At 35.4% G+C, this 72,089-nt stretch overlaps 1 long non-coding RNA gene across 3 annotated transcripts; it reads right to left on the bottom strand.

Annotated features, from left to right (window-relative positions):
* Nucleotides 1–15,668: 15,668 nt before the first annotated feature.
* Nucleotides 15,669–46,465, bottom strand: LOC105471584 (uncharacterized). 3 transcript variants are annotated; one of them, XR_981234.2, is made up of 4 exons: nucleotides 46,149–46,465; nucleotides 43,745–43,762; nucleotides 32,964–33,077; nucleotides 15,669–15,746 (listed from the first exon to the last, which is right to left on the bottom strand). It is a non-coding gene; the product is annotated as an uncharacterized lncRNA (long non-coding RNA). The 3 variants fall into 3 exon arrangements; XR_011610664.1 differs by lacking the exon at nucleotides 46,149–46,465 and having other exon boundaries at nucleotides 43,745–44,277; XR_011610665.1 differs by lacking the exons at nucleotides 15,669–15,746; nucleotides 46,149–46,465 and adding an exon at nucleotides 30,588–31,426 and having other exon boundaries at nucleotides 43,745–44,277.
* Nucleotides 46,466–72,089: the final 25,624 nt, after the last annotated feature.

The raw sequence follows: 72,089 nt of genomic DNA, 5'->3' as shown, positions 1-72,089 counted from the left end.
AACCAAGTAACTCCATCAAAAAGTGGGCAAAAGATATGAACACATACTTTTCCAAAGAAGACATACAAGTGGCTAACAAACAGGAAAAAAATACTCAACATCACTAATCATCAGAGAAACACAAATTAAAACCACAATAAGATACCATATCACACCAATTAGAGTGGCTATTAGATAAAATTTAGAAAACAAGAGATGTTGGCAAGCAAGTGAAGAAAATGAATGCGTATACACAGTGGGAATGTAAATTAGTACAACTCCGTTCAAAATCAATATGGAGATTTCTCAAAGAGCTAAAAATAGAACTACCATTTGATCCAGCAAGCCCACTACTTGGTAGCTACCAAAAGGAAAAGAAATCATTAAGAAAAAAAGACACCTGAGCTCATATGTTTATTGCAGCACTTTGCAATATAGCAATGCTATGAAATCAACCTAAGTGTCCATCAACAGATGACCGGATAAAGAAAATGTGGTATATACATACCATGGAATACTACTCAGTCATAAAAAGAATGAAATTATGTCATTTTCAGCAACATGGATGCAACTGAAGGCCATTATCCTAAGTGAAATAAATCACAAACAGAAAGTCAAATACTACATGTTCTCACTTGCAAACGTAAGCTCAGCAATGGATACACATGGACATACATAATGGAATAATAGACATTGGAGATTTGTAAATGTGGGAGGCTAGGAAGGGGGGAAGGGATGAAAATTACTCATTGGGTACAAATGTTTACTTTTTTATTATTATACTTTTAGTTCTAGGGTACATGTGCACAACATGCAGGTTTGTTACATATTTATGCATGTGCCATGTTGGTTTGCTGCTCCCATTAATTCATCAATTACATTCGGTATTGCTCCTAATGCCATCCCTCCCCAATCCCCCCACCCCACAACAGGCCCTGGTGTGTAATGTTCTCCGCCCTGTGTCCAAGTGTTCTCATTGTTCAATTCCCACCTATGAGTGGGAACACGCGGTGTTTGGTTTTCTGTCCTTGCGACAGTTTGCTCAGAATGATGCTTTCCACCTTCATCCATGTCCCTACAAAGGACATGAACTCGTCCTTTTTTATGGTTGCATCGTGTTCCATGGTGTATATGTGCCACATTTTTCTTAATTCAGTCTATCATTGATGGACATTTGGGTTGGTTCCAAGTCTTTGCCATTGTGAATAATGCCGCAGTAAACATACGTGTGCATGTGTCTTTATAGTATCATGATTTATACTCCTTTGGGTATATACCCAGTAATGGGATGGCTGGGTCAAATGGTATTTCTAGTTCTATATCCTTGAGGAATCACCACACTGTCTTCCACAATGGTTGAACTAGTTTACAGTCCCACAAACTGTGTAAAAGCATTCCCATTTCTCACATCCTCTCCAGCACCTGTTGTTTCCTGACTTTTTAATGATCGCCATTCTAACTGGTGTGAGATGGTATCTCATTGTGGTTTTGATTTGCATTTCTCTGATGACCAGTGACGAGCATTTTTTTTCATATGCCTGTTGGCTACATAAATGTCTTCTTTTGAAAAGTGTCTGTTCATATCCTTTGCTCACTTTTTGATGGGGGTTAATTTTTTTCTTGCAAATTTGTTTAAGTTCTTTGTAGATTCTGGATATTAGCTGTTTGTCAGATGGGTAGATTGCAAAACTATTCTCCCATTCTGTAGGTTGCCTGTTCACTCTGATGGCAGTTTCTTTTGCTGTGCACAAGCACTTTAGTTTAATTGGATCCCATTTGTCTATTTTGGCTTTTGCTGCCATTGCTTTTGGTGTTTTAGTCATGAAGTCCTTACCCATGCCTATGTCCTGAATAATATTGCCTAGGTTTTCTTCTAGGGTTTTTATGGTTTTAGGTCTAACAATTAAGTCTTTAATCCATCTTGAGTTAATTTTTGTATAAGGTGTAAGGAAGGGATACAGTTTCAGCTTTCTGCATAGGGCTAGCCAGTTTTCCCAGCACCATTTATTAAATAGGGAATCCTTTCCCCATTTCTTGTTTTTGTCAGGTTTGTCAAAGATCAGATGGTTGTAGATGTGTCGTGTTATTTCTGAGACCTCTGTTCTGTTCCATTGATCTATAACTCTGTTTTGGTACCAGTGCCCTGCTCTTTTGGTTACTGTAGCCTTGTAGTATAGTTTGAAGTCAGGTGTCAGGTAGCATGATACCTCCAGCTTTGTTCTTTTGGCTTAGGATTGCCTTGGAAATGAAGGCTCTTTTTTGGTTCCATATGAACTTTAAAGTAGTTTTTTCCAATTCTGGGAAGAAAGTCATTGGTAGCTTGATGGGGATGGCATTGAATCTATAAATTACCTCGGACAGTATGGCCATTTTCATGATATTGCTTCTTCCTATCTATGAGCATGAAATGTTCTCCCATTTGTTTGTGTCCTCTTTTTTTTCATTGAGCAGTGGTTTGTAGTTCTCCTTGAAGAGGTCCTCGACATCCCTTGTAAGTTGAATTCCTAGGTATTTTATTCTCTTTGTAGCAATTGTGAATGGGAGTTCGCTCATGATCTGGCTCTCTGTTTGTCTGTTATTGGTGTATAGGAATGATTGTGATTTTTGCACATTGATTTTGTATCCTGAGACTTTGCTTAATTTGCTTATCAGCTTAAGGAGATTTGGGGCTGAGATGATGGGGTTTTCTAAATATACAATCATGTCATGGGCAAACAGGGACAATTTGACTTCCTCTTTTCCTAATTGAATACCCTTTATTTCTTTCTCCTGCCTGATTGTCCCGGCCAGAACTTGCAACACAATGTTGAATAGGAGTGGTGAGAAAGAGCATACCTGTCTTGTGCCAGTTTTCAAAGTTAATGCTTCCAGTTTTTGCCCATTCAGTATGATATTGGCTGTGGGTCTGTCATAAATAGCTCTTATTATTTTGGGATATGGTCCATCAATACCTAGTTTATTGAGAGTTTTTAGCATGAAGCATTGTTGAATTTTGTCAAAGGTCTTTTCTGCATCTATTGAGATAATCATATGGTTTTTTTTCTTGAATTCTGTTTATGTGATGGGTTACATTTATTGATTTGCGTATATTGAACTAGGCTTGCATCCCAGGGATGAAGCCAACTTGATCTTGATGGATAAGCTTTTTGATGTGCTGTTGGATTCAGTTTGCCAGTATTTTATTGAGGATTTTCACATCGATGTTCATCAGGGATATTGGTCTAAAATTCTCTTTTTTTGTTGTGTCTCTGCCAGGCTTTGGTATCAGGATGATGTTGGCCTCATAAAACGAATTAGGGAGGATTCCCTCTTTTTCTATTGATTGGAATAGTTTCAGAAGGAATGGTACCAGCTCCTCTTTGTAGCTCTGGTCGAATTCAGCTGTGAATCCATCTGGTCCTGGACTTTTTTTGGTTGGTAGGCTATTAATTATTGCCTCAATTTCAGAGCCTGTTATTGGTCTACTCAGGGATTCAACTTCTTCCTAGTTTAGTCTTGGGAGGGTGTATGTGTCCAGGAATTTATCCATTTCTTCTAGATTTTCTAGTTTATTTGCATAGAGGTATTTACAGTATTCTCTGATGGTAGTTTGTATTTCTCTGGGATCGGTCGTGATATTCCCTTTATCATTTTTTATTGAGTCTATTTGATTCTTCTCTCTTTTCTTCTTTATTAGTCTTGCTAGCAGTCTATTTCATTTCAAAAAAACCAGTTCCTAGATTCATTGATCTTTTAAAGAGTTTTTTGTGTCTCTATCTCCTTCAGTTCTGCTCTAATGTTAGCTATTTCTTGCCTTCTGCTAGCTTTTGAATTTGTTTGCTCTTCCTTCTCTAGTTCTTTTAATTATGATGTTAGGGTGTCCATTTTAGATCTTCCCTGCTGTCTCTTGTGAGCATCCAGCACTATAAATTTCCCTCTACGCAGCTGCTATTAATGTGTCCCAGAGATTCTGGTACCTTGTGTCTTTGTTGTCATTGGTTTCAAAGAACATCTTTATTTCTGCCTTCATTTCATTATTTACCCAGTAGTCCTTCAGGAGCAGGTTGTTCAGTTTCCGTGTAGTTGTGTGGTTTTGAGTGTTTCTTAATCCTGATTTCTGATTTGATTGCACTGTGGTCTGAGAGACAATTTGTTGTGATTTCTGTTCTTTGCTGAGGAGTGCTTTACTTCCAACTATGTGGTCAATTTTGGAATAAGTGCGATGTGGTGCTGGGAAGAATGTGTATTTAATGTTTACTGTTTGGATGATGGGTATACTAAAAGCCCAGACTTGAACACTATGCATTATACCCATGTAACAAAACTGCACTTATACCTCTAAATCTATAAGAATAAAACATAAATAAAACTTTAAAGGAATTTAAAAAATAAATACAATCAATTATAGAGAAAATGTAATCCTTGCACATCTGAATTTATGTACTTTAATTTTATCCAAAGTTACTCCTAACATCTGCAATTTTAAAAAACTTAGGGTTATGTGTGAGGTGGAGATAATTGATTTTTTGCTTCTCTAAACCCTGATATTCTTAACCTCAGACTTATAGTGTCAAAGAAGAAGTTGCTCAACACCTAGGAAGAATGACATCTAGTGTAGTTGAAGAAAGTAAAACTGCATTTGGATTTGCCTCTTCCCCTAAGATGATCCTATAGTCTTAAACTCTGAAGAGACCTCCTGTAGACTTTAAGATATATTTTACTTTATAGAAAGTATTACAGCTCCAATTAAGCAGTTATTTTGCCAAAAGCCGAACAGACTCAGTAGGAACTCATTGATGCAATAGCTAGTCATCAGATACTTGTGTGTGCTGGGTCAAATTAGGTTGTATGATACAGTGGCCCCAATCTGAAAATTTGAGTTCAAGTTCCACATTTGCCACTAATGAGCTATGTGACTTGAGAAATCAACTTAACCTTTGAGAACTTCAATTTCGTTTTCTGTAAAATTGAGACTGGATGGAGAGTAAAGTTCTTTTTATCTGTGAAAACACCCTGATTCTATTTTTTCCCCAAACACAACTATCATATTCAGTCAAAATCTGTTATAACACATTGATCTCCTAAAAAGACTGGCTTCTTCTACTTATCTGGCTGGAACATCCTTACCTCAAGCACCAGCATTATAAAGGGATTTATATACAGTATTATTCCTGAGAAGTGTGACTTTGGCAGAAGCAAATAGAAATTGCAAAGCAAAATTAGGCTTGTGCATATTTTGCTGGAGAAAAAAAACCCCATAAACTCTCTTCCTCTGTGGCCTAGCTTTTAAAATTTCAATTTTTGCCTCCACTAGCCAAAAGAAATTAAACTTTGTGCAGTTATTCAGTGAAAATGCAAGTGTTGAATAGAAAAATCTGGAAAGCTCCGAGATTTCCTAAACTACGAAGGTTTTTTTTTTTTTCCTCAAAGAAATATGGTTTTAAACTTAGAATGTCGTCTATAGTATTTCAACAGCAATAAAAGACAAACAGCTCGATTAAAGAGTCTATATATGGAGAGAGTCTCCACACACACACACAATTCTTTGTCATATGTACCTGGATAAATCAAAAAAGCATAGGATTTAAACTGCTTTCAAGCACTGAACATTGATTTGCTGAGAATACCATCATGTGCTTTCTTCTGCTTTTTCTCCTTCTTCACAAGGGAATCTCTTTCATTCTTGAGATAAATAAATTTTTTCACTGATGTTACTCTATGAACTTACACCTGAATAACAAAAATATGCATCAGTACTTGGCTATTTTAGTTGATTCTGAGATATCTCAAACTGAATTTAACTATAAAATGACTTTGATTTCCACTGCCTCTGCTTTAAGTGTTCCTACCATAGAAAATGAAGACACTACATTCCGAATACTCATACCCGAAATCTAGATGTCAATGTCAACTGCATGCTTTTCCTCATTTCTACATCCCATCCTTCAACACATTTTATCAGTTCCATTTCCAAATCAGGTCTTGAATGGGTCCTGCTCTCCACATCCATTCCACACTGTTCTATCATTACCCAGGCCAGCATTTTCTCACTCTTGAATACACTCAGCCATCACCCATTGTCATCCATTTATAATTTAGTAGTAAGAATTAATTCCTTTAAAATCTAAAGGTTAAGTCTATTGCTTCCTGTTTAAATATTTCAATGGTCAGCCAGTGCATAAAAGTAAGTCTGGAACTTCATTCGTAAATCTTCAATAAGTCAGCTCTTTATTATATGACTCACTGTTTATTCACCTCTGTGTTGCATAACTTCCACCTTTACTCATAGACTGTCACCTTGTTCATCTTATATTTTTAGAGTTTGAAGCATACTAAGCTGTTTGCAGCTCAGAGATTGTTGACCTGATGTTACTTCTGTTTGAAAGATTCGCCTCCTCCTCTACTTGCTTGCTTGTTTTATTTAATAATGTTTTAGCCTAAATGTCACGTTTAACAGAACTTTGCTGAGACCCTTCCTAAAATAAACCTCGCATACCTCATACCATTAACTTTCTCTATCCCAGCACTTTGTTTTCTTCTTTATAATATTGTTATAACATTGCTATAAGTGATCATATAAGATACGTAAACACTATATCAATAGTTTATTCACTTGCCATTTATTTTTGCATCTAGAATGTAAACTCCACATGGTTAGATTATACCTGTACTAAACTCATTCCCTAGCTGGAGGTAGCTGCAAATAAGAATTTTCTTTTTTTGAATATTGAATAAAAGAATTATCTTGCAAAGAGTGTGGAGTTTTCATCCTGAAGTGAAGCATCTGTGATGTTTCCATCCGACTATGTGGGATTCAGTGTTGGATGTGTAACCTAATGGCTGCTGTTTGCCACCCCAGAAGACAAGGGATAGATGGTAACTTACAACACCATCAAGCTTTCTTCAGGCCCAGTGGCTATAGGCTACTTAAAACATAAACTTGGCCGGACGCGGTGGCTCATGCCTGTAATCCCAGCACTTTGGGAGGCCAAGGTGGGCAGATCATGTGGTCAAGAGATCGAGACCATCCTGGCCAACATGGTGAAAGCCCGTCTCTAATAAAAGTACAAAAATTAGCTAGGTGTGGTTGCATGCACATGTAATCCCAGCTACTTGGGAGGCTGAAGCAGGGGAATCACTTGAACCCAGGAGGCAGAAGTTGCAGTGAGCCGAGATCTCACCACTGCACTCCAGCCTGGACGACAGAGTGAGACTCAGTCTCAAAAAGAAAAAAAAAAAAAAAAGTAGCCGGGCACGGTGGCAGGCACCTGTAATCCCAGCTACTTGGGAGGCTGAGACAGGAGAATATCTTGAACCTGGGCAGGGCGGAGGTTGCAGTGAGCCAAGATCGCACCACTGAACTAAGGCTTGGGTGACAGAGTGAGACTCCGTCTTAAAAAAAAAAAAAACATGAACTTGATCATTACACATGCTACGCATGTAACAAGTACTCACATGTACCACATAAATATGTAAAATATTTTTTATTAATAAAGCAAAGGAAAACATAAACTGACTTCTCCTATAAAACATTCCAACAACCACTACCACTATTATTTTTCACACTGTGCTTTCAAAATTAGATGACAGTAATAACAACAGAGAGAAGGAAATAACAAAAGAGACACATCAGTTTCCTCATCAGAATAAACAGACTAAAATTATCTACTGTTTGTAGTGTCAGAACAAATTTCCTCCTAAGTTTCCATTTGCACATTTCAACTGACAGCAGAACAATATCAACATGATTTCCACTAGGAGTGGAAAATGAAAGTGGATATTAGACACACAAGGCATTTGGAATTGAGAAAATCAACTGGTTTGTGGAGTCGATGGCTATCAACAGTTCACATGCCCTTTAGAGAGGATTCAATCTATGAAAAGTGGCTTATCTAGATTGCAGAATCTTTTATACTATTCCCAGGAAATGAAAGTGTTTGACCACTCCTGGTGTAGAGCTTTGCCTCTTTCTTCCAAACATTCTCAGTGCTCACCCCTGTGAATAAAAGAACGTCAGGACATTTACAGAGTCTGGAACTGTGAGATGTTTTACACTTTGAGAGTGTCTATTATACAACCTAAGTATACAGCAGATTGAGGGTTTTCGGTCTAGCTACAAACCAATTAGCATTTAGCTAATTTATCTCCACTCCTGAGAAAGGCTGCACTTTTTCCCTAGTTTGACTTGGAAAACTGTAACTAGAAGCTCAGATTCCTGTGTGTATGTGTGCATGTGTGTTTCAACATACATAGGAGCTGTAAAAGAAAACAAAACTTATCAAATACATTTTATATACATTATTTCCCTTTTACTCATTAAGTGACTCTGAGAAGTAGGCATTATTATCTTTTTAGGAAATGAAGGATGAAGAAGGATGTTATATAACTCATTTACACCATTTACACAATAAAACATTTTTACTCTTATCTGACATTTTATATAAATTGTATATATGTTTTAAAGAAAGCTGTATTCACCATAACCAATTTTTATTTCAAGTTTGACTGTTTCATCTTCTAGAACACCATGCATATTGGTTTGTTTAATTATGCAGATGGGATTTAAGATATTTGCCAGTCTCTTAAAATCAATGTGATTTTTTACAATTTTTGCTCTGTAGGGGAAGAATGAATGACAATATTCATTTTTCCATGACCTATTAAAGAATATCTCAGTTGATTCCATTTTTGGGCAATTATGAATATAACTGCTATTAACTTTCGTGCACAGGATTTTGTGTAGATGTAAGTTTTCATTTCCTCTGGGTAAATATCAAGCAATGTTATTATTGGATCATTTACTTAGAAAAAATATGTTCGGTTTTGTAAGAAATTGACAAACTGTCTTCCAATGTGACTGAGCCATTCAGCATTTCTACCAGCAATAAATAAGTATTGTCAGTGTTGAATTTCAGCAATTATAACAAGGGTGTAATGATCTCTCATTGCTGTTCTTATTTGAAAATTTTTAATGATATATTGTTGCGGGAAGTCAGGGACCCTGAATGGAGGGACCAGCTAGAGCCGAGGCAGAACATAAATTGTGAAGATTTCATGGACATTTATCTGTTCCCAAAATTAATACTTTTATAATTTCTTATGCCTGTCTTTACTCCAATCTCTGATCATAAATTGTGAAAATTTCATGGACATTTATCACTTCCCCAGTCAATACTTATATAATTTCTTATGCCAGACTTTACTCCAATCTCTGATCATAAATTGTAAAGATTTCATGGACATTTATCACTTCCCCAGTCAATACTCTTATAATTTCTTATGCCTGTCTTTACTTTAATCTCTTAATCACGTTATATTCATAAGCTGAAAATGTACATCACCTCAGGACCACTATTGTACAAATGGATGTTAAAACATGTATTTGAACAATATGAAATCAGTGCACCCTGAAAAAGAACAGAATAACAGCAATTTTCAGAGAACAAGGGAAGATAACCATAAGGTCTGACTGCCTGTGGGGTCAGGCAGACTAGAGCCATATTTTTCTTCTTGCAGGGAGGATAAACGGATGTGTGAGTAGGAGAAATATCGCTGAATTCTTTTCCCAGAAAGGAACAATAATAATTGAAACCCTAGCAAAGGAATTCATTCCTGGGGGTAGGACTATACACGGCCACTCTGAGCGTGTCTGTCTTATGCGGTTAGATAAAGACTGAAATACACCCTGGTTTCCTGAAGTACCCTCAGGCCTACTAGGATTGGGAAATTCAGCCTGCTAAATTCTAGTCAGACCGGTTCTCTGCTCTCGAACCCTGTTTCCTGTTAAGATGTTTATCAAGACAATGTGTGCACAGTGGGACGTAGACCCTCAACAGTAATTCTAAATTTGCCTTGCCTTGTGATCTTTATTGCCCTTTGAAGCATGTGATCTTTGTGACTTACTCCCTGTTCATACACCCTCTCTCCTTTTAAAATCCCTAATAAAAACTTGCTGGTTTTGTAGCTCAGGGTCGCTATCATGGTCCTACCAATATGTGATGACACCCCCAGAGGCCCAGCTATAAAATTTATCTATTTGTACTCTTTCTCTTTATTTCTCAGACCGGACAACACTTAGGGAAATAGAAAGAACCTACGCTGAAACATTGGGGGCTGCTTCCCCCAATAATGTATGATATTAAACATATTTGCATATACTTATTTGCCATCAGTATTTTCATTTTTTCATTAGTAAAGTGTCTCTTAAGGTCTTCAGTCTCCTCGCTTTTTCTTTTTCTTTTCTTTTTTTTTTTTTTGATAGTCTCGCTCAATTGCCCAGGACAGAGTGCAGTGGCTTGATCACAGTTTACTGCAGCTTCGAACGCCCAGGCTCAAGCGATCCTCCCACTTCAGCTTCCTGCGTTAGCTGTTTGGCTCACTTTTAATTGGGTTGTTTTCTTACCATTGAATTTTAAGAGTACTTTTTTATATTCTGAATACCAGTCCTTTATCAGACATGTGTTTTGCAAAAATTTTATGTCGCTTGCTAGTCCTCTCTTAATTGTGACTCTCACAGACAACACATCTCTAATTATAATGAAGTTCAACTTAGCAATTTGTTTTCCAGGGCTTACATTCTTGATATATCTAAACACTCACTGTCCAACCAAAGTTCAGTCCGATTTTCTCCTATGTTATCTTCTAGAAGTTTTATCTTTTTGTGTTTGGCACTTAGATCTGTGTTCTATCTTGAGTAAATTTTTGTAAAATGTGTAAGGTCAGGTATAGATTCACTTCCTTTGCCTGTGAACGTTCATTTGTTCCAGCACCATTTGTTGAGAAGAACATCTTTGCTGTATTGTACTGCTTTTGCTCCTTTTTCAAAGATCAATTGATTATATTTGTGTGGGCTACTTCTAGGCTATTTTGTTCTATTGATTTATTTGCCCATTGTTACACCGATATCACACTGGAATTTTTACTGTAGCTTTACGTAACTCTTGAAATTGAATAGTATCAGTCTTGTGACCTTGTTCTGATTTTTCAATATTGTGTTGACTATCCTGGATCTTCTGCTTTTTCACATAAATTTTAAAATCCATTTGTTGATACCTACAAAGTAATTTGCCACATTTTTTTATTTAAGCAATATGAATGTATAGATCAAGTTGAGAAAAACTGTTATTTTAAGAATATTGTCTTCCTATCCATAAATATGAACTATCTCTTAATTGAATTAGTTATTTGATTCCTTTCATCAGAGTTATAGTTTTTCTCATATAGATCTTATACATATTTTGTTATATTTTTAAGTATTTCGTTTTTGAGAGTGTTAAGGTAAACAGAATGTATTTTTCCTTTAATTTCAAATTTCAATTGTCCGTTGCTGTCATAGAGGAAAGTAATTGACTTTTGTATATTAAACCATATATCTTGCAATCTTGCAATTATTGCTTATTAATTTTAGGAGTACATATGTCTGTGTGTATACATATATATAGTCATATACTCAAGAGTTATCTAAAGATGTAGATACATTCGGAGAAACATGTTGTTAGGTGATTTTGTTTGTTATGTGAACATCATAGTATATACTACACACCTAGGCTATATAGAAATGTAGCAGGATTCAGGAGGATGAGAGATACCTCGGGTTGAAGCAAGAGAATCTTTATTGAGTGCACTTAGGCCCAGCTGACTTAAATGTCCATAAAACTGGGCCCAGAATAAAGACAGCATCTGACTTTTATGCACACTTCACAAAAGTGGGTGGGCTAGCTTGAAGCAAGCTTACAGTGACATGAAAGCAGGGATGCAGAGGCCGGACAAAGGCAGGATTGCACATGACTGTTGCCAAGCAACCCAGATGTTCGTTATCTAGATTTGGGCACGGGTTTATCCTACAACTTTCACTATGGTGCCCAGGCAGCTGTAGTTCAGGTCCCCACTCAGGCTTCTCATGACCTTCGTTATCTTTCTTAGATAAAACATAATATTTGAAGCCACTAGTTACAGAGAACGAGAATCTATAAACTCATTCCATAAAACAAAGGAAAATTTGTTTTTCTTCTCCCTATGTTGAGGGAGTGCTGGGGAAGTCTCCAGAGCACATTAGATAATATTATCAAGACTTTTCCTGGGCCTGGGCTGTGCCTGTTGCTGCCTCTGGGACAAGTCAGCCTAATACAGGAAAATTTATTTCTCTTTCTTTTTAATTTTATTTTTCCTTGATTTCCTGCCTTATTATGGCCTTCTAGGCTACAAACCTGTACAGCTTGTTACTATGTTGAATAATGTAGGCGATTATAATACACTGGTAAGTGTTTGTGTACCTAAACATGACTAAACATAGAGAAGGTACAATGAAAACATGGCATAAAAGATAAAAAAATGGAACATCTATTTAGGGCAGCTTCATTATAAACTTATGGGACCACTGTCATATAGGCAGGCCATCGTTGACCTAAATGTCATTATGTGACACATGGCTGTGTGTGTGTATGTGTATATACACATATGTGTATTTATGTGTATATACACATACATATACAACATGTTTATTCATATATAAACATATAAACACATATGAACATATATAAACATATAAACATATGAATATATATTCTTTGAATATATATAAATGTATATTCACATATATAAACACATTATTCATATATAAACATATATGAAAATATATATTCCTTTGAATATTTTATATAGACAAAACAAGACAGTTTTATTTCTTCTTTTCTGTATGTACACCTTTTCTTTCCTTTCCTTTCCTTATTTGATTGTTTTAACTAGGATTTCTAGTACAATGTTGACTAGGAGTGGTGAGAAGGATCAATTCCACCTTGCTCCCAATCTTGGGCGAATTTCATCTATTTTCTCACCATTAAGTATTATGGTAGCATGGGCCTTTTTGTAGTTTTTTTTATAAATTTGAGGAAGTTCCCCCTTATTCCTATTTTACTGAGCATTTTTGTCATAAACATGTGTTGAACCTTGTTAAATGTTTTCTTCTGCATATACATATAAATGATTTTTCTTCTTGAGTCTGTTGGTGTGATAGATTACATTATTTTTTAAATAATGAAGAAGACTTGCATATCTAGAATAAATCCCACCCGGTCACACAGTATAATGATTTTTAAACCTTGTTGGATTCAATGTATGAATATTTTGAAGATGTTTCCCTCTATCTTCATGAGAGATATTGGTCTATACTTTTCATTTCTTTTAATGTTTTGCCTTTTTTTTTGGTATTAGGGAAATGCTAACTTTAATGATTTAGAAAGGATTTCCTCTGCTTCTATGCTCTAGAAAATATTGTAGAAAATTGGTATTATATTTTTTAAATGTTTGGTAAAATTTACCTATGAAATTATCTGAACCTGGTGCTTTTTTTTTTTGAAGGTTATTATACATAGATTCATATCATTATATTTTCATATTTTTAAAACTTAGTATGATATCTCACTTTCAATAATTTTTCCAATATAAAAGCAATTATACTGGTTTCAAAATGTAAACAGAAACAGAAATAATCATTATTCATGAAGTTATAAGGAAAAAATACATTCTTGCTCCTGAAACAGAAATGTCCTTTGCAAAAGGCAAATATTATGGACTCATACAAACACATACACGTATAAATCAGTACAGACTCTCTGTTTAAAACTTCTCAATATTCTTCCTTCCTTATAGGATAAGCACAAGATCCTTACTATGGTCTATGAATTCCTACATGATTTGCTTCCTACTATCTTCTTAAATTGCATCTTAGGTAGTCTTTTCCTTAAGTCTTAAACACCATGTTAGTTATCTCTTTCTCTCAAACCTGCCTAGACCCTTCCAGAGGGCTTTTGAAAATACAAGTCTACAGGATGTTTGTACATAGAATGTATTCCTCCTATTCCTCTGTCTAACATCCATTTCTTTCTTTGCTATTCTTTATTTTCCTTTGGTAAACTTTGTGATGCCATGTTCAGGCTCCATCATTAAATACTCCTATGAAACTGATTACTTTTCCTTCACAGAATTTTTACAACCTGTACATATATATTTCTGCAATTATTAGATAGTATTTGTTTAAATTATAAGAGAGTAAGACCAAGGAGAATAAGAATAATATTTTTCTTTATTGCTTATTATCTATATCCAGGATCCTGTGTAGTGCCTAGCATATAGTATCCACTTAAGAGCTGGTAAGTAAACAAACACATGAATGAACAAGGAGATATTCTACGAGGACATTCAGGTAGATCTAATGATAATCTAAATTAGTAGTAACTATCATATGTGTATCATAATAACAATAGAGACAGGAGGTAGAGAGACTCTAGGCAGACAGAAGCAGGTTCCTGGTGAAGCCCTACCTTCAAGCCAAAAAGCCTGAAACCCGCGGCCGAAACTGAGAACTTCTATCCCCGTGTGCCTGCCCTCTCCTGATAGGTTCTTTCTAAATAATGTCTTCTTGCCAATCCAATGTTGCCTTTTCCAAAACTACCTTTGGCCTACCACGCCCCTAACCTGAACCTCTAAAGACCCCAGACATAGCTGGCAGAGAGGAGGAGCTGCTGAAGGTTGGGAAGAAGGGCCGGATGTCGAGAAGGGGCGAATTTGACTTCATAGACAGCAGCTGGATGAAACAACTTGACTTCAGGAGAGAGAGAGAGAGAGGCAGCTTGACTTCCAGGGAGAGCGACCTGCACTTCCTGTCCTCTTTCCAGCTCCCCTCTCCACTGACAGCCTCTTCCAGTAAAACAGCCTCAAGCAGTAAAACTTCCAGCCTCAAGCAGTAAAACTCTCCACATTCGCTATCCTTCAATTCATCCATGTGACCTCATTCCTCTTGGGCACTGGACAAGAATTCAGGAGGCACCAAGTGCAGGTATCCTAAAAGGCTGTCACATTGGCCCTTTGCCTGCTGGGAGAGGTCAACCACCCCCTGTGATGAGGCAAGGGGCCCACTAAGCTGATAACACACTCCTATCTGTGGATGGTGGAGCTAATAGAGTATTATAACATGCCCTGTTGGGCCTTGAGGTCACAGGCACCACAACTGGATGCCGCGGGCGGGTCCTGCATGGAGTTTGCTCCTGCCAGTGCTGAAGTAGCTGGCCAGTTCATGCATGGTCCCTCCTGCATGGGGTGGAGCCCTGCAGATCTGAGTCAACGTGAGTTTGCTCCTGCCAGGCTACCTGCCGTTTCTTGCACTTGATCGCTCCCTCTCCCTCCCTCACTGGTGTGCTCCCTCCCCCGAGGGGTTGAGCAGAGTGGGCTGAGTAAACAGGGCACTCCTGTCACGAGTCCTGTGAAGAGGTCAAGGAAATAACCCTACATCAAAAATATCGCCTTCTTAATACCATAATTTGCATAAAACAGTGAAACTTTTAAACTCCAAACTTTCTTTTTCTATAGAAAATGTAACACCTAAATATGTTGAGAAGTAGGGCTTGTTAATAAAACAAACAATTGTGTTTTGTTGTGTTTGAGGATACATCTAATCTCAGCTGTTATTACCCTTTTTAAAATTTCCCATTGCTTCCTAAGAAAGTCTCAATTCTTTTGAGTGAATATTTTGCAACACCTGCAAGAAGAACAGAGAGATAAAAATGCAGGTGTACCTGAAAGGGGTAAGAAATCAAAACTCGTTTTTGTTAAATGCCAATGAAATGAAATAAAACTTACGAGACATGCATTGGTAGAAAAGTATATTGCAATAGACACAAAGAATCCAATACTACCTCATTCAATATTAAGTTGCAGTGTTTTCCCCATTGTGTCAAGGTTTAAGCACATACCACAGTGTATTAAACATGATCCATAGGTATTTTTGGCAGAAGCTGGAATGAAACAGACAGTAAAAGCATTTTCAGAATTGCAGTGATGGTTGTTAAGCATTCTCAGATCTATCATAAGGTATTTTTCCTTTCTAAATCATACAGTGCAGTTGACTGAATCAGTAAATTTAAAATGAGAAAGAAATAGATACTGGTTTGCTACAGTTGCTCTCAACAACCTAATCTATTCACTATGGGTGTAATATTAGTAGACTAGTTCAATAAGAAATACAATGGGGGTGTTAATTTCTTAACATTTATGCAAAAAAATAGACAAACAAAAAAAAACTGTGAAAAGATAGGTGTGTCCTTATGTCACATGTGAAAAGACCGCATAACTTTCTAATCAATTAGGTGTTTTTTGGCCATGTTTTATCAGTCTTTTATTATTTTTATTTGTTTTTATTTTTTTGAGACAGAGTCTCTGTCTGTCACCAGGGCTGGAGTGTAGCGGAGCGATCTAGTTTCACTGCAAGCTCCACTTCCCGGGTTCACGCCATTCTCCTGCCTCAGCCTCCCGAGTAGCTGGGACTACAGGCATCCGCCATCACGCCCGGCTAATTTTTGTAGAGAAGGGGTTTCACCGGCCCCAGTTTTATCAGTCCTATACTACCTGCATTATTTTAATGTAAAGGCTTTAGAAATCTTAGTGCTATCCTGAGTGAGTATTTTGAATAAACAGTCTTCCGTTTGTTGAAGAGGAAACTTTAACAAAAGCTAAATCAGATTGGATCTACAAAATTACCTGGAGAACCTAACAAAGCTGAAACACACACACACACACACATTGCACAGCTACAAGATACAACCTGCTAAATGATGTACAGTGCTGATACTGTCCTTTTTACTTATTAGTACACCTTATTTGCTAAAATCACTAATTATTCATGTTGTAAATCCAATAATCCACAGAAAGTCTTTTTACAGTGAATAATGCTATCGGAAAGTTACAGTTCATTTGCTCTAAAGTGGAGCTGGTGGTGGTCCATCAAGTTTAAATGAGTCTTCCAAACTCTCACAACTAGTTAGGAACAGTCCTTTCACTGAAAATTAGTTCCTCTACCTCCCTAAAAATAATATTAAATTTATGATATAACACTATCTCCCTAGATTTGTGAGACATAATAAAGTTATTTGAAATCTTTCTCCTCTCGTTGACAGTTTCACCCTTTTGCTTTGAATCCTCATAATTTACTCAAATATTGTGGAGGTAAAAATTCACTTTACAAGTAAAACTGTACATACTTGCAATAAAAATTCCAAAATGTAGGGATGTCTATATTCCTTAGCAAAAAGGTATTGATGAAATAATTCCATTCTAAAGAGTCAGAGATAAAGTAATATAAATGGCCAATTTTTTTTGTTTCATGTGTACAGCAGCTATTGTAGACAGTAGGTTGAAAACTAAAGTTTGAATATTATTTTCTTTCAGTAACCACTTTTATAGAATTAGATTTCTAGCGACAAGGGGCTATGTTAAAATTACATGAGAATAAAAGTTTTATAAAAGCTTCCTTTGCAGAACAATGTATCTTCAAATCGATAAAGACTATGTGCAAGCCCTGATAACTGTGGTTTTCCCATTTAAATTATTTGTTTGTTTATTTTAGCTCTATCATCTCTTCTTGTTTATAAATTTTAAAAAAAGTTCATAAAATGTTCTGAAGTTATGTTTTTCTATATCATGTTTCTCCCATTTGGTTTCTACAATTTTCCAAAATGCATATAGATTGAGGAACCTGTGGCAGCATAGCATCATGGACAAGACCATGGCTTTGACATTGGATGGTCTCAGTTTAAACTCTGCTTTCATCATTTCACAGAGGATCATTTGAAGCCAGTCATGAAATAGTTCCATTATGTTACTTTATCTTAAACAAAAAGAGTGAGGTTGCCTAGTCATATATTGTGAGGATGATATGAATAGATATTTATTTATGGCACTTGAAAGACTGCTTTGACCATAAAAGTATTCAGTAAATCATCTATGGTCAGCATGAATCTGAGAAAGTTCTCCCACCTTCCATTTCCAAATTTACTAAGTCACATAATATGTCTTTGGAAAAAGGCCACAATGCAATAATGATGATGATTATGACAGTAGTGACAACCATAACAAGGAGAATATGAGGAAGGAAGAAAAGGAGTAAGATGGGGAAGAAAGGTTGGGTAGGGGAGGGAAGAGTTGAGGTTTTCTTTTCTTTTTTTTTTTTTTACAGCTGACTCTCAGACTGAAGAATAATTACATCATCTCTTTTACGTGCATATTTCCATTTCCATTTTACAAACAAGGACATAACAAGCTTAGAGAGTGTGGTGGTTTTAAAGTATGCCCGCAAATTTAGTGATACTCCTTCCTTCCACAGTTGAAATTTAATTTTCCTTCCCTTTAATTTGAGGTGGACTTAGTTACTCTCTTGTAATAAACAGAATATGGTGGAAGAGATGTCATGCCACTTCCAAGACCAGGTTATAACAGAAATTGTGGCTACTTCCTTGTTCTCTTTAGGATCACTCACTTTGGGGAGGCCAACAGCCATATCATGAGGACGCTCAAGCAACCTTACGAATAGAAACATATGGCAAAGGATGGAGACTTCTGGCCAACAGAGACTGAGACCTCCTGCCATCTTGACTGCATTTTATATGAAGCCTTATGAGGGACGTGAGTGAAAACCTCCTTGTTATGCCACTCTCAAATTTATGACAGACAGAAAAGGTAATAAGTATTTTTATCCATTAAATTTTTTGTTGTTGTTTCTGTGTATTTTTTTTTTCTGTATTTGTCATGCAGCAATAGATAACTAATACAGAGTTTATGAAATTTGCCTATGTTACTGAGCTACGGGGTTGTCAAAGAACGATTGTAAACCGGGTGCATTTGAAACCAAACGTCAGTAACTTTTCCAACACAATAGGAAGGCCTCTTGCGAAAAGTTTTTGTAAAAGGAAATTCCCTAGAGCTAGCCATCTCTGGGTGAGGCTGCCTTCCACATTGCTTTGAAAGATGGCATTCAAAATTTCAAAAGTTGGGTTATGCGATCCCCCCATTTTTCATCCTCAGCAACAGGAAAATAATTAAAAAGAAATTTCAATATATTTCCCCATTGTTTTTGTCATTTATTCCCAATCTTTTATATTATTATCATTGTTTGTTTTATTGTTAGTTTGATTTACTTATTTTTTCCTGGGTAAAAAATATCCAAACACTTCCTGTCTCCCTGGGCCTTAGCCCATATAACTCTGTTATAAAGTATCTTTTTTTTCTCCCAGGCATACTTAATGTATCTTTTCTTTTCTTCTTTCTTTCTTTTTTTTTTTTTTTTTGAGACACGCAGTCTGGTTCTGTGGCCCAGGCTGGAGTGCAGTGGCCGGATCTCTGCTCACTGCAAGCTCTGCCTCCTGGGTTCATGCCATTCTCCTGATTCAGCCTCCCGAGTAGCTGGGACTACAGGCGCCCGCCACCACGCCTGGCTAATTTTTCTATTTTTTTTTTTTTAGTAGAGTCAGGGTTTCACCATGTTAGCCAGGATGATCTCGATCTCCTGACCTTGTGATCCACCCGCCTCGGCCTCCCAAAGTGCTGGGATTACAGGCGTGAGCCACCGCGCCCAGCCTAATATATCTTTTCAATACATCTTCTGTTTTTCCATCAGATCTTGTTCATAATGTTGAGGTAGCCTATTGTTACCCTATGTTGCAATTATTCCTGTTTCTGTCAGCTTCCTTCTTGAGAATTTGACATACTCATTCTTAGCTTCTTGCAATGTCTAGCCTGTAGCCTGACACAGAGCATTTTTTTTAGATGAATAAACTCTCCCTCCCAACTTGGCTCACTACATTATTTTGCCAATTGGCTTTCACACATTAAAGGAAAACCCATTGTAAACACTGGCAATGGTCTGGGCTTAAATTAACCTAAGGCCAAAGTAATAGATATTTTTCACAAGTCCAAAAGAAAAAATAAATGGTATGTTAGAACATCATCTTTCTTACTGTGTCATAAGATGAATTAAATTGTGTTAGTATTTAAATAGGTAATATCACCCAGATCTAGAGAGTGTCTGTGTGCAGGGGTGTGTGTGTGTGTGTGTGTGCGTGCACACACACGTGCGTATTTGTGTCAGAAAAGCTTCTTATGTGTTTTGAAATGGTGGGAAACAATAAACAGGTCTCTATAAGACAAATCATATAAAGTAATATAAAGGAAATCTGGAAGAATGCATCCAAATTCAGCTGCAAGAATGAATTAGAGAAATTAGTTAGAGAAAATGGTTGGCAATTACAGTGCAAGGTTGTATTTGACCAACCTTTGAACCGAATTGCCTCTGTCCTTAGGAATAAGAGGGCCATGGCAAATAGAAAATACTTTGTTCCAAGGCTGAAATATAGGTGTGTTGTCAGAAAATAAACATATTTATGCAGCAAAGTTACTTGCATATATTATGGAAACTACCTCTGAAATGCAGAAAATATTGTTACCTTTACTGATAGTCATTTGGGCCCCATTTGACTGCTGATTCAACTCAAATTCAACCCTTTCTTCCCAGTCATCTTCATCTAGATATCGTGACTGGGACACCATGCTTGGAGGTGCAGCAGCAAAAGAGAAAATATGAAATCCAGACAGGAGGAAGAAAAAGACAGAAAGATCTTGGATCACTGTCCAGATTTTTGAGCCATGGCACCAGGCTTGCACTGCCTATTTTTAGACTTCTTGTGATGTAGACCATAAAAACCCTGTTGTCCGAGGGCGCAGCGCCAAAGGCCTCTAAACCAGGGAGGTTCTGATTAATAACTGGTTTTAGATAAAAATGTAGACAGCCATCACATGCACTCTGGGTTCTATGAGACTTTGCTGGGTTCTATGAGACTTTGCTGTACTCTAGTCCCAGAGCACTTTTTTTTTTTTTTTTTTTTGAGGTAAAAATGTACTTTTATCTCAGTAAGGGAATTCAGCAACCACACAGAATGGAAAAGGTCGGTCAGATGGTTGCCTTTCATAAAGCAGTAGCACCTCTAAGGCTTCCAAATGTTTGCTTTATAAACTACCCTCAGCCTGTCACTTACAATTTCCATTTTCATTATAAATCAGCAGCAAAATGTGCCGACTGTCTGTGTTGCAGTAAAACACAGCTGTTTCCATTTGCTCTCCTATCAGTTTCATTCTCACATCATTCTGCATTGGAATGGAATTGAATCATTCATCCCCAGTACAAGAAATGTTCTGCAGTTTAGTAGCAGGCAAATCTTACTCTTTAATTTCACTTTTTTTTGGGGTTTCCCAATAGCCTAGAATGGGGACTTCAGTTTTCCACTCTGGCATTTGTAATATGGAATGTGTTAGTCTTCAGTATAAATAAAACAAACATCTGACTGCATCTTACTCTCACATGAAATTAAAAGAAGTTTTGCTAAACCCTGCGTTTCAAAATGTAGTAAGGTTCTTCAATTCCAGGTAACTGCATAAAGGAGTATCAGTTTCTGAGACAGGAAAAAATGTGGTTTGTATGTATATTGTAAGAGGTAGGGGATAAAAGATTAAATGTGAATTCTGATTATGATACTTCCAAAGAATCTTGCAATTTCTAGCCTGTAGACTAACACAGAGCATTTTTTTAGATGAATAAACTCTCCCTCCTAACGTGGCTCACTACATTATTTTGGGTATTATTTAATAACCATTTTGTTCATAGTGCTGTAGATTTTTCAGATATTGACAACATACTATCTCAGATCTTTAAAATATATTCAAGTAGACATTATCAATATCTACTTATACATAATGAAAGTGTGAATTGGGAAGATTATTAATATTAACTCAACATCGTATAATCCAGTGTCTGGAACATCAAAAATGCTTTTTTGAATGAATGAATAAAGATATCAATTAATAAGTTTTCCAGCTGGAATTCTAATTCACGCCAGTGCTGCTTTTCCAGAGTACAGTTTCTTACCCGTGTTTGCATCACTAGTTTTTGGAGTTAGGCTCTGCTCAATACAAAGCTGGTTATGTTGGGTGAACTCTCATCTATGTCCTGTGCTATTTCTTCACTTATGATTTCTTTTCATGCCACATTCTCAGGTAAGTTCCCATCCACAGGCATGGGGCCTGTCACTTATTGTTCATGGATACCTTCAGACTGAAGTCCAGTGGCATTGCATCCTCCACCTCCTGGGTTCAAGGGAGCATATCTGACTAATTTTTATATTCTTAGTAGAGAAAGGGTTTCACCATGTTGGCCAGGTTGGTCTCGAACTCCTGACCTCAAGTGATCTGCCCGCCTCGGCCTCCCAAAGTGCTGGGATTACAGGTGTGAGCCACCACACCAGACCCTGTTCATGGATGCTTTTAACGTTACACTTGCCATGAGGATACTAAGGGATATTGTAGTCTCTCAAAGGTTGGCAGATAGTTACGGGTTAAGGATATGTGGCATGAGCCAGGCATCAAGTCCACTCCCAGAGACTTAAAATTGTGTGAGAGCTCTGGGCACAGTCAGCTTCCCCTGGTTTACCAACTGAATAGATGGCTGGAGAGGGCTTTGATTTTACTGCTTCTTGCAGTTAGTGCTTTATACAGAAAACTTTATCATTCTAACTCAGCCCCAAATCTTTCTCAGAGATCTTTTTTTCTGTTCTCTCCACTTTTTTGCTTCTCACCCACATCGTTCCTCGTTATGAAGACTGATTACACTTCCCTCATTTTTTGTCAAAATAATACTTAAAAACACATCAACAAGAGGCCAGTTGCTCATCAAAACCAGAGTAAAATAATAATCAACAGAAATTTCAGAAACTCTTTTTGAGAAAAAAAAGCACAAAGCATTCCTTAACTTGGAAAGAAGAACAATATTTTTGGTCTTTCTCAGAAAAAATCAAAATTTATACTTTTCTACCAATAACTGGGCCTCTAATATAGCAAATTAAAATAAAAAGATTTTTTAAAAAATTTAACATTTTTATTTTACTATCCAGGATTATAAAAAATAGACTTTTTTAAAGAGCGGTTTTAAGATCACTGAAAAATTTAACAGAAAATTCAGGGTTCCCGTATATCCTCTGGCCCCACACATACATAGCCTCCTCCTTCGTTATCAACATCCTGCACTAGACTGGTATATTCATTACAACTGATGGACCTACATTGAGACATCATTATCACTCAAAGTCCATTGTTCATATTAAGGGTCCCTCTTGGTGCTTTACATTAAATGGATTCTGACAGTTGCATAAAAACAGGTATCCACCTGTGAATCATACAGAATCGTCTCACTGCCCTAATAATCCTCTGTATTCCTCTAATTCTTCCTTCCCTCCCTTTCTTCTAGCTACTGGCAACTACTGATCTTTTTACCATCTTCATAGTTTTGCCCTTTCTAAAAATATTACGTGGTTGGAATCATACAGTATGTAGCCTTTTCAAATTGGCTTCTTTCACCTGGGAGAGTATGTTTACATTTCATCCATGTGTTTTTATGACTTGAATCCTCATTTCTTTTTATCACTGAATAGACTCCAGTGCCTGGATGTAACTCAGTTTATTTATCCTTTCACCTACTGGAGGGCATCTTGGTTGCTTCCAAGTTTTGGCAACCATGATTAAATCTGCTATTAACATTCGTGTGCAGGTTTTTGTGTGGACACAAAAGCCTTTGTTTTTCAAGTCCTTTTCGGTAAATACCAGGGAACACAGTTGCTGAATAGTATGCTAAAGTACGTTTACTTTTGGAATAAACTGCCAAACTGTCTTTCAAAGTGGCTGTACCATTTTACATTGCTTCTAACAATGAAAGAGATTTCCGTTGCTCCACATCCTTACCATCATTTGGTGTTATTAGTAGTCTTCATTCATTTTGTGCTGCTGAAACAAAATACCTGAGACAGGGTAATGTATAAAGAACAGAAAATTATTGTCTCCATAGTCTTGGAGCTAGAAAGTCCAAACTCAAGGTGCTGGCAGGTTCATTTGTCTAGTGAGAGCTTCTCTCAGAAAGGATGGCTTTTTTGCTACATCCTGGGAAGAAGAAGAAGCTGTTTCCTCATATTGTGATAGGCAGATGGGCAAGCTAACTGTGTGCTTCATAAAGTCTCTTTTAAAAGTTTCTTAATCTCATTTACAAGAAAGAAGCCGTCATGGCCTAATTACCTCTTAAAGGCCCCACCTCTTAATACTATCATATTGGCAACACCTGAATTTTGAAGGGGGCACATTTAAACCGTAGCATCAGTATTTGGAATTTTGGCCATGATAATAGGTGTACTGGGTATCAATGTTGTTTTAATTTGCAATTATCTAATGATGTATCATCTGGGACATCTTTCCATATGCTTATTTTTTCATGTGTATATCTTTTTTGGTGAGGTTTTCATTCAGATATTTTAACCATTTATTTTCTTATTGTTGGGTTGTAAGAATTCTTTGTATATTTTGGGTAACAGTTCTTCATCAGATACGTCTTTTGCAAATATCTTTTCCAAGTCAGTTGCTTATCTTATTCTCTTGACAGTGTCTTTTGCAGAGCAGAGATTTTTAATTTTAATGGAGTCAAGCTTAGCAATTATTTATTTCATGAATCAGGGTGTTGTCCCCCAAAAATTCATCATCATACTTATAGTCATCTATATTTTCCCTTGTTATCTTCTAGTAGTTTTATAGTTTTGTGCTTTACATCTTGATGTATTATCCATATCGAGATGGTTTTATAAAGGGTGTAAGTTCTGTATCTGTAGATGTCCAATTGTTGTAGTGCCATTGGTTGAGGACTGTCCCTCCTCTAGTGTATTACATTTGCTCCTTCATCACAGATCAGTTGACTATGTGGGTCTGTTTCTGGACCCTACTCTACTTTATTTCACTGATCTTTTTCCAGGAATTTTTATGCTTATCTTATGCAATGCTAACAGCAAATGGATAAGATAGCTATTATTACATTTATTTTGTAGATGAGAAAATTTAGGTCTTTAGGGGAAAATTACTTTGTCCAGTACCTGACCAAACTATATTCAAATTCATCTCTGTATTGCTCCAAAACTTTTGCTCATTCTATTAAACCAAATTCAACACTTATACAGAGGAATTGGAGTGGAGTACACAACAAATTGATGATTAGAATGAATTCAACATTATTTTATCCCACATGCAGTGGCTCCTTTCCCTTTTATTATATCATTCTTTATTCCACTCACATATTTTCAATCTTTATCTGTGTCTGGATCAATGAAAAATCGGGTTAAGAATTTTAATGGCTATCATAAGTGTCTGAATTATAAAAGTGGCAACATCTGAAATTGCTCCACATTTAAAGCAAACATAGTATGAATAACTTGAAATATTTACATATGGGCACATTTTTCTACTCATTTCCTGAGCATAGGACCAAATAAGATACTAATTATATTAAGAAGTCTCAGCTGGGCACAGTGGCTCATACCTGTAATGCCAGCACTTTGGGAGGTCAAGGCAGGGGGATCATGAGGTCAGGAGTTCAAGACCAGCCTGGCACAGTGGCTCATACCTGTAATGTCAGCACTTTGGGAGGCCAAGGCAGGTGGATCACGAGGTCAGGAGTTCAAGACCAGCCTGGCCAGTATGGTGAAACCCTGTCTCTACTAAAAATACAAAAATTAACTGGGCATATTGTGTGCACCTGTAATCACAGCTACTCGGGGGGTGAGGCAGAGGAACTGCTTGAACCGGGAGACGGAGGTTGAAGTGATCCAAGATAGCACCACTGCACCACTGCACTCCAGCCTGGGCAACAGAGTGAGATTCTGTCTTAAAAAAAAAAAAAGTCGCAAAAAGAACAATACCAATTATTTGCTTTTATAAAGCTCTTTATAATTCATAATATCATGGGAGGAAAAAAAAGTTAATTAAATGTGACCCAGTTTGCAAAAAAAGGTATCACATGTGCTTTTGCTGCTGGCCTATTTTTAAAGTGCTCAATGTACACACCCTCACTGGGGATACTGCTTGACAGATGAATCTGTCACTGAGAAAAATGATAATCATGTTATTAAAAAGTATCCTAAGAGAAATCAGAAAACTCCTTGTAAGTAATGCAGATTTATCTGAAATAAGATGTACAAAAGACTCATTAATATTTTTTGAGATAAAGTTCTTTATTTCCTTATCCTAAATTGTACACCAACAGAAGTTTAAAGAACATGTTATTGATTTGGAAATAGTATTTTCTCAATGTAAAGGGAGTATTTTGAAAAGGAACAAAATGGTGTCAATGGTTTAAAAAATGTCAAATGGTAAGCCAGCTTTATTATTCATACATATTATGTAAACTATAGACTATAATGATTTCAGGGAATTTAAAACATTTAATAATCAATTAATTGAACATTTTTTGCTTTTCTACTTCCAGCAGATATTGAAATTAGCTTTTTTTTCTATGTTATTTACTGGCCTATTTCAGCATATTCAGAAACATTAGAAGTAAATCAAGGACTAGATGCATCAAAGTAAAAGTGATTGTTGACTATTGAACTTGAATAGACTGTTAATGAATCTTAACTGAAGTACTTTACTTTCTTCAAATTTTAGTCTGCGTGAATGTGATTATAGTTTGAAAAGTGATTATAAAATTGTGTACTAGAATTTTGAAGTGATTTCTCAAGTGTTTCCCACATTATATTCACCCTTCTCTGAAGTAAATTGACACTTTTCCCTTATTCTCAGTTTTGAACATTACATTTGGACTTCAAAACCATTTTAATGAACCTCTTAAAAAATATAGCCATTCATTTTTTTAAATGCTTATTTCTTTTCTTTCTCACTTTCTTCTTGTCAAATTAAAGAGGAAAATCCTCAATTAATTTCATCTGTCAAAATACAGTTTTCTCCATTAAAATATCCTAATCATGCATAATAATAACAACAATTTTGGGGGTAATTATTTTGTTTGAGGCATGTTGCTAAGCCCCTTTATATGAATCACTTCCTCTTTTGCTTGGTTCTACAATTTTCTAAGTCATCTTTTCAAGAATATATTTAAGAGAGTGGCTATATAAGGAAATAATATTGACCAAATATTTTATAAGAATTCAACCTAATTAAATGCATGTTTGACTTTTTAAAAAAATATATTTATTTTAAACAGTCTTAAATAAATACAGATAAAAATTCCGTAAGGTTGATAATACAGAGAATAATTTTGGGTAAATAATAAACTTCCAAAAGGATATAATTCAGGCAACATGGAGCTAGCCTGGACTAGCTAATGCAGATAGCAAGAACTGGTTGGAATCTGAATAATATTTTTATGTAATGTGCATAGCAGTATTTTAAGGATGGTGAGGCTACTAGATATCTAAAATAAAAAGACAAAGCTGATTTTATTGTTCACTATAATAAGAGAGAGCTGTGCTGGTCAGTCATAGTCTCTGTGAGCAGAACAGAGCAGACTACTGATTTTATATAGAGATTCAGGGAAAAATGGAGTTCAGGGATTGGTAGATACTCCTTCTAGAAGTTTCAGTAGATGACATCATTTGTAGAATTGCAGTCACTAGGATGAGACTGTTGTTGCCTGGTTGGTATTCAGAGGCACACTTCTTAGAGCTATTGTGTTCACTGTTGACTGGCTGACTTTTTCAGAAACAAGAGATTCACTCAGTTCCACTGGAAGGAAATGTGTCTGTTTAACAGAGTGGTCACTGATCTATTGAATGGGTTGTATTAGTCAGGCTCAAACAGAGAAGCAGAATATGTGTAGACATATATGCAAATCCAATGTCATATATAGTAGGTGGTCAGAAAGGAAGCATCATGCGTGGGCTGGAATTTCCTGAGTATGGACCAAGTTATTGTCATAGGTGAGTTTCTTTCTCTCTCCCCAGGGAATTTATAGCCTTCTTCTAGGGGGTTCCAACTGAGTAAGTAATGCCCACCCAGGATAATCTCTCCTAGTTAATGACCATTTTTTATGGATTTTTGTTACATTATCTCTTCACAACAACAACCTGTATTAGGGTATAATTGGATAAGAAAAAAAGGAATATGCATGATACAAAATGGTTATTTTTCCCTTCCTTCCTCCAACTTTTGTAGGACAATAACTCTTGTAGTTTACCTACCAAATAACATAGGAGCAAGGATATTCCAGAGAAGAAAGTTTAGTCTACCCAAGGTGAAAACACAAAATCGTTACACGTTTTCTACGGGCACAGAACAATCAATCTTTTTGTATGCTTGCCGGAACTTTTGAACTGATCTTTTCCACTCTTTCCTCCTTTCTCTAATTTTCTTTTTCTTTTTATTCTCATAGCTTTTGTCATCCTTCATGTACTACATCAGGGAATGTATATGCTATAGCAGAATATGAGAGCAAAATACTTTTTTTTTTTCTTTTGGCCCAAAAGCAAAGGCCCTTGAAGAACCAAAAGCATTACAGCAGACATAAATAACTTTGAAGAATTTATCATGAGGACTATTGAGCCTTTATTATTCCTAATTTCTGCCTTTTAATTTGAAAACAAGTATTTTGTGGAGAATAGGCATAGATGGTAATATGGTCTAAATGGAAGTGATGAGTATATAAACAAAGGTGATTGTAGTGTAGAAAAGAGGTAGAGCACTGGAGAGCTGGCATAACCCCATATAAAGTTTATAGGATTCAAGATGAGAGGGAAGTTTTATATCCAATTTAGGATAATGTTGTACAGATGAATTGAGACATCTGGGATGGGAAAAATCACTATATCATATATCTTGTTAGGTAAGTTGCTTAGATTAAAAGACATTTTCTATGCCCAGTCGAAAGAGAGTAGATATCTCCTATGCTTCTGAATAGCACAGAAACAGCAGAGAACATTTCTGAGCCTCAAGGAACATTTAGAGTACGGCCTGTGTGAATTTAGGACTGAGGGTCAGATGAGTTAAAGTCACCTTGTTGAAAGCTTGACTGGGTCTTTGGCTTGATAAACACATCTGACCTCCACTCCCAAGTAAAGTTAAAAAGAATTAAAAACTCAGACATAATCTGATGGAAAATGTGGAAATCACTTTCGATATAATACCAAATTTGTGTCATTCTGCTAGAAAAGTGACTTAAAATAGAAATTAGAACTTATAGCAATAAAATTATATTTATTAAAATCCAAATACATAAAATGTTCATATACATAACAATTATCAAATCCTAAATTGTAATACTACTTACCATCTTAATGTTTTAAATAATTTATATATATAAATTATAAAAATGATTTTCATATATTGCTTATATATGTAAATTACATAAATGATTCATATATACATAGCTTATATATACATGGCATTAAAAATTGATATATTCCTATAATAATATAAATTATACATAACTGAATGGTGACTTTGGTCCTGTTCTTTCACTTTTTTGATATAATATAGTTGGTTGTGTTTATGAATGCTACCTGAAATAAGATCCCTCCCTTTTTTTTTTTTTTTAAGAATTTCACTCTCGTGAAGCATAAAAAGAATATGAGAATATAAGACTTTAAATCCTTCCACATTCTGCTGGTCAAAGAATATGTACTATTGTATGTAATAATACCTAAGTCATTCTTCCACTCTGAACTCAATCCAATTCTATTATTTGATTTTGGAAATGGATTTTGAACATGGACCTGTTTGTCTAATCTGATTATTATTTTCCTATTCTTTTCTATTTAAATGCTGAGTGGCAGAGCTATATTTAGGAAGGCAATGATTTCATTACACCAATAGAGGGAACTGCCTTTCTAACAAAAGAGCAAAAGCCAAGTTGGCTAAGCAAGAATATTTCCCATCACATTGAAGAAGCCACAAGAGAAATGCCGACAAAATGTCACCTCAAACACAGTGACAACAGGATTACAGAAATCTAATTAGCCATTTCATTAACTGAATCCTGTCTGTGGAGATGGCAAACAATGAGGACTCAGAAACATCCATTCATTAGAAATATATGAAACTGTCAAGAAGATTATTCCATAATTTGTTCCTTGTTTTTTTTTTCAGGTGGTGCAGATGGAGTTAGGGTGGTGGAGTGACTTATTAAAAGGTCATATTTCAGAAGTTGTTAAAATTGAGGACACTTTCAGGGAGCTAAATTTACTATTGTAGATATATTGACGATTATAACTTCGAAATCTTCTTTCTTTTTTTCGTCTCACATAAGTTAGTTAGGTAAATTTATGGACATGATGTACTAAGAGTCATATCTTGACAAAAATCATTAATAAGATGCTATTTATCTCAATTGCATCTTTACATAGCACTTACATTGTCAATGGATTGATTAAATGTAAACTCTTTGAAGACAGGTATCTCATTTTGCTTGTTTTTATAGCCATAGGTTTTAGTGTCTGAGAAACGTTTAAGGTAACAGATAAATGAGTGAAACAATTTTTTTTAAATAAACAAAAAATTTTAACCTCAAGAAGAACAAAGTGGTGTGAATCCAAGGGAAGTGAAAAGAAATTGATGGCAGGATTATAATTTCTGACTGATTGAAAAATTCACCTGTTCATTAATGTAATTTCCTGGTAACATATTAAGAATTGTCACTGAATTTTGATGAAGATGTTATTGCATATTAAAAGCATTGCAATAGAGGGCAGTCTAGTTTCTGCAGGTTGTACCTTTTTATTTTGGACCTGGTCAGTGTGTCTTCAATGGCTACTGTACATTATCATTGCACACAGTGTATTATCAAGCCAGTTGCCACTTAACTTGTGGAATTTGTGGCTGCTATTTTGTGACTTGGTTTCTCTCACTAGAAGAACAGGATTTTCCACTGGGTTGATAGTGAAATCTTGACGTTAGCCCATCTGCCTGCAGGGTGTGGTTTTCTTTTCTTTTCTTTTTTTTTTTTTTTTTTGAGACGGAGTCTCGCTCTGCCGCCCAGGCTGGAGTGCAGTGGCCGGATCTCAGCTCACTGCAAGCTCCGCCTCCCAGGTTCACGCCATTCTCCTGCCTCAGCCTCCGGAGTAGCTGGGACTACAGGCGCCCGCCACGTCGCCCGGCTAGTTTTTTGTATTTTTTTAGTAGAGACGGGGTTTCACCGTGTTAGCCAGGATGGTCTCGATCTCCTGACCTCGTGATCCGCCCGTCTCGGCCTCCCAAAGTGCTCGGATTACAGGCTTGAGCCACCGCGCCCGGCCAGGGTGTGGTTTTCAATGCCTCGGTGAAGCATATAGTTGTATTATTTAAAAGAAAGATGAACAGACGAAGGTGAAGGAGCATTCTTTGTCCACAAAAACGTGCAACCTTCACCCCCGCCAGCAAAAAACAGACTGTTATGTAAAAGTCTAAAAGACAGAGGCAAGAAAAGGCCTAGACAGATCTGAAAGATGTTAAGAATGGCCTTTCAGATAACCAAGAATATCAACTGAAAACACTTTTAAGCTATCTAGCTTCATTTATACAATTGAAGATATATTACTTCCAGCAAAGTAAAGAACAATTTGCTGACACTAAAGTTGTAGGGAGTTATTTGATTTTAGGCATGAAGTTTCACAGGATTACCAGGATGTTGAATACACTTTCATTCGAAGGTGGCTCCATTTACAAAGTATGGGAGCTGGTGCTGTGTATTGCCAAGACAACAATTACAACATGAGAAGTTCAAATGAGCAGAATGGCCATTTTGGTAATAGGCTTGATTAATTCGTTGATTGATTTAGGGGGTGGTAATTGTGTAGGCATCCTGAGGATAATGCAGAGGTTCTTTAAGAACAAAACTTTCAGCATGCCATCCTATATTGTATCACAGAATATACCACCAGACATAACAAAAAGCCAAAATTCTAACTAATTAAGCAACACTTATATCTCTATGAACCAACACTTTCCAGTAGAAGAGGCTGTAACTCAACTCTATAAGCTTAAGACATTGAAAACTTTAAAAGTTTGCCCATAGAAAAATAAAATTCTGCAAGAACAACACAATGCTATTCAGGACATTTAATTTTTTTCCACATATATTGAATTTGTTCAAAAACTAATTTTCTACCTAGAGCAGAAGCCACAGCAAACAAACAAACCTAATAATAGAATATTGGTTTAGAAGACTAAACAATGAGATTAATGAAGTAATGTATTGCATGGGAGAAAACAACACTAAAAATACTTTAAATAACAGAATTGGTTATTTTAAATTTAAAAGTAAAGAAAAAAATTTTTTTTAAAGTTTTCTTTAGGGTTTACATATTGTCAGAAGAAAATGTCATTTTTAAAGACTGAACTTGAGCTAGTATCTTTATAAAGGGATTGTCTATTAGTTACTTTATTGACTGGGATTAACAATGACCTTCTTCAGTTAAATACAGTTACTTGTTTGTTTGAACTGAGGTCTCAGATATTCTCCTGTAATTGATGTTGATCAGTATGAGATTATGAGCTTAAAAATAAAAACATACTTCTCACTGAAAATCAACCTAAGACAATATTTTTGTTCAATTCGAATTCCCATATGAGACTAAATCTTTTTAAACAAAACACTAGTCTTATGAAAAAAGCCTATTGTTATGTTAAAAAAATAATAGTCTCAATTTATTAATCTATAAAATGGGGCTAATAATATACACCTTTAAAAATGTTATACAAATGCTAGAGAAAACTAATAAGAATTTGGAAACAAAATTATATACTTTTCTCTGTCACTAATTTAAATCACAGAGGTCTTTTTAATCAAACTATCCAGCTAGCTGGAAAAATAAGAGCTCTCCTTTGTGAAAAGAAACTGACTGGCTGGGCCCGGTGGCTCAGGCCTGTAATCCTAGCACTTTGGGAGGCTGAGGTGGGTGTCATAGAAAGTATCATAGCAGGGAGACTTTCAGTTCCAAAATGGCAGCTGGCTTCCCTCCTACCAAGAGAAAACCTATATATATAAAATATATAAAAATATATTTAAACCTATATATATAAAATATATAAAAATATAATATATAAAAATATATAAAATATAAAAATATATAAAAAAATATATTTATTAAATATAAAAATATATTTAATATAAAAAATAATATATATATAATATATTTTATATATATATATATTAAAAAAGCACTGGGATTGTCACCAGTAGTATTCTAGAACTCAAAGATGAGGATAAGTAATTTCCCAGGGTCACAGAAAACTTAAAAACTCTGAGCAAACAGTAAGATAATTTAATTTCATGTATGCAACAACTATCCCCCCAATCTGCCTGGCACTAAGAGTGCAAAACATTTCCCCCAACTTACCATTTCCACACTGGAAAAAGTGAGATCGAGGTGGACAATCAGCTTCTCCACCAACTTGGGTCCTTCGTCAGGAGACCTTTTCATGTCTCAATCCACGAGAAGTATTGTGAGTACCTGAAGGGAGACAAATCTTTGAGGACAGCCAGAGAGAAAGGGGAAAGATGGTAACATCATCCCCATCTCTGGAAACCCTGATCTGTAACTTGGCCAAAGGAGATGCCAAATCAGAATAGCATTTCTTTTCATATTCAGCAGCAGCATGCTCTAGGAGGCACATTCTGTAAGTGTCCTGGGCTCAAATCCCTGGCTGGCCTTTTTATGCTCCCAGGATATCCCATTTGTGACCTCCCCTATTCCTGCCAGGAAGCACTTATGATCTGCTAGAGCTGAGGCAATCCTGAGCTTTAGGTAACATCTGGTGCCAAAAACTAGGCAATGACCTAGGAAAAAATTAAGAAATTTAACAGGTAAATTATAAAGAATCTCTAAGCAAACATAACCAACAAAAACCAAAACAGCCAGATAGAGAATACTAGAATAAATAAATAAACCTTCAAAGCAAAGACGTTGATGTAGAATACATGTAGAGGTAACAACAGCAAACAGGGAACTATGACCACCACAAACAGACAAAGCAGGGTACCAGTGACTGACCTCAATGAGATGGCAATATGTGAGATCTCTGACCAATAATTCCAAATAAAACTTTTAAGGAAAATCAGTGATCTCCAAGATAACAGAGAAAAACAATTCAGAAATTTATCACATAAATTTAACATAATGATTGAAGAAAACAAAAACCCAGAAATCTGAAAACTGAGAAATACATTTGCTATACTGAAAAATTCATTGGAGGTTTAAAACAGCAGATGGGCCAAGCAGAGAAAAATGAAAAATCAGTGAGCTCAAAGATAAGCTATTTGAAATTATACAATCAGAAGGGAAAAAAGGAAAAAAAAAAAATAGGAAATGGAGATACCTAATAAAAATACCTCAAAAGATCAAATCTAAGGATTATTGATGTTAAGGAGGGCGTTGAGCAAGAGCAAGGAGTAGAGAGCTTATGGAAGTAAATAATAACAGAATACTTTCCAAAACTCAAGAATAACATGAATGTCTAGGTATAAGAAGGTAAGAGAATGTCACACAGATTTGCTAAATAAGACAACCTGAAGGCATTTGGTAATCAAGCTCTTAAAGGTCAAAGGCAAAGAGAGGATCCTAAAACAGCAAGATTTAAAAAAAAATGCAAGTAACATATAAAGGAACTCCAATTCATCTGGCAACAGATTTCTCAATGGAAACCATACAGACCAGAAAGGAGTGGGACCAAATTTTCCAAATGCTGAAAAAAAACAAGAAAAAAAGAAACTGATATTCAAGAATACTTTATTCAACAAGTTAGTCTTTTATTATGAGTGAGAGGTAAAGTCTTCCTGAAATAAACAAACCTAAGATAATTTATAATGACCAGACCTGTCTTACCAAAAATGCTAACGTGAGTTATTCAATCAGAAAAAAAAAGAAAAAAAAAAAAAAAAAAACACTGATGTGCAGGAAAAAAAAATGAAGATATAAAACCCACTGGTAAAATTAAATACAAAGACAACGCCAGAATATTCACATACTGTACCTATGGTGTACAATCCACTTAAAACTCTACCATGAAGCCCAAGCAAGTCTGTCAATAACGACAATAGCTATAGCACTCTGTTAACAGACAGGCAACATAAAATATGTAAATTGAGACAAACAAACATCAGAATGGGGGGACTAAAGATAAAGTATAGACATTGTTTGTTTATTTTTGTTTATTCTTCTTTCTGTGATCTAATAACAGTAATGTGTTATTTCTGATTTTGTAAACCTTGTAGTAACCACAGTGCAAAAGCTGAAATAGATACACTAAAAATAAAAACCAACAAATTAAAGCATAGTACCAGGAAAAAAATCATCCTTAACCACCAAGGATGACAAAAGATAAAAAAAAAAAAAGAAGAAGAAGAATAGAGGGGAACACAAAACAACCAGAAAGCCAGCAACAAAATGACAGTAATAACTCCTTTAATACTGAATGTAAACAGGCTAAATTCTCTAATTAAAAGACACAGAGTGGTTGAATGGATGGCAGGGGTTGGGAGTATGGGGGAGGGATAGCATTAGGAAAAATACCTAATGTAAATGATGAGTTGATGGGTGCAGCAAACCCACATGTCACATGTATACCTATGTATCAAACCTGCACGTTGTGCACATGTACCCTAGAACTTAAAGTATAATAAAAAACATCCAAGTATATCCAACTATATGCTCCCTATAAAATCCCATCTTACCTGTAAAGATAAACATAGACTGAAAGTGAAGTGATGAAAAAATGTATTTCATGCAAATGAAAACAAAACAAAAAAAGAACAAAAGTAGCTACACATATATCAGATAAAATAGACTACTTGTCAGAGACTATAAAAAGAGACAAAGGTCATTATATAATGCTAAAGTGATTACATAGCAAAAGATGTAAGAATTATAAAAATCTATGCACTACACACTAGAGCACCCAAGCATATAAAACAAACATTAATAAATCTAAAGGGAGAGATAGACTGAAATAATAATAGTAAGAGACTTCATCACCTCAAACTCAGTAATGGACAGATCAGGTAGACAAAAAATCAAGAAAGAAACATTGAATTAAATTATACACTAGACCAAATAGGCCTAACTAACATCTACAGAATATTTAATCCAACTGGTACACAATACACATTCTTTTCATCAGCACATGAAACATTCTCCTGAATAGATCATATCTTAGGTCACGAGGCAAGCCTCAACAAATTCAAAGAGTAGAAAAATATATAAAATATTTTTCAGATGATGATGGAATAAAGCTAGAAATCAATTGCTAAGCACAGGAAATCAAGAATTATATATATTCATATATATAGCTGTTAAAATGTAAGAATAAATTTGGATAAAATAAAATAAATTATCATCTACAACATCAACCAAAAAATGCTTTTTCATAAAGTTTTTTAAAAACTGGCATATTAACCTTCACTGTTAAATTTTAGGGTATTGGGGGTTTTTTGGGATAGAAAGCAGGAATAGTAATTGAGGGAAGACCAGAGGTGTCTGAGGCCCTCAAAATGTTTTATGCATTAACCTCTTTTGAGGTTTCACAAGTGTGCATGTTTGGATAATTTATGAATACTTATAGTTATGTTCTGTGTCCTTTTTATGTGTGTAAAAAATAAAATGTACTTAAAGTAAAAACTTTGGCATGAATGTATAATGTCATAAAATGTCAAGAAATACAAATAAGTAGTGTATTAGTCTTTAAGTTGTCATTGTTACTCAGAGAATCATTGCAGGAATTCTTAAAAGCCAAATCGCCTGAATTCTAATAGATTGAAGTTTCTCTTAGTTTTGTGCTTAATAATTCACTCTAAGTTAAGAGCAAGAACATTGCTTAATATTTTTTAAAGTTATTCCACTTAATGCACAAAGCAGCTTTATAATGGATTCCCTCAGCAATTTATGCTAAACCAATCCCTAACTATTCTTTAGAAAGGAATTATTCAAATGTTTATCCGATGCATTTTCAAACAGTTTGTTAACTTTATTAGTGTCTTTGCTGAAGATTCAAAAATGTCTAAATATGTGGATTTTCTCTATTGAATATTTATCTTGTATATTTATTTATAGCACTTACCCCTCCATATTCTCATTCATCTAGTACCTGACTGTAGAATGAGCTCCTACATGCCCAGAAATAAGCCTAATTTGACTGTGTCGATCCAGTATCCAATATTTGTGACACACACACGTATGCAAACCTTGTATTTTGAAAGAATCAGTGTTGAATGGTATCTAATTGGTTTGGATTCAGGTTGATAATAATATTTCTAATAAACTCAAATGTATTCTTTGATACTAAAGATTTTAAAAGTCCATCTACTACTTAAAAGCCAAAGCAAAAATATCCCATGTGTCAGAGTCACTTGGTAGTGCAGCTCATACCTAGCATAGAATGGAGCTATCATTTTCTTCTATACTAAAAATGCATTCTAGAAGTGCCATTTGAAGAAAAGCAAGAAAGCTAGCTTATATATAAGCTTAATGTTTAATTTCTATTTATGAAAAACAATAAGTAACATGAATTATTAATTGTCCTTGTGGTAAATATTTTTAGAGTATATTATAAACTGAAAGCTGTAAAAACTTAATAAGTCCTTAATAAAGGACTTTTACATAAATTGTGGGTATACATTATACATGAATAAATACATAAACACTATACATCATGGGAAATTTTCGTATAACACATTATGACAAGTACTCCTCATTTCAACATAGCAAAGCATGCATTAGTCTATCTCAGAAGATAATAAGTTTAAGACTCAGATGGGCCTTTTTTTTTTTTTAATCAGGGGGAAGCCAGGGGCAAATGCTGACTTTATGCCTGACCCTTCACCACGGGCTTTTATACAATGTTTTGTCTAATTATACATTCATTCACTTCACATACATTCACAGATCTATGAGTCTTACCACTCCTCTAGTTTTACTAGTAAGAAAAATGATACTGTAAGATTGATTTATAATCAGACCAAACAGGGTTCAAATTTCTATCTTCATTGCTATTACTAGATACTTAAGCTCTTATAAGTTTATTATTTTATAGATGTAATAATATATTTGATCAACACATTAGATTTTTGTGATAATTAAAGGAAATAATGAAAAAATTGGGGTAGCAGCGTACATGACACATAGTGTTTAATAAATGTTATTTTGCAAATAATAATAATAATAATTTGTACTTTCCATTTGAACAAAACACCATTACTGAGGAATCTTTGAGATGTGGATTTTTGGAGTACTTTTTAAAATTCAATTTGTGTAAATAAAACCCAATTATTTTTCTATTTTCCTTAGCTAAATTACACATACTAATGCAGGCTTACTTTTTAAAAATTTCTACACTGAAGACTAAGACATATTTTAAATTTATACTTTAAACTCTATTAAAAAGAATACAACAATGGTTAATGTAGTTTTAATTCATTTATCTGGTCAAGAATTACTTATAACTTTGAAAAAATTGACTGCACTAGCAAAAATCATAAAATCTTAAAAAAATTAGGATAGATAACAAAAAATAACCAAAATACTGTCTGAGTAAGAGACTCATTTTTTTGCTTAAATATGTTCACACTATACACATATATTTGTAGAGAATCAATTTTTTGCTTAAATATATTCACACTATATACATTAAAGTAAATGTTTACGTTTAAAGAAGATTGTTTCTTCTTTCTTAAAATATTTCTTTTGGTATTTGTGAGAATTGTTATAGTGTTTTTTTAGTGGCCTGCAATTGTTTATTATCATTTATACTCCTTAATACTTCTAAAGCTACATATGATTGTGACAGAGACAGTTTAAGAAATATATCTTCATTCCACCCCTGGTTTACCTGAGAGAGCAAAATATTTTTCATTTTTATGGAAAACCAGCCATCAGAGCTTGGATCAAAAATGGTGTGGGTAGTTATCTCTTGATAATTCCTGATACTACCAGATAATTATGTGAAATTAACAGCTTTTAATCACTAATGAACTGTGGGCTTTAATTAAATTGGAAAGCTAGAATTAAGACACATTCTGACATTGTTTTGTTCCCTAAGTCAGTCAGATTCCTTCAAATACTTTTGAAAATGAATGTTCAAGGCTTTGGAAATCGTGATGTTGAGATATTAAGTCTCATTTCATTCCCTGAAAACGTAAAAAGGTTTAAAGCGTCTCTCTTTTCTCTAAAGACAAATAATCTCAAGATAAATTTTAGCCCATTATCTCAAACTATTTTCAGAATGAAAATGGAGGAAGTTAAAGATAAAAGTAGGGGTTTGGGAATTAGTTTATTGGCACATTGTTTTCATTCATTAGTTAAATTATTTAAAGATTGTGAAAAAGTAAAAGCAACCTCTAATTTTTTGAGCATCTCCTAGCTAAAATTCAAATTCCATGTGCCTCATATTACCTAATGTAATCTTAGGTATAGCTAACATGTACTGAAAGCTTACTCTGTGCAAGGAACAAGGCTAAGCACTTCGCACACCTAATGGTATTTAATCTTTACAACAACCCTGTGGTATAGATACTCTGTTCTACTCTTATTTTATATCTGAGAAAACTAAGTCTTATAAATATCAAATAACTCTCTGAAAATGTCACATGTCTGAACTCTTGTCTGTTTCTCTATATTGCCTAGTTGGGAAGTAGCTATTGGGTTCCTTTCTTTTAAAAGCACAGAAACTGAGTCTTTAGAAAAAGCAAGAACAAAAATCTAAGGTGATGTAGCCCTCTATAATGGTGCATCCAAGATAAAATTTATTTTCCGTTTGGTTCCCAAATCTCTCCATACCACCCTACTATCAAAAAAACAATGACAAGGAAATAGCCTGGGTCAGGAGATATTTTACTCACTCGTTCATAGCATCTATGTTTCCAAAAGAAACAAGATGTGAGTCACATAGCATACTAAGGCACTTCAAAATTGTGTGTGATAAAAAAATTGTCAGTTATATTCACCGACTTTACCAAGATAGAGGATAAGCATATACATTTGAAGATTTGTATTAGTAGGGTTAAAATAAAACACATTTTAGGAAAAGGAAAAGGAAACTAAAGAAAAAATTTAGTAGGTCCACCTTAATCAATATTCATCTATTCAGGTGATTTACATTCCTTATCCCTGGATTTTTCATGAAATTGTCAAATTAATAGATGAATTCTAATTCGGACCAAGCTTTCAGAAAAAGTATAGAAGACAAAAGAGAAGCTGACTTGTAATTCCACCAATCTCTCTTTCTTTTTTTCTTTTCTTTTCTTTTCTTTTTTTTTTTTTTTGAGATGGAGTCTTGCTTTATCACCCAAGCTAGAGTGCAGTAGCACAATCTTGGCTCACTGCAACCTCCACCTCCCGGGTTTAAGCCTTTCTTCTGTCTCAGCCTCCCAAGTAGCTGGGATTACAGGCACCTGCCACCATACCTGGCTAATTTTTGTATTTTTAGTAGAGATGCGGTTTCACCATGTTGGCCAGGCTGATCTCAAACTCCTAACCTCCAATGATCCACATGCCTCAGTCTCCCAAAGTGCTGAGATTACAAGCTTGAGCCACAGCGCCCGGACAAAAGTCTCATTTTTATTACACTTAAATGATGGTGCTTGACTAGAAATACTTAGTATTTGTTTAGGTTTTACCATTTCAGAATTGAAGTATTTAATTTAAACAACAGAAAAGCAGAAAGAAAAAAACAGTGTATGTGAAATGGATTTTGGCTGTGATGTTTATTTTTGTGTGTCAACTTGACTTAGCCATTTGGTGCCCAGATACTTGGTCAAATATTATCCTGGGTGTGTCTGTGAGGATCTCTATGAGGGAGATTAACATTTGAATTTGTAAACTGAGTAAGATTGCCCTCCCCAATATGGATGAGCCTCAGCTAATCAAGGAAAGGCCTGAATAGAACCACAAGGTTGACCTTCCCTTTCATAAAAGGAAACTCTTCCTCCTGACTGCCTTGAGCTGAAACATTAGTTCTTTCTTTCTTTTGATTCAAACTGAAGCATCAGTTCACTAGTCCTCAGCTTGATGTCTTTCAGACTGAAATGATACCATTGTCTTTCCTGGTTCTCAGGCTTTCAAGTTCGTTGTACTAGAAGTATACCATGAGTCCCCCGTTTGTCCCCCGTTTGCTGACTGCAGATCTGACCTCTCAGCCTCCATAATCACTTGAGCCAATTTTTGTAAGTGAGCCAGTCATATGTACATATGTATCTGCAAATATATACATATATATCCACACACATGTATCCTATCAGTTCTTTTTCTCTGGAGAACCCTAACACAGTGGCCATGTAAAAATTTCTTTTGCTTTTCCAATCATATATGATAATCTTCTATGGTGCTTTATTAAGTATATGCTCTCCTTAGATATTCTTTATAAAAATGTATGTTTTCTCTAGATAAATTATATGCTTATTTGTATATGTGAGCAGATGTTAATATATGTATTTATAAAGGTATAAAACAGCCTCATATAAAGTAGATAGTCAATTTTTTTTAGTATTCACTTATTTTTCTTTTTGAACCAACTTTAATGGGGTATAATTTATATATAAATAAATACATTTATTTTAAGTGTACCCGAGGAGCTTAAGCTATTGTATACCCTCATGCAACTACCACCACAATCAGGGTCAAGAAAATTCCCACTACTGCAGAAAGTTCCTTCCAATCTCTTTGGTCATAATCAAACCACACAGTTAAACACATTTGTATTTCTACACTGATGTATATGAATATTGACATTAAATGGTATAAAGAATATTAATGCCTATCTTAATACTGTATGCCATATTGGGGTAGATTTTTCTGTCATAAGCTTCCAGAAAACTTTTAAAAACATTTTGGATTTTGAAATTGTTAATAAGAAACTGTGGACCTGTTTTAAAAAGTTATATGATAATGAAAAGGATATAAAAGTGATAATTACTCCTAAATATACATGTTATTTGTTTGTATTAGAGACATCCTGGACTTATGACGAATAAACTTAAAAACAAAAAACTTTTTGAATAATCTTTGAAAGCTAACTTATTTTAAGAAAATTTATTAACTAGTGTATACTTTGTACCTAATAGTATACTTGGCACATAATAAGTACTCAGTAATACATTTTGTTTTGCTTTCTCATAATTCTTCCTCACTCATCCCTGTATACTCCTGTTTGTTAATTTAAGAAGCTCTAATTTTTTCTACTTGTTTAGTGTCTGGCAAATAATCTAGGACTGTGCTGTTCAATAATGTAGTCATTAGCCACATATGATTATTTAAATTTAAATTAATGGCTATTAAAATGAAAAAGCCATTTCCTTAGCCACACTAGTCACATTGAGATGCCTGACAGCCACAAGTGGCTCATGGCTACTCTATCAGACGCGAATATTCTTAAATAAATCCTACACATAAACTTTTTCCTAAAATTATTTTTGCTTATATCTGTTTGTTTTAAAAAACGAAAGAGAAAGAAAAAGAAAATGAACTTATTTTGGAAGTGATCTCAGCCAGTTCCCAGAGAATAGCTGGAAGGGTCTAACTTCATTTTAGAGAGATGATGATTAAGTAACTTGCCCAAGGTCACAAACCTACAGTGGGGTGGAGTTGAGATAAGTCTCTAGATGGCCTAAGGTAACTCCATACTCCCTTGGATTACACCATGTTGTCTCTCAATTTTTACAAGTTCAAGCTCTTAGAGGGTTTCTATGTGCTTGTTTGTTTTGTTTCTTTTTTTGTCACTTTGTAAGATTTTGGGCTATGGCAACAGCTGCTACAGTGATGCTCCTTGCTTGCCAGTTATCTGGGATGGCTGGCCATGTAAATGATGGTTGATTATCCTGTTGGCACAGTTTTGTGCTTCTAACATCTTTGCCATATGGTCGTGCTTTCCCATTGGAAAATCTGACTCGTTTGTAAACTGATTTCCTCAAGAGCAGAGACCATGACTCCTGCTTCTTTGACATTTATTTTGGGCCGAGGAGAGTGCACCCAAGAGCAGGAGCTTGATGAACATAATCGGGATTCAGGCCCCTCCACTCATCCTTCTGTCTAGCTAGCAATAATGTTCTTGTATTAGCTTCTACTGCTACTGTACCACAAATTTACTAGTTTGGAACAATGCAAACACAGTATCTTCCAGTTCTGGAAGTCAGGAGTCTGAAATGGCTCTTACTGAGCTAAAAGCAAGGGGTCACCAGGCCTGCATTTTTCCTAGTGGCTCTGTGGAAGAATTTGTGTTCTTGCCTTTCCCATCTTTTAGAGGCACACCACAGTCCTTGCCTTTCTGTCTTCCAAGCCATATATGGTAAAGTGAGTCTTTCTCACATCACATCACTCTTGACACTCTGCTTCCTTCTGTCACCTGCTGTGACTCCGACTCACCCTCCTCTCTCAAAGTACACAGCAATTACATTTATATTTACCAGATAACCCAGGACAATCTTATAATAAGATCTACTAATGAGAAACCTTAATTCTATCGGTAGCTTTAATTCGCCCTTGCTATATAACATATTCACAAATCTGAGGATATGGGTGTGGACATCTTGGGGATCTATTCTGCTTATCACAATTCCTTTTATCATTTGGTAGTTTCTTCCTTACATATATTTCTCCACTATCCAAGTGTGACCTTTTTGAGCATAATGTTCTATCCTATCTGTTTTACACACATCCATCCTCACATGGTTCCTACAACATAAAATATATAAAATACATATTCAATATAAAAATGGAAGCATAGGCCAGGCACAGCGGCTCATGCCTATAATCCTAGAAGTTTGGGAAGCTGAGATGGCAGATCACCTGAGGTCAGGAGTTTGAGACCAGCCTGACCAACATGACAAAACTCCACTCTACTAAAACTACAAAATTAGCTGGGTGTGGTGGTGCACATCTGTAATCCCAGCTACTTGGGAGGCTGAGGCAGGAGAATCACTTAAACCCAGCAGGCGAAGTTTGCAGTGAGCCAAGATTGTGTCATTGCACTCCAGCCTGGCAAACAAGAGCAAAACTCTGTCTCAAAAAGAAAAAGAAAAAAGAAAAGTGAAAGCATAAAGAAATATGCTGCTTAAAATGTGTCTTATCTGGAAACAGAAACATACTTTACATGTAAACATCTTTCTATTTATTCAACAAATGTCTTGAGTTCTTACCATATACCCAGATCTGTTCTAGGTTGTTGGAGAAAATAACAGAAATCCTTGAATTTAGGTTCCAGTGGTTGGTGTTGAAAGTAAAGCTGGGAGTCACAAAGAAAAAGAGCTCTTAAACAAATAATTTCTCAGCAAAGCAAATTTACTTCTGCAGAAGGGTGTTTCTTGCAGGTCTGGTCGCCCTGAGAGCACAACGAACAAAAGAGGGAAGGGTTTTTTATTTCTAATGCAGCTTGTCCCTGCTACTGTGTCCTGCCTCCATTGGCTGGAGTTGGACTGCACAATTTAACCGGAATCTGAATGGCTAACTTGAAAAGTGCAGGAATGTAGTTACACTGGTGGGAAGGACAGTTTCTGCAGGAAGGGTCGTTGCCACAGGAGGGGCAATTTACAGAGTGAGTAACAGATGTGGGCTTTGTAGATAAGGACTGGTGGGAGAGTTGTTTACTGAAACCAAGACAGGGAGGGATAGAGAGCAAGGAAGTTTGGCCTTGAAAGTAGAGAACAAAGAACAAGGAAACTAAACAAGCTAAACCTTTGAAGAGGTACTTTTTCTTGTATCTGACAACTCCCCCCTTTTAAATGTTTATAAGTATTCCTCTTCAAACCTTTTTAACATATCTTGACTTTGTTGTTTTGCTTGACCTTTTCAAAGAAAAAGTTGATTTGAATAGGGAGGCGGGGGAATTATGGGAGTTTTTGGTGAGAGCTATTTCAATACGTTTTTGTATTAATCCCCGGGCGCAGAGTATGATACAGTATCCTATGAGAACAAATACACCTATGACAATTGCAAGAGATGTTAGTACTGAAGACTGAGCCCTTTCCATTTACTGAAACACCTTTTCATAAAACTTGTGAAGGGGTCATTTATCCCAGAATTTTTGGCCAGTTTATTTGATAGTGAGCTGAGACTTTGTTAAGTTTTGGTAATTGTTCCATCAGGGGCTGTGTTGTTGGAGATAAATGTACAACATTGGATTTTGGTCATAACACAGACTCCACCTTTTTTTTGCTAGTATCATGTTTAATGCTATTTTGTTTCCCCAAGCCATTTGACTGTTGGGCTTTAATGGTTCAGCTATTCCTTTAATAGCATCCCTGGCATAATTAACAAATCATTGTTGATTGTAACATATGTAATTTATCCAATCTACATTTATATTTCTTGTTGTACTTAAACCCTGTAGCTATTTGATTTTGAACTTTAAATTCATTTGGTACCTCTCGTGGGACTCCAATAGCATTTGTGTAAACATGAGGGTTAAAAGATCTGGGTGGAGTGCTTCTTCTAACTCAATCTTGAATTTTTTGCTTACTGTGTTGGAGGAATTCCAGGTGAAAGGGATGGCCAATTGGACTAGAGTGTAAGTGCTGCTCCAGTTATTTGGCAGATAACTCAATGGTAGTTTCCCATAATACTACCATACGTCTGTTTGGGAGTGAACAAGGACAGATTGACTGGTAAGCTTTCGGAAAGGCTTAGTTTCATTGAACCCTTTTAGGTCTCCAAGAGGCATCAATTTCTCCCCCTACCATAAGAGACACAAGGTAAAATTAACATCTGAGGCCGAAGGCTGGATGGCTCTTGGGTGCTGACCCACAAAGCCTTTGACTTCAGGGAATAGTAGTGAGAGAGTCTTGCACGCCTTACTGCCCCAGGCTGTGGGGTTTTGAAAGAGACTCATCATGCAGCTGATGCCCAATCAGTCACAGGACCATCCAAGTGGGAAAGGGGCTATTTGAGCTTCTGGTCTGCCTGCTGCACAAGTGTAACCGTCACTTTTATTTAATGTATAAATATAATATTTAATCCATTTCAACCAGTGATTTCTATCTTGGTATCTTGTTAGCACTGTCAAAGTTTGTTCTAAATCTGTAATTTCTACAATCTAGACTATGGCTTTGTTATTGGAAAGAATACCAGTTTGATCGAGACAAGGTTTTAGGGAAGAATAAAGGAAAGGGGGTGGAGGATCAATGAAGCACACTTCAAAATTTCCTATTGGGTCTGTCACGGAATGAAAATTAGCTCTTAGGCCATAGAAGCGACTTAGAGTGGAGTTAGTGTAGGTGGAGGTAGGGACAGAGTTGGAGATGTTACACTGCTGAAACTGACAATTAGAGGGAGTTACTTTTTTGGTAAAGTGGATTTAGGGTTTTAGATCAACGCAGCCTCCTCTTGGAGAGGTCCAGTCCTGATGTTTGGTGGTCCAGATTACATCTCCCCAGTCACAACAGAACCTCCATCCAGCGCTTAATGCATTTCTGATACAAGTGTGTCAGAAGTCTTATTTATTCTAGAGGGGCAGAGATACTTGTCAATAGAAGCTAGCCACCCCTGCAGCTTTTCTTACCTTAGTCCCAACCAAGAAATACTTCATTGCCCCCGCACTTTTCTTACCTTGGTCTGTGCACAGAGTTACCTGGTCTCTGAGTTATCTATTTGTAGGCCTTTTCTTCCGACCTTGCTGAGAATCCAGGTTTATTCATCATGCCAGATGGGTCTCAATCTCTTACCCCTGAGGCCACTGCAACGAGGCAGTGGGACATGTCTCCTCACAAGAGATGATCGGAGACCCCTCCCCAGAGGAGAATGGGATCCTGGGTGGGCCCCCAAAATTATTGAAAGTAAAACTCATAGTCACAAAGAAAATGAGTATTTAAACAAAGAATTTCTCAGCAAGGAAAATTTACTTCTGCAGAAGGGTGCTTCTTACAGTTCTGATCACCCCAAGAGCACACCAAACAAAAGAAGGAAGGGGTTTTTATTTCTAACGCAGCTTGTCCCTACTACTGTGTCCTGCCTCTATTGGCTGGAGTTGGACTGCACAATTTAAGCTGAACCCAAACCCAGTTGGCTAACTGGAAAAGTGCAGGAATGCGGTTACACTGGTGGGAAGGACAGTTTTGGCAGGAAGGGCTGTTGCGACAGGAGGGATAATTTACAGAGTGAGTAACAGATTTGGGCTCTGTAGATAAGGACCAGCAGGAGAGTTGTTTACTGAAACCAAGACAGGGAGGCACAGAGATAAAGGAAGTTTGGCCTTGAAAGTAGAGAACAAAGAACAAAGAAACTAAACAAGCTAAACTTTTGAAGAGAAACTTTTTCTTGTATCTGACACTTGGTAAAAGGCAACAAGTAATTAACAGAATAAATAGTATATTTATGGTTATGTAAGAAGGAGATACATGCTGTAAAAATGGGGTATAGAAAAAATGAGCACATGTCCACACAAAAACTTGCAAATTAAACATCATAACTTTATTGCTCATAATGTCCAGAAAGTGGAAACAACACAAATGTCCAACAATTAGTGAATGAGTAAACAAAAAATGAGGTATATCCATATAATGAAATACTCTTCAGCAATGAAAAGAAAATAATACTGATACATGATATAATGTGAATGAAACACAAAAACATCATGCTAAGTAAAAGAAACCACACAAAATTAGCCCCTTTTTAACACTAGATTTATATTAAATGTCCCAAAAAGAAAATCTATACAGATGGAAAATAAATTAGTAATTGCCTAGAGATGGGTTTGGGATGGGAAAATAACTGTAAAGGGGGATAAGTTTTCTTTGTAATGTTATTAAAATGTTTTCAAATTTGATAGTGTTCATAGTTGCACAACTCTGTACTAAAAATCATTGAATTGTGCACTTAGGTAAATTTTTGCCATTTAATTATACTGCAACCACCTTGTTAACTAAAAAAAAATTTGAGGAAAGAAAATGTCTTAAGGGAAGGGTGATTGGGAGCATTGCCTGGGTGCAGGTGTAACTTCATTAAGGTAGTCAGATTTAACCTTACGAAGGAGGAGATAGTGATCAAAGTGTTGCTATCTGAGGAGTATGGATTCCAGCCTGAAACAAAACCTTATAAAATTTTTCTGAGGTTGGAGGGGATGTGGTGAGTTGCAAGAATACCAAGAAAGCAAATGTGACCTAAGCAGAATGAGTTGAGTAGATGAAGATGTGTTAGAGAGGGAAAGGATGGGGCACAGAGTGGGCAGGGCCTTGTAAGCCCCTGTAAGGGATTTGACATCAATTTGAATGAAATGAAAAAATGTGAGATTTTGAGATTAGGAGTGATCTGGATTCACTTCCACTTTTATGGTATATTCATGACTTCTCTGTTAATCAATCATTGGAGGAAGATAAGGGTGAACATAGGAGAAGCAAAGAGATAAGATGAGTAATTCAGTCATCCTATAAGAGAATTTAAGGTTTGGAACCAGGGAAGTAGCAGTGTATATAGTTAGAGGTCATCTGAATTTCTGTTTGTGAGCATGTGCATTTTATTGCTAATGAAGAATCTTTTTGACTTTATAGAAAGAACATGATGACATCAATTTCTTTTCACCTAAGAAGTTGGAATTGATTTTGCCATCCTGCTCTAGACTTTCAGACCATGAATTTTCTGGCACTGGATGATTTCCTTACCTTGACTTCTTCTTGGTTCTATAAAACAGCAGTGATGCACACTTAGGAGCCATTGTAGTGATGAAAAATGAAATAGGTATAAAAACATGAAATATTTTCAACTTTGATCAAATGTAATATATTTCAGGTAGTTGATCTGTTAGGTTCATGGGACAATCTGAAGAAAAACAAAACAAGGCAAAACTTTCAGATTTTAAATAATTTTCTGAATTCTTATATAAGCATAAATATTATAATTTGGTTTTCACTTAAAATAGCTGTACATATTTATATTCTAAACTCATTGTAAATTTTAGGAAATGATATATATTTCATAATTTCATATCGAGAAAATCTTTAGAAAGGTTAGTCAGTGGTTTCGTATTTAGGCAAAATTCAAATTGTTTTAGAATTATTTGAAAAAATAAAGTTGATCCTGCTGAAGTTTTTCAAACTTTAAAGAGCAATATTATGTTTAATAAAAAAATGCATTCTGGAAAGTGTGTAAAAATAGATTTTTCTAGTTCTGTGAAGAATTTCATTGGTGGATTAATAGAAATAACATTGAACCTATCAATTGCTTTCAGAATAATGACCATTTTAGCAATATTAATTCTTCCTATCCATGAGCATGGAATGTTTTTCCATTTGTTTGTCTCATCCCTGATTTCTTTGAGCAGTTTTTTTGTAGTTCTCCTTGTAGGAATCTTTTAATTCCCTGGTTAGCTGCATTCCTAGGTATTTTATTCTTTTTATAAATATTGTGAATAAGATTGCATTCCTGATTTGGCTCTCAGTTTTGCTATTACTAGTTTATAGGAAAACCAGTGATTTTTGTACATTCATTTTGTATCTTGAGACTTCACTGAACTTTTTTATCAGCTGAAGGAGCTTTTGGGCTGAGACTTTGGGCTTTTCTTGATGTAGGGTTATGTTGTCTGCTAACAGGGATCGTTTGCGTTCCTATATTCCTATTTGGATGCCCTTTATTTCTTCTTCTGCCTGACTGGTCTGGCCAGGACTTCCAATAGTATATTGAATAGGAGTGGTGAGAGAGGGCATCCTTGTCTGGTGCCAATTCTCAAGGGGAATGTTTCCAGCTTTTGCCTGTTCGGTATCATATCAGCAGTGGCCTTGTCTCTTATGATTTTGAGGCATGCACCTTCATTATCTAGTTTGTTGAGAGTTTTTAACATAAAGATATGTTAATTTTTATTGAAAGCCTCTTCTGCATCTATGGAGAAAATAATGTGGCTTTTGTCTTTAGTTCTGTTTAAGTGATGAATCACATTTATTGATTTGCATATGTTGAACCAACCTTGCATCCCAGGGATAAAGCCTCCTTGATTGTGGTAGTTAAATTTTTGATGTGCTCCAAGGTTTGGTTTGCCATATTATATTGATGATTCTTGGATTGATATTCATCAAGGATATTGGCCTGCAGTTTTCTTTCTTTCCTTTTTTTTTTTTTTTTGGTTGTTGTTTGCGTCTGCCAGGTTTTGGTATCAGGATTATGCTGGCCCTATAGAATGAGTTAAGGAAAAGTCACTCCTCCTTGATTTTTTGCAATAATTTCAGTAGGAATGGTACATGCTCTTCTTTGTAATTGAGCTGTGAATCTGTCTGGTTCTGGGCTTTGTGGAGTTGGTAGGCTATTTATTACTGATTCCATTTTGCACCTCATTATTGGTCTGTTCAGGGACTCAATTTTTTTCCTGGTTCAGTATTGGGAGAGTATGTGTATCCACTAATTTATTCATTTCTTCTAAATGTCCTAGTTCATATGTGTAGAGGTGCTCATAGTATTCTGATAGTTATTAATATTTCTGTCTGGTTAGTGGTATTATTCCCTTTGTCATTTCTAATTGTGTTTATTTTTATTTTCTCTCCTTTCTCCTTTATTAATCTAGTTAGCAGTCTACCTGTTTTATTAGTTTAAAAAAATCCTGCATTTGTTAATATTTTGAATGGTTTTTCATGCTGCACTCTATTTCACTTTACTTCTGATTTTTGTTATTTCTTCTCTTCTGCTAGCCTTTTGTTTTTGTTTTTTGTGTTTTTCAGATGTGATATTCCATTGTCAAATTGAGATCTTTCCAACTTTTTGATGCGGGTATTTGGTGCTATCAATTTTCCTCTTAACACTGTTTTAGCTGTCTCCCAGAGATTCTGGTATGTTTTGTCTTTGTTCTCATTTGTTTCAAAGAACTTCTTGATTTCTGCCTTAATTTCATTATTTATCCAAAAGTCACAGAGGAGCAGGTTTTTAAATTTCCACATCATTGTATGATTTAGAGCAAATTTCTTAGCCTTGACTTCTAATTTGACTGTTCTGTGGTCTGAGGGAGTGGTTGTTACTATTTCAGTTCTTTTGCATGTGCTAAGGAGTGTTTTATGTTCAACATTGTGATTGATGTTAGAGTATGGGCCACGTGGCAATGAGAGGAATGTGTATTCCGTTTTTGGGGGGTGGAGAGTTCTGTAGATGTCTGTCAGGTCCATTTGATCCCGTGCTGAGAACCGGTCTTGAATATCTTTGTTAATTTTTTGTCGTGATGATCTGTTTAATACTATCAGTGGGGTGTTTAAGTCTCCTCTCCCACTATTCTTGTGTGGGAGTCTAAGTCTCTTTGAAGGTCTCTGAGGACTTGCTTTATAAATTTAGATGTTCCTGTGTTAGTTGTACATATATATTTAGCATAGTTGGGTCTTCTTGTTGATTTAAACCCTTTACCATTATGTAATGCTGCCCCCTTTTTTTAAATATCTTTTTTTGTTGCAATCCTTGATTTCTGTTTTCCATTTGTGTGGTAGATTTTTCTTCATCTCTTTATCTTGAGCCTATGATTGTCATTTCATATGACATAAGTCTCTTCAATATAGCATACCAATGGGTCCTGGTTTTTTATCCAGCTTACCACTCTGTGCCTTTTAATTGGGGCTTTCAGCCCATTTACATTCAAGGTTAGTAGTAACATGAGAGGATTTGATGTAGTCATCATGATGTTAGCTGGTTATTATGCAGACTTGTTTGTGTAGTTGCTTTGTAGTGTTAATGGTCTGTGTACTTCAATGTGTTTTGTAGTGACTGGTAGTGGTCTTTCCTTCCCATATTTAGTGCTTCCTTCAGGAGCTCTTTTAAGATATGTCTACTGATAATGAATTATTTAGCATTTGCTTGTGTGACAGGAATCTTATTTTTACTTTGCTTATGAAGCTACTTTGGTGATACAAAATTCTGGGTTGGAATTTCTTTTCTTTAAGAATGTTGAATATTGACCTCCAGTCTCTTTTGGCTTATAAGGTTCTGCTGGAAATCCCAAAATATTACCCAAGGTTTTTCTCATTTCCCTCTTTAGTTTCCTCATTATTTATTTATTCATTTTTTTTTTTTTTTGTATCTTGAATTTCCTTTGTTAGATGCATATACACTTATTTTTCTAATGTGCTTTGATGAATTTATTTTTTCTATCATTAGGAAATGTTCATTATTCTGAAGTCTATTTCAATATTACAGCCCAGGCTTTTAGAAAATTAATGTTCAAATGGTTTTCTACTAACTTTACTTTTATTTTTCAGTATTTTTCTTAAATGTTTCTTGTAGATAGCATATTGGTGGATCTTGCTTTCCTATCAATATGCTTCTATTTAAATTTACCATCTTTTTTTGATTATATATTTATACTATATGCTGTTTCTTTTTTCATTCATTTCATTTGAAACATTGTTTTACATTTTTCTTTCCCATTATTTTATCTTTTTTTCCTTCTAATTTCTTCTGCAACTCTAATGGTGTATATATGTAACCTCATTGATATTGGCTCACAAAGTTCAGGGTTTTTCATCCATTTTTTGTACTGCATTTTAGATCATTTCTATTGCTATGTGGTCAAGTTCACCAATCTTTTCTGCTATGTATAATCAGCTGTTAATTTCAGTGGACTTTTAAAATTTTTAGATATTATATTTTTTACCTGTAAACATTCTGATTCTATTTACATAAATTACCTTTTGTATTAGACAATTTTCATGGCAATAAAGACATACCTGAGACTGGGTAATTTAAAAGGCAAGGGGTTTAATTGACTCAAAGTTCTGCATGACTGGGGAAACCTCTGGAAATTTACAATCATGGTGTGTAAGAGGAAGATGCACAACTTACATAATGGCAGATGAGAGAGAGTGAGCAAGAACAGGAAAACCTGATTTATAAAACCATCAGATCTTGTGAGAACTCACTCACTAAAATGAGAACCGCATGTAGGAATCTGCCCCCATGATTCAAACACCTCCTACTAGGCTTCTCCCTGAACACGTGGGGATATGGTAATTACAATTCAATATAAGGCTTGGGTGAAGACACAGCCAAACCTTATTATTCCACTCCTGTCCCCTTCCAAATCTTATCTCCTCACATTTCAAAACACAGTCATGCCTTCCCAAAGGTCCCTCAAAATCTCAACTCATTTCAGCATTAACCCAAAAGTCCAAGTCCTAAGTCTCATCTGAGACAAGGCAAGTCCCTTCTGCCTATGACCCTGTAAAATCAAAAGCAAGTTATTTCCTTTTAAGATACAACAGGGGTACAGGCATTGGATAAATGCTACCATTCCAAATGGAAGAAATTGGCCACAACAGAGGGGCTACAGGCCTCATGCAAGTTCAAAATCCAGCAAGGGAGACATCAAAATTTAAAGTTCCAAAGTCATCTCTTTTGATTCTATGTCTCACATCCAGGACATGCTGATGCAAGAGGAGAACTTCAGTTGTTTTAAGCTATTCACATTTGTAGCCATTGGCTACTGCAACATAATCTAGCCTACCATAACTGGTACATCATATAAATTTAATCAACCGAATACATTTTTCAGTGTCAGATTTATCCATGATAAATTTAAAGTACTGTCTATGCATACCTTACACAAATCTATAACACAAAATATAATTTGATAATTTAGTTCATGCATGAATTCAAGAACAGTTGTTAATTATGGACAATACAGAAATATGAACACATCTTAAGCCTCATTTATTCATTTTAGAATTTTAATCTGTGCTGTTAAACTTATGAGCTTATAAGTTTTATTTTAAAAGACCTTGCAACTTAATAAACTATAATATCTACCTAGTAGGCACCTTACATTTTTAAAGTAACTATTTTCTTCTAAAAATCCTTCCTTCAAATACCTATCACTATTCAACCATAAAATGTACTGAATGATCACATATTCATTGTACATTTTGTTTACTTATTTATAGAAATTTTCTGTGTCTCTTCAAAAACTATAAATTCTATTTTAAAAAAGATTGTTCCATTCACTGATGTTTCGCTCTCTAGCTAGAAAGATTTGGCAATCTTACATTGCAAAATAAATTCATATTTAATTATTCTCTTAAAAGATATAAAATTTAATTCACTTTAGCCCTTCAGCACATTTTGTAACTTACAACAAACTATTTTGCCTGTTTTTTAAGAGCATACTTTTAATAGACATTTAATTTCAATCTCTCTTTTGATAGACAAGGACGGTTCTTCTAGCTGTTACTTTATTCCAAAAGCCACATAGGCTAGCTATAATAAACAGACCTCTTAAAAAAATGGAAAACACTAACCTGGCTGCCTGAGAAGACACATTAGTGCAAGGTGGTGGTAAGGCATTTATTTTTGTCCTCTGAGTTTCTTATTTCTATCTCCATCATCTCTTATCATGTATTAATTAGTTCCTGACTCGTTCTTGTATCTATCTTAAAGAAATAAAAGAGGTGTTTTCTTCTATATTCAAATCTACTGATGGTTTATTTAAGTATTCTTTTGTGTTCTATCTAATTATACTGTTTTTATAAAAGGGGCTTGTGTTGGAATTGTGCTATGGACACACCATACACAAACATTTTTCTAAAAACGATGTTCTTTCGATAATATCTTATACAAGCACTTTAGATATACTTACTAGAAGATATGTTAGAGTACATTAAATGTTCTAAGTCCAAATGTGACTTTCACTGGGGGTAGAGTGTCCAATATTTTCTGCAATCATTTGACCTTAGGGTTTTTCATTTATAGAAATCTTTCATAATGTTCACTCTTCAGATCTTCTTTAATAAACAGAATTAAATTAATGGCATGGTATTTCTAAAAGGAGAAAGTACTTTTTATCGTTGAATAAATTATTTGTCACCCAGAAGGAACATCCTCTTTAACACAAATAGCTCCCTCAGGAGTGAGGTGTGACTGTACCTCCCACTTGAAGGATTGGTAAGATTTATATAATATCAGTCTGAACTCTAAAACCACTGAAAACTATATTGTAGCAGCTTGTCCTAAAACAAAACTAATTATTTTATCCACACTTGTTATGCAATATAATAAGAATTGTTCCCACTAACTTCAAAAATTATTTACCTCCAACAGTCAGGTTTATTTAATTTCACAGAAAACAGTAGTTCTTTTAAAAAAATTTGTTTTAAAATCCTGCCACTATCCATCTTGTTAATAGACAAATGTAGTTTGCTGTCTCTATGCAAACTGGCATCTAGGATTTTCTTTTTATTATTCACATCAGATAAACAAAAATCCCAGGAGTTTATAACTTCTGCCTAAAACATCTCTGGCTTATCAAATAATTGAGATAAATGAGTTTCATTTTCTTTTCTCTGAGCTGGGTGGGTAGACATTTATAATATTGTTCCCATTTTCAGGTCCAATTCATTAAAGAGACATACCCAACTCAGAAAAAAAAAACCCAAAAAAACACCAAGTTTTTCTGACTATATTTTTATGTCTTTTCCTTGGCTTATAAGTCAGTGTAATATGGGTTTTGACTGACAATTGAAGGTGTTTGATACATAATACTTATTTGTTCTCTTTTCTGCCTCAACAAAGCCAACAAGTATCATGAGTGCAACATCAAAGTTCATCTGCATTTCCCAATTTATTTTTGTTCTGGCCACTGTTACTCACTTCTTAGATTTCCTTCCAGCAACCACAAATGCAATTTTCTTTTTGTAGTTACATCATTTTCTTCTCCACAATTCCTAAAATTTTGTGATTTGGATTCTTTATCAAGTCAAAAAATATTAGCAAAGGACAGACACTGAACTTCTATAGGAAGTGGAAATCTAAAGGTCTGGCTGTATTAGATATTATCTTGACCACTTGACATCAACATTAATCCTTTCTGTACTTTTCTCTACATTAAGAAAGAAAAAGGAAAATGTAGAAAAAACTGATCCTGGTTTAAACTAGGCATAAGCTATTAACAGTGAGAATTTGGGGAATGAATGTTGCTCTTCCCTTAGTCCATGCTTTAATGGGTACAATATTGTCTATTCTAGAATTATTCAAACAAATCCAAGATAAGCATTTCATTTTAAATATATTTTTTCTTTTATTTCTGTCTTTCTGGAAATTTCTTTACATCATGCAATAGAATATTTATTTCAGAAAATACCTTTTCTGTTATATGTCAGGCATTGAGCCAGTGTTTCTATCCCATCATTGATATTCTTAGCATGCAATTTTACAGAATGGCAATTAGGATGGAGAAAAGTCATATACTTTTTCCAACCTCATCAAATAAATTGGTATCAGAATTTTCACACTGAAGATTGTGTTTTTCCACTTAATATTGATATTCCAGCCCCAGTTCTTTATGAGTCATCTGCTAAGGAAAGGACTATAACTGCAAGGAAAATTCTTCTTATCACCTAAAATTGCTGGCCTATACATATGGCCCGTTTGACTGTTCTAAGACTGCTAATCATTTGGTTCCTTGTGTGTAAAACCCAACCTAAATGAAGACTGAAATATTTAATCTGTGAAAGAAACACTATAAGGAAGCAGTGTGATATCATGGATCTGGAAACTGGAGTAATATCCCAAATTATTGAGTTGTATTTTTGTTTTGATGTAGCTTTATTAAATCTTATAAAGAACAGTGAAGGAATCAGAAAAATAGGAAAGGTATCAGAAAAGAGTAAAGGATAAAGCAGACTACAGATATCATGTAGTCTAACTTTTTATTTTACACACAAGGAAACTACTTCAGAGAGATTGTGCAACTGTCACAAGGTTTAAAAGAGAGTTTGGTAACTTTGACTTACAACTCAAAGGTATTCAGCAGATATGTAGTATGTTGTTTGTTTCATTGTCTTGGGCATTTTTCTGGTGAGTCAAAGAGTCAAACAATTTTAAGTATCTAATATGAATCTAGCACTGTTCTAGATGTCATAGATCAAGTTTATATACATATATAGAGATCTTTAAACAATATACATATTTATATCTGTATATCACTATAGATAAGGATACAAATCAGACATGGATCAGTCACAAATACAATACCTATTCCAAATATTTCAAACAGAAAAGGATTTATTACAAGGATTTACTTGTTTTCAGGACATTGAAAGACAGAAGAAATAAATGTAAAAACTGCTATTACATCTCTGATTTACAGGTACATTTTGGGGGATGATAAGTGATGATCTCAGCATACTCAATCACTAAATCAGGCAATTTACAAAAAAAAAAAATTGTTTGTGCAAAATCTCACATCTGCTGAAACCCATTCATTTGCTATCAGTAGCCCGAATACAAATATGAGTTTTGCTTCCAATCTTCCTTCCAAATTTTTTAAGCCCAGAGAGCAAACATTAAGAGGTTGAGAAAAGACACTGACTGATACCAACTAAATTAGTCATACGCATCTGCTAGATAATTGAGTTTCCTCTGCAGTGGGTCCCTTTACCTTTTGTCAATTCCAAGGGATAAATCCATATTCTTTAGGAAGACTTACTTGTCAACAATCCGCCAGTCCTAGTCTCGGTGAATGTTTTCCTATTTAGACTTTACTACCTTTCTTGCACTTTACCTTACCGTTTTCTATATATATATATGTCTCTGTGTGTGTATGTGTGTGTGAATATTGTATCCTCTACTGTATATATGTGTGTGTGTGTTTCTGTGTGTATACACACACACAAACACGTATGTGCGTGTATACACATATACATTTTGCTAATGTATAATTACATTACATTTTGCTAATTCCAAGAGATATATCTGTATTCCTTAGGCAGATTTACTTGTCGACCATTCTCCAGTCCTAGTCTAGGTATATATTTCCTGTTTAGATTTTATTACCTTTCTCTTGCTTTAACTACCATATGCAAGTCTATGTGTATATATACACATACATGTATGTATATGTGTATTGTGTATGTATACACACATGTATATGGATACATATAGATATATCTATATGTGTGGATATATACACACATACACATGTGTAAATATAGATAGATATATCTATACATACACATATCCATACACACAGAGAGAGAGAGAGGAGAGACAGATTTATTTGTAAGAATAGGTTCTTGTGATTGTGAGGTTTGGCAAGTTCAAAAGCTGCACAGTAGGATGGCATGCTGGAGATACATGGAGAAGCTGATTTTGCAGATTGAGTCTGAAGACTGACTGCACGTAGAATTCCTTCTTTCTGGAGAAACTTCAGTTTGTATGTGTGAGTGCTATCGTTAAGGCCTTTAACAGATTAGATGTGGCTTACCCACCACCCACATTAAAGAGGGTAATCTACTTAGAGTCTAAGGTGGAAATGTCAATCTTCTTTTAAAAAATACTCACAGCAGTGTCTTGACTAGTGTTTGGCAAAATATCTTGTTATCAAGGCCTAGACAGTTAACACATAATTAACCATCACAGTTCTACTAAGTCAAGAACAAGACAAAGATTTTACTGTGTACTGCAATTGAATACAGCGTTGTATATTAGCTAGTGTGATTATTCAGGAGAAAAACTTGAGGCATAATAATTGGAAAATGGATAAAATTATCTCTACTTGCATTCCATAATTATGTGCATCTGAAAAACACAAAAAATGCTAACATACAAAATACAGACATTAAATAGCATAGAAGGAAACAAAATTATTGTACAAAGATAAATATTTTTATTTTTACAAACAATAGTTACACAATGTTGTGGAAGAAAAAATTACAATAGTAAAATGTATAAAAATATTTAGTGGTAATCTCAATATAAAACATACAGAAACTATAGGATAAAACTTGAAAATGCAGCATAATGTAGGCTTATCCTTACCAAATGAGACTCAGAAGAGTGCACACTAGAAAATATGTTAGTAATATGATTTATACCTTAATTTAAGAAACACTGTCAGAGTAAAAATCAAACAGAATTTTGGTAAAATAAGTAAAGTACCTATACTTACATAGGTATAAGCATAATCATATTATTTTTCATCTAATTGAGAAACTTTTGATAATAATACTGCATGTTATTAATAATTATGATGAACATCAGTCATAAACCAGGCTACATGGTGGCTTGCCTTTTAGGGATTAAAAAATCAGACTAGCCTCAGACATTCTCACAGTGCTGAAACATGAGAAAGATGAACAACAAAGACTGTGTGAGCCAGGGAAATTAAACAAAATTAACCTTCAAACAAAATTAACCTTCAAGTGATAAAGCTACTGACAAACCACTTTTAAAATACAAGAGCTTGAAGAATGTAATTCTCATGAGTAATTGTTGATAGAACTATTAGAGGCCAAATTGTAATTAATCAAAGTATGACAAGAAAAACTTTGGTAAAATATTGGTAATAGTAAACATTGGGTGTATTTAAATGTAAATCTAAAAGTAAGAAAAACAACAATGGTAACCATAAGGTTAGTAGGATAGAACAAAAATATAATATAGCCTCAAATAGATAAAAAAAAAATGTAACTTACAAAGTATGAAAGAGGAAGAGATGATCATATGTACAATAGCTCACAAATTGCCTGATGTATAACAGCTGAAAATAAATATTTGAAGTTGAAAGAAAAGAAAACTACTGGGAAATTTCTTGCATATTGAATTAGCACAAAGGCAAAAACTAAGATAAATAACATTTTAAAAGACTGGATGAGGGAGGAAATGGAGAGGAAAAGGAGAAAATATAAGAGTAATTATTTTTATGTTCATGGTAAGAAAAATATAGAACATCTAAAGAAAGAGGAAACTGAAGAAAGCAGAACAGTGTATTATAATAAGTGTAAAATGACACAACTTTGGTAAAGCAGAAAGTACTGAAGAAAATATAGGTCTGTTTGTTATTTGAAGACTTCTTCACTTTAAGAGATGAAGAGTAAGCAGCAATCATAGTGAGCAGACAAGGCAGAGTGTCCTAAAAAGCTTGAAGATTCTCCGGGGATGCAGGATAGGGAACAGTAGTACTTTGCACCTGCAAAGTCATTTCTGAGGACAAGAGAGACTTCTCCTAGGGCCTTCAGATATTTTGGGGGAAAGAGAACTATAGTCATGTAGTAATGCAGATGAAGGCTTCTAAACCATTCAAAATTGGATATTATTACAAATGTGTTGTTATTTGTGTCAATGAGTTTAATAATGATAGCTTAACAGACCTCGGAGAATTTGAGTTGAAACAAAATTCTGTGACATTAATACCCTCATATACATATATGTGATGGAAACCACCACACTTTCCACAGAATCCTTAGGGTGTCACTTTTCCAGCTGGAAACCTCTGTGACCAGTGAAGCCTTTGCTCGAGTTTTGCTCAGTCCCACTGGGCTTGTTCCATCCACTCAGTCTAGTAGGCTGGCTTGGCTCGCACTACTGGCTTGGATCCCATGCCTGCCAAGGGCGAGACAGGTGTGGAGCTGTGAGGGGTGTGTGAGCAAGTGAGCATGGAGTCTGGCCACTGTGGATAACCAGGCACACTGGCTGCTGTGGTGGGGCGGGCAGCTCCATGCAAGCCTGCAGCTGGATCAGATGCACCACAAGTGGCTTCTGCTGTGGGCACCTGCATCAGGGTGAAGGGAACAAGGTGGTACCCAGAAGCGTTCGAGATGGCAGAAACTGCAGACCTCCAAAGAGGGTTTCAAATCCTTAGCTCAGAGACTCTCTAAGTCTGGGATCTCCAAAGGGCCACAGCTCTTCTCTTTTTCTTGTTGCCCACAGCATGGGAAGTGGGGGTGGGGGTAGCATGTTTCAGCCCTGTTTGTGTTACAACTCTACCAGTCCCACCATTTGGCAGGTCCCGAGTTCTTGTCCCATGTCATGGAAGAATGAGGTATGCGGAAAACTGGAGGATGAACAAGGCAGAGAGGAGCTTTACTGACAGAACAGCTCTCCGGAGACTCGAATTGAATAGCTCCTTTCTGCAGGCAGGTTGTGCCAGCGAGTGTCCAGCTCTCAGTAGAGAGGAGGCCCATAGTGGGTAGCTCCTTTTTGCAGGCAGGTGATCCTGACATGTCCGGGAGACCTGAAGTGGGATACTATTTCCCACAACTGTTAGTCCCAATGTCTGTGTGAATCTGGCTGTGTCTGGGGTTTTTATGGGCTCAGAACGGAGGACATGTGTGCTGACTGATTCATGGGCAGCCATGTGCAGGCCAGGAAGAAGCACCATAAATTCTCACTCTGGGCTGCAGACTCCACCCAGAACTGGCAGCCTGGCCCCCAGACTTCAGGTCATACTTACCTTGAAGATGGGGCTTCACCAGGCACCCTCTCCTTTCCACCCAGGAACCTGTCTGTCTCCTGCCACCATCAACATGCTGTCCACAGCACCCAGGCTGTTCATGCCCAGAAGTGCCTGCAGGCCCATGCCAAGCCACCCTCAGCACCCTGAGCATCCCTCCCATGCTTGTCAGCACCCAAAGTCTGGAGAGGGTCAAGTCAGCAGGGGTCTAGCATGTCAGTGATTCCAAGTGTGCACACACCTGGCTGGGTCATGACAGTGCCTGGGCTCAGTTTCAACTTTGCTCCGAAATCATAGCAGGTGCCAGGAGCAGGGAGAGGCCAGAGAGCAGGAGCAGAGCCCCTTCTTAGTGGCCCAGGAAGCCCCGCTTTCCTCACTTCTGAGCCTGCAGGGGCTTCCTGGGCCCCTGAGAGTGCAGGGATGCCTGGATCTGGAGCTGCAGCTGGGCAGCAGTTGAAGTTAACACATGTAAGTTATACATATGTAAAAGGCCTTCATCCATTTGTGCTGCTATTACAAAATACTTAATATGAGACTTGGTTATTTATATAAAAAACAGGCTTTTATATCTCACTGTTCTGGAGACTGGGAAGTCCAAGGTCAAGGTGCCTGCAGGAGATTTGTTTGTCTTGTAAAGGCTGCATTATCCTGAGGCGAGAAATGCTATGCCTTCAAGAGGCAGAAGGTGGAAGAACAAACTAAACTGAATCCTGCATGAAGCCTCATTTATAACGGCTTTAATCTCATTCACAACGTAGGAGTGCTGTTGGCCTAATCATGTCTTAAAAGTCCCACCTTGGCCAGGCGCAGTGGCTCACACCTCAGCCTTTGAGAGGCTGAGGTGGGTGGATCACAAGGCCAAGAGATTGAGACCATCATGGCGAACATGGTGAAATCCCGTCTCTACTAAAAATACAAAAAAAAAAAAAAAACAAAACAGCTGGCCATGGTTGGTGTGCACCTGCAGTCCCAGCTACTCGGGAGGCTGAGGCACGTGGATCACAAGGCCAAGAGATCGAGACCATCATGGTGAACATGGTGAAATCCCATCTTTACTAAAACTACAAAAAAAAAAAAAAAATAGCTGGACGTGGTGGTGTGCACCTGTAGTCCCAGTTACTTGGGAGGCTGAAGCAGGAGAATCACTTGAACCTGGGAGGCAGAGATTGCAGTGAGCCAAGATCAAGCCACTGCACTCCAGCCTGGCAACAGAAGCGAGATTCCATCTCAAAAAAAAAAAAAAAAGCCCCACCTCTTAATACTATCACTTTGTCATCACCTGAATTTTGAAGGGGACACATTCAAACCATAGAATAGATGTATATATATGTAAATATATATAATTATACATACATGCATATAGGAAAAGTTCAAAGACTGACACATAGTAAAATGTGAAACAGCTTCAGTCTACATCTACAGAGTTGTCTTTCTATATATTTTTATTAGTGATACACAATAAAATTGCTATTGTTTTATAATTTAAAGACTACTGATCCGAGATGCAATCCTGAACTTACATCATCTGTGTGACTGTGGTGACTGTGCACTTTAGGTCCTCAGTTTCTTTCCTTGCACATAGGCACTAATAATTCTGATAAGAATGATAATTACCCAATTGTGTGGATTGAAATAAGACACACATAGAAAATCTCTGGACAAAAGTGCTGGACACATGGGTGTTCAGTATTTTGTCATTGAATTAAAGTAATTACAATTTAATGTTAATGAAACTAAGGATAAAGAGTTACTTTAATATTATTTCAGCTTCTTTTACCTAGAACTGTGCTCATTTCCCTGATCCGTATTCTGCAACGTAAAGCTTCCTGCAATATACTGGCAACCAACCAAATGTGAAGTATAATTCATGAGAAAAATAATTGTCCTCTGCCAATTCAATCCTATCTGGTAGTTAAAATGTCACATTACGTCTTCTTTTTTGCACACTTTCTATCAAAAGCATTGCTTCCATTTTACTGTGTTTAACCAGGTGTGGAAATATGAGTAACTATTTTAGCAGCTTTGGTCTTGCTTCATCACTCTGTCACTTTTTTGTTCCAATTATATGACCTAATGGCAGCTGTCAGGTTAGAGTTGCTGAATGATTTCCCATCATAAAATGCCTTCTTAGAATCCCAAGTTGAAATGCTGTCAGCTGGGCTGATTATGAAAATTTTATAATTTTGACAAGATAAAAACTACATGACTTGTCCAATGCAAACATATGAATGAAATAACTAGTTTGGCCAATCAGTTTTTACTGTCTTAGAAAACCTACTAGCCAAATGACAATCCATAGAAAATGAAGGCTAGTGCAACCTCACATTATTAATAATAAAGTAAATAAAATTGAATATCAAACCAATTTTTATATCCAATGATAATTTAATCTACCATCTCTGAAAAGAGTAATGTAATAACAATACTTAATGTAATGAGGATGTGGTGAAATTGTCATTATGCCGCTGTTGAATAACGTAAATTCATAAATTCATTCTACAAAAAAATTTAGCAACATTTAATGTTAGGAATATATACATATGTATATATAGAGAGAGAGAGAAGAGAGAGGAAGAAAAAACTTCACAACTTATTATAAGGAGTTGTTTCACACAATTACGGGGGTTGAGAATTTCTGCTCCATCATCTGCAAACTGTAGTCCCAGGAAAGCCAGTGGTTTAAATTCCAGTCTTACAATCAGCCAGAGTAAAATGACACTCTTCATGTAAGAGAATAATGAAAAAAGTTAACAAAATTTTCATCAGAAAATTAATAAAGCCAAAATGCTGAAATACAAAGATAAAGATAAAATCTTACAATCAGCCAGAGTAAAATGACACTCTTCATGTAAGAGAATAATGAAAAAAGTTAACAAAATTTTCATCAGAAAATTAATAAAAACAGTATTTGTAGATTATGAAATTGCATATATTGAAAAATGCAAATGAATTATCTTTCTTTATATATCCCATTTAATAATTCCCTCCTATACTAAGAGTGCCTTATTATTTGCCTTGACCAATTTTGTATAAGCAAATGTCACGCATACAGAAGCTTGTAAAAGCACTTGCACATAGGGACTTAAATTCTTGCTATTCTTGGAACACTGCTGCCATGTGTCAAAGCTCAGTGTAGTCTACTGGATGACGAGCGATATGTATGAAGAGATAGATGGCCCAATTGCCCTTGTCATTGCAAGTAAAAAAATAACCACCAGATATGAATAATGCCATCACAGACTATGGAGCCACTAACTTACCTGACACAGATCCAAAGATCTAATCAGTCAATATATAGAATCATAAGCTAAATATAGAACATACAGGAATCATAAGCTAAATCAGGACTGATCAGCATGCAGTGTCTGTAAAAGCAATGAAAAAAACCATTGCCAAAGACTGGAAAAAAGGCAAGCACAGCATTAGCAGAGGCTGGAAAACTCAGAAAGAAGCTGATATAGCATGCTGGAAATGTAGTAACTTGTGTCATATAATAGTGTAAAAATATTGGCAAAATTCTTGCCTTCGTGAATTTTGAAGACAGAATATGTATTTAATGTACTTATAGATCTTTCTAAGATGATTTTCAGGTAGAATGTTGAAAGTGCCAGAGATAGTACTTGCTAGGTTAGAAAATAATGGTTTCTTTTCCCAGGTCTTCCCAGTGAGACTGCTTCCTGCCTTAGAAATTTGGAAGCCCAGTAGCATTTTGAAAATTTAAAAAGTCTCAGGTTCTTTTCATCAACTGTTAGTGGTATTCTGATGATATGTCACCCTTAAAATGCAGGGCTTCTATTTATAAATGATAGGTAAGTTCATTTGACAAAAGTTTACCCTATGATTCTCTTTGAAACAAGTATCTCTATGTTAGTCAACATGACAGACTATTGTGGGAATGCCCTTAATATTCTTTTTTTTTTTTTTTTTTTTTTTTTGAGACGGAGTCTTGCTCTGTCGCCCAGGCTGGAGTGCAGTGGCCGGATCTCAGCTCATTGCAAGCTCCACCTCCCAGGTTTACGCCATTCTCCCGCCTCAGCCTCCCTAGTAGCTGGGACTACAGGCGCCCGCCACCTCGCCCGGCTAGTTTTTCGTATCTTTTAGTAAAGATGGGGTTTCACCGGGTTTGACAGGATGGTCTCGATCTCCTGACCTTGTGATCTGCCCGTCTCTTAATATTCTTAGATGTGCTTTTTGGGTCACTGACTTTCTACCATGCATAACCTTAAATAGTTAGAGTTCTTAAGAAAGAATCTTATCTCTACATCCTTCATGTGATCTTTGGGATTAGATTTCTTTCCATTTTGAAAGTCTTAAATACTAGTGTTCATTTTCAACTCTTGTTAATTTAGGACGTTTTATTGCTTGGAAGCTTTGTTCCTTTGGAGGAGGAGGTAATTTAGAAACCAGTACCTATATGCTGTATATGCTCATTGGTGCTAGTGTGTCATTTCTTCAGAGCTTTCTCAGTAGTAGAACAATTCAATTTGTATTTCAGAAACATTACACTAGCAGTACTGTCCTGGGCATACAGAATGCATGGAGTATGTCAATTATATAAATATAATTATACCAAAACAAAAGTCTTCTTGTACTAACTTCCACATATCTGCCATGTGTACCTGTGAAACAGGCATAGTTTATACATATTTAAATGTTCTCAGTATGAATAAATGTTTAAAACTAATATGGTATTGAAGTAGGTGGAGGATAATGATATAAAAATTAAAAAAAAGTAAGGCAGGATGACCCTGGGGTCTACTCAAATGTCTATACAGAAATCAAATTATCAAGGAGGAAATTGATACAAAAGCAGCTGTAGGATTTAAATAACCAACTGAAAACTGTAACCAAAAGTGTTTGTGGTATCTTTGAAAATAGAGACATCATGTAAATCTCACACACACACACACACACACACACACACAAACACACACACACTTTCTACTTTTTATGAATTGGAGGAGTTATGAATAGCTCTACATGCAAAACAACAAGGGGGATAGCTAGGTCAAAGCCGATAATCCCCTGTGGAATGCTAAGAAAATAGTTTTCAAGTAACATTCTGCCTACTGAGTGGGTTTCTAATGCAAATTTGCCCTGCAGAATCAGTTGTTGAATGTTAAAAAACTAACATGGTAAAACACAGCTGATTTTTTTACCTTTTTGTAATTGAGATTGTTTGATAGACTTCCCTAAATAATACGGCAGGCAATAAAAATTGATTCTAAGTAAAGTCATTATCCTTTTAAATGAGAGTTACATAGCTCAGACATTAAGATATTTGCAAGACAAAGTGATTTCCAAAAAATATTCATTTTTAACTAAATAAAGCTAAAGGAGAATCAGCACATAATTTCAAAATTATAATATGCTAACATCTCTGTAGAAAAGAGTACATTCAAAATGTATATAACATTTTTGTCTTTGTAATTATTTTTGCTAATTTTGAGCACTTTAAAAAATAGCCATAATATAAAATAATATATACTTACTAATCCATGCTAAGAAATGTAACCATGTAATATATTTACCTACAGATAAAGTCATTTTGATTTGTGTATATATTATACATAAATAATAAATCTTAAACAAATGAGCACAACTAGACGTTCAAGTAACACGTAATTCCATTGATGCATATGCTATTTCTTAGTGGGTTGCCTCCTTTCTAATCCCTTTGTTGAGCTGCAAACAAACCTCCCCAGCACCTGTGCAAACTTTTCCATGGAGGGAAGATAGATAATAGAAAGATAGACAGATAGATGATAGATAGATAGATAGATAGATAGATAGATAGATTGATTGATTGATAGAAAGATGATTTATTAGACAGATAGATGGATAGATGGATGGATAGATAGATAGATAGATAGATAGATTGATAGATAGAAAGATGATTTATTAGACAGATAGATAGATAGATGGATGGATAGATAGATAGATAGATAGATAGATAGATAGATAGATAGATAGGATTGATTGACCTCTGCTTCACAGACACTATTTTTATCTTCCAAGGCAAATATCCTTGAAAAGATGGTCCAGAACAAACAACTGTCAGTGCCTCTAATTGCTAGAAATAGAGAAATGAAAGAGACCCATGAGAACTGCCTCCCAACATGTTAGGAAGGACTTTCAAAGTGGTGATGACTGGTTTCACTATAATTTCAAACATGAAATTCTTTTACAGAAATTCTCTTCATCTAAAATAAAAAAAATTGCTTAAATATTATTTCTTCTTTCTAGAATTATGTTTTAATGTTGAGGCCATTCATCCTATTTGAAATATAGCTTAATGTTATATCAAATTAATACAAAATGAAATTAAATTAAAATAATACTTTTATCTGAGAGTTCTTTTTAAAAATTATTTATGTATTTATTCATTTTAAATAATACATAATAATTGTACATATTTATAGCATACACTGTGATGTTTCAATATATGTATACATTGTATAATAATCAAATCAGGATATTTAGTATATCCATCCCCTCAAACTTTTATTATTTCTTTGTGGTGAGAACATTCAAATTCTCTCTACTAGCTACTTTGAAATACATACTATAATATTGTTAACTATAGTCACCCCACTGTGTAGTAGAACACTAGAACATATTCCTCCTATCTAATTTTAACTTTTTCCCCGTTGACCAATCTCTCCCAATGTGTGCCTGTTTTCTTCCCTTTCCAAGCTTTGCTAATCACTATTCTAACTCTACTCCATGAGATTAACTTCCTTAGATTCCACACAAGAATGAGATCATGCAGTTTTGGTTTTGCTGTGCCTGGCTTATTTAACATAATGTCCTCCAGGTTCATTCATGTTGCAAATATGACAAGATTTCATTTTTTATGGCTAAACAGTATTCCCTTGTATATACTCACCATATTTTTGTTATCCATTTATCTACTGATGGACACTTAGGTTTAGTCCTTATCTTGGTTATTGTGAATACAACTGCAAGAAACACGGGGTGGAAAACATCTCTTTGATATACTAATTGTACTTCCTTTGGATATATAACCAGTAGTGGAACTGCTAGATCATATGTTAGTTCTATTATTAGTTTTTTGAGTAACTACTGTTTTTCATAATGATGGTAGTAACTTACAGTATCATGCTCTTTGGTTACTATGGCTTTGCAGTGTATTTTGAAGTCAGTTAGAGTGACAAAGCCAGTTCTGTTCTTTCTGCTCAAAATGTATTTGGCTATTTGGAGTCTTTTGTGGATCCATACAAATTTTAAGGTTTTTTTTTTTTTTTCCTATTTCTTTGAAGAATATCCCTGGTATTTTGGTAGGGATTACTTTGAATCTGTAGTCTCATTGGGTAGTATGAACATTTTAATAATGATAATTCTTCCAATCCATGAACATGGGCTATCTTTCCATTGATTTGTGTCTTCTTCATTGTCTTTCACTATGTTTTATAGTTTTCATTGTAGACATCTTTTACTCTCTTGGTTACATTTATTCTTAGGCATCTTACTTTTTGTTCTATTGTAAATAAGATTGCTTTCTTGATTTCTTTTTCGGATAGTTTGTTTTTGGTATATAGAAATGCTACTGATTTTTGTATGTTAATTTTGTACCCTATAAGTTTACTAGATATACTGAGTTATAGAAGTTACTTTGTGGAGTTTTTAATGTTTTCAGATATAAGATTATGTCATCTAAAATAGAGACAATTTGACTTCCTCCTTTTAAATTTAAATGGCATTTGTTTACTTTTTTGCCTAATTTTTCTGGCTTGGATTTCCAGTACTATCTTGAATTAAAGTGGTAGAAGTGGACATTCTTGTGTTGTTCCAGACCTTAAAGAAAATATTTTTAATTTTTTCCCATTGAAATGACGTTGGGTTTTTCATATATGGCTTTCCATGTATTGAGGTTCATTTCTTCTATACCATTCTGATTTTATTTGTGTCTTCTTTTTTTCAAGTAGTCTAGGTAGAGGTTTGTCAATTTTATCTTTTCAAAAAGTAGCTCTTCGTTTTGTTGATTTCTGAGTTTTGTTTCTTTAGTTTATGTTTTGTATATGCTCTGATATTATGTCTTTTTTTCTACTAATTTTGTGTTTAGTTTGTTCTTTTTTGTTAGTTCCTTGAGGTGCTATATTAGGTCTTTTATTTGAGATCCTTCTTCTTTTGTAGACATTTATTGCTTGATATTGTTTGGATCTTTGTCCCTTCCAAATCTCATGTAAAAATTTGATCCCCAGTGTTGAAGATGGGGCCTAGCAAGAGGCGATGTGTCTTGGGGACAGGTCCCTCATGAAAAGGTTGGTGCTATTCTCCTAAGATTGAGTGAGTTTTTACTGTTAGTTCCCTTGAGATTTAGCTGTTAAAAAGGGGCTGGCACTTTCATCTTCTCTCTCTTCTTGCCTTGCCATGTGATATGCAGCTCCTTATGCATCTCCTTTTCATTTTTCACCATTAGTGGAAGTGCCCTGAATCCCTCACCATAAGCAGTTGCTGATACCATGATTTTTGTACATCCCACAGAATGATGAGTTAAAGGAATCTTTTTTCATTATAAACAACTCACCCTCCACTATTCCTTTATAGCAAAGCAAATGGACAAAGGCATTGCTGTGAACTTTCCTCTAAGAACTGCTTTTGCTGTATCTCATAGGTTTTGTTATGTTGCATTACCATTTTTATTTGTCTCAAAAAACAGTATTTTGGGGCCCATTAATCATTGCCTCTTCGTCTTTTTATCACCTTCCTCCCCACTACCCTTTCTAGCCTCCAGTAATCATTATTTTACTTTATAACTCCGTGAGTTAAAATTTTTTGCTTGTACATATGAGTGAGAATATGTGATACTTGTCTTTCAATGCCTGGCTTATTTCACTTAAATAGTGTCCTCTAATTCCTTCCGTTTTGTTGCAAATGAGAGGATCTCATTGTTTTTTACAGCAGTATAATATCTTATTAGGTATATAATATGTACCATATTTTCTTAATTCATTTATCCATTAATATACACTTAGGTTGATTCCACATCTTGTTAATGGTGCTGAAATAAACATGGGAGTACTGATATCTCTTTGATATATTGATTTCCTTTCTTTTGGATATATACCCAGCATTGACATTTCTAGATTATACGGTAGTTTGATTTTTTTGTTTTGTTTTTGAAAACCTACATGCTCTTCTCCATAGTGGCTGTCCTAATTTACATTCCTACCCACAGTGTATGAGGGGTGCCTTTTCTTCACATCCTCATCAGCCTCTGTTATTCCCTGTCTTTTGGAAAAAAGTCGTTTTAATTTGGACTAGATGATATCTCATTATGGTTTTAATTTGCATGTCTCTAATAATTAGTGATGTTGAGCATTTTTATATATCTGTTGGCTATTTGCATGTTTTCTTTTGAAAAATGTGTATTTAGAGCTTTTGTCCATTTTTAATTAAATTATTGTTTTCTATTGAATTGTTCAAACTTCTTATGTATTCTGGCTTTTAATCCCTTTTCAGATAGGTAGTTTGGAAATATTTTCTCTCATTTGGCAGTTTATCTCTTCTCCTTACTGATTTAGTCCTTTGCTGTGCAGAGTTTTTTAGCTTGATATAATCCCCTTTGTTCATTTTTGCTTGGTTGCACGTGTTTTTGAGTTCTTATTAAATAAATCTTTGTCCAGACCAGTGTCCTGGAATGTTTCTCAAACTCTATGTCTTTTAATTGGAGAATTTAATCCCATTATATTTAGGGTAATTATTAGTAGGTAAGGTCTTAGTACTGCCATTTTGATTATTATTTAATCAAATAATTTAGTTGTTTTACAGATCCTTTCTTCTTTACTTTGCTCTTACTATCTCTCTTACTATCTACCTTTGAGATTAAGTGATTTTCTCTAGTCGTATGCTTTTTCCTTTCCTTTTTTTTTTTTTTTTGAGACGGAGTCTCGCTCTGTCGCCCAGGCTGGAGTGCAGTGGCCGGATCTCGGCTCACTGCAAGCTCCGCCTCCCGGGTTCACGCCATTCTCCTGCCTCAGCCTCCAGAGTAGCTGGGACTACAGGCGCCCGCCACCTCGCCCGGCTAGTTTTTTGTATTTTTTAGTAGAGACGGGGTTTCACCTTGTTAGCCAGGATGGTCTCGATCTCCTGACCTCGTGATCCGCCCGTCTTGGCCTCCCAAAGTGCTGGGATTACAGGCTTGAGCCACCGCGCCCGGCCAATTTGTTTCTTTTCAAGTGCATCTTTTCTAGCCTTTTTTTGGTGAGTTACCATAAGGTTTTCAAAAAGTAAGTTACAGTTATAGCAGGTATTTTTAACTGACAAGAACTTAACTTTCATTATAAAAAATAAGAAAAAAATGATTGGGAAAAAAGTCTACTCTATCTTTTCTTCCTGTCTACATTTTGTATTTTTAATGTCACAATTTATATCTTTTTAAATTGTACATTTCCTAACAAATGATTGTAATTATTTTAATGATTTTGTATTGTAAACTGAAAAGTCTTTATTTCTCCATTTCTGAAGAACAGATTTCCTGGATATAGTACTATTCTTGATTGGTAGTTTTGTGCTTTTTTATTTTCTGGACTGTCTCCTTATCTGTAGAATTTCTGCTGAGAATTCTGCTGTTAGATATATTGGTACTCTCTTATACGTTATTTGTTTTCTCTTGCTGTTTTCATGATTGACTTTTCATCTTTGATCTTTAACAGCTTAATTATAATACATCAAGGGGTAGTTTTATTTGATTAGAATCTAATTAGAGACATAGGCTTCCTGTATCTGGATATTTGTATCTTCCTCTAGGTTTGGGCATTTTTTCCTTTATTATTTCTTGAAATAAATTTTCTATTCTTTTTCCTTTTTCAACACACTCTTGAACATCAATTACTTATCCATTTGCACTTTTGACTTTGTCTCATAAATCTCGTAAATTTTCTTCATTATTTTATATTCATTTTTCCTTTTTCTCCTTTGAGTGTATATTTTCAATTAACCTACCTTCGAGTTCACAGATTGTTTCCTCTACTTGATCAATTCTGTTATTTATACTCTCTTTTGAAATTTATTTTATTGTGCTTTTCAATTCCAGGATTTGTTTAATTTTTTTTTAAGAATTTCAATCTTTCTGTTAAATTTATCTGATAAATATCTCCAATGTTTCCTTGTATTTTGAATGAAATTTGCTGGGCCTCCGTAAAGCTGCTATTTGAATTATTCAAAATAATTCAATATTTTGAATTATTCATCAAGCTGTTATCTCATTGCCAGTTGAGGATCACTCACTGACAACTTCTTTTGTCTACTTAGTGACATCATGTTTTTGAAATTAATCTTGATCATTGTGGCTGTGTGTCGAAGTCTGCACATTGACATAGGTATCTAATCCAGTCTTCCTAGTTTGG

This window comes from Macaca nemestrina, chromosome 12, assembly GCF_043159975.1.
Source record: "Macaca nemestrina isolate mMacNem1 chromosome 12, mMacNem.hap1, whole genome shotgun sequence".
NCBI classification, from domain to species: domain Eukaryota; kingdom Metazoa; phylum Chordata; class Mammalia; order Primates; family Cercopithecidae; genus Macaca; species Macaca nemestrina.
Note: the sequence above shows the minus strand (reverse complement) of the source record. Positions and strands in the feature narration are given on the sequence as shown.